The following is a 56717-nucleotide window of genomic DNA, read 5'->3' on the forward strand; positions in this document are numbered from 1 at the left end:
GGCCTGATTCAGACCCAGTCGCAAGCGCTGAGCGCTCGCAATCGAGTCGATGGTGGCCCAGAGCGAATGCGCACGACGGAGCGGGCTCCATCGTGCGCATGTACGAGACCCGGATAGCGACGTTCCCATGAGAATGCCTACCATTTGGGGGCGGCCCCACTGACATCACAAGTGATGTCAATGGGAGAGCTTTTGGCTCTATTTGAGCCGAAAGCTCTCTGGGGCTTGCGGCCACGAGAGTCTACCACAAGGGTCTCGTCGCAAGCCCGATGGTCGCGATGGTCTTTTTATGGAGGCCCTGATTCAGAGCGAGCGCTCTGTCAGAGCGTCCGGCTCTGAATCAGGGCCTCTGTGTCAGGTTATACATGTTACACAGACCTTGCTGTCCCGTCCATGCTGTATCCCCACCCCAGACAGTAAAGCATTATTATCCCCTAGTTGTTGTCCCCAATGTTGAGTTTTCTCCCATCGCACCCACATGACAGACGCTGGTGACTATCTGACCAGTTGTTACATCACTTATAGCACATTTGTGCTTTATCCTAGACATGAAATAAGACAGGAAATTGTATACTGGCTCTCTGCAGATTTATATATGATTACTGTAACAAGCTGCTGTTACTGACACATCATTCATCTCTGCCAGGAGTAAAATGATACTAATTGTGTATTGTGATACTAAATGATACTAATTGTGTATTGTGATACTAAATGATACTAATTGTGTATTGTGATACTAAATGATACTAATTGTGAATTGTGATACTAAATGATACTAATTGTGTATTGTGATACTAAATGATACTAATTGTGTATTGTGATACTAAATGATACTAATTGTGTATTGTGATACTAAATGATACTAATTGTGAATTGTGATACTAAATGATACTAATTGTGAATTGTGATACTAAATGATACTAATTGTGTATTGTGATACTAAATGATACTAATTGTGTATTGTGATACTAAATGTTACTAATTGTGAATTGTGATACTAAATGATACTAATTGTGAATTGTGATACTAAATGATACTAATTGTGAATTGTGATACTAAATGATACTAATTGTGAAAATGATAACTATGAGCTTAAAAGGACCGTACTAAAATGAATGTACACGGACCTAATCCACTTGTGAGATCACATACAGTACCTGGTACCTTATAGCCTATGTCTGTACTGCACATACAGGATAAGCAGCTGGCTATAGCACTCTGGGCCTGATTCAGAGCTGGACGCTCTGATTGAGCGCCAGCTCTGAATCAGGGCGTGTTTTTTTTTTTTTTGTGAGGCGGCCTCTTGGACGCTCGCATAGCTGTGGGTTACCACCCACAGCTTATGCGAGCGTCCATGATGATGGTCGCGATGGTCAAGACCATCGCGACCATCGGGCTTGCGATGAGACCCTTGCGGTAGGGTCTCATTGCCGCAAGCCCTGGAGTGATTTTGGCTCTATCAGAGCCAAAATCACTCCCACTGACATCACTAGTGATGTCAGTGGGGCCGGCCCCAGACGGTAGGCGTTCCCATGGGAACGCCTCCGTCTGGGCAGCCACGCCCCCGGCACGCCCTCCAAAGGGGGGCGTGCTGTCAATCACCATTGACAACATGCCCCCTTTGGTGCGAGACCCATAACGACGGCTTGGCCTTCGTTATTCGGGTCTCACGCATGCGCACAACGGAGGCGCCTCCGTCGTGCGCATGCGCATTTGGGAAACATCAACCCACTTGCGAGCGCTCAGCGCTCGCGAGCGGGTCTGAATGAGACCCTCTGTCTGCTTTGTGTCTGTAGCAATAACACCCACTTCCCCAGCCAGGAGAGCCCCAATTCTCATACTCTGTGAGTTCAGTAGTCAGGACGGTTTTCCTGTTTGCCGGGAATGTTGGGAAGGTGTACATATCGGGTTGGGGGTCGGGCTAGCACTTCAAAAGCGCTGGGCACATGCTTGGGGGCATGGTGTGAGCAGTACATGATGTCGCCATGCCCCTAATGTGAGTATTATTATTATCCTCTATTTATATGGCACCACAAGTGTTCTGCAGCGCCTTACATAGTACATAGAACTAATAAGTGAACAAGAAACAAGTAACTTACAGTACATTACAGTGCAGGACAAGGACACGACTTATATACATTGCTACAATAGTGATTATTACACTCACAGTAAGCAGCCGGGAGTCAGCAGTCACGTGTTAGGTGCCCTAATGGGGAGTAAGGAGTAGAAGAAAATGTAAATAGAAGCACATGAGGGAAGAGGTCCCTGCTCGTGAGAGCTTACATTCTAAGGGGAGGGGCAGACAGGTGTGACACAGAAGGGGAGGGGCAGACAGACAGGTGTGACACAGAAGGGGAGGGGCAGACAGGCGTGACACAGAAAGGGAGGGGCAGACAGACAGGCGTGACACAGAAGGGGAAGGGCAGACAGACAGGCGTGACACAGAAGGGGAGGGGCAGACAGACAGGCGTGACACAGAAGGGGAGGGGCAGTCAGACAGGCATGACACAGAAGGGGAGGGGCAGACAGACAGGCGTGACACAGAAGGGGAGGGGCAGACAGACAGGCGTGACACAGAAGGGGAGGGGCAGACAGACAGGCGTGACACAGAAGGGGAGGGACAGACAGACAGGCATGACACAGAAGGGGAGGGGCAGACAGACAGGCGTGACACAGAAGGGGAGGGGCAGACAGACAGGCATGACACAGAAGGGGAGGGGCAGACAGACAGGCGTGACACAGAAGGGGAAGATAGGGAGGAAAGATGCAGTCACACCCCTTTCTGGGGGGGGGAGGTCATAGATGTGTCTCATTATGATAAGATAATTTTGGGAAGGGTACTTCAATGTCTATCCACAAAGAACTGCAATATACAACCATGTAACAAGAGGGAGAAAAAACTCTGACAATCCATATGTTCCACTATACAACCTAAGGCTCTCCCATAGAAATACCAGCATGGTCCGGCAGGGCATTCTGGGGCTAGAATTAATATCTGGTACAGACACATAACATAGGTGAACTATTAAAAACACGCACTTAAGGGGGCTTTTAATTTGGTGGAACTCATCTCCCCGCCGTATACTCCCTAAACCCCCCCTCTTTGCCTTTTGGGGCTATGACAGTGTGAAATGCATTTTAGATGTTTTTTTTTAGCCCTCCTGCTAACAGCTGAGACTACAATGTTACATCACCTAAAAAGAAAAAAAGAAAAGGTTCTATATCATCAGTGTTATTTTTCTGCCGTGACTCTGAGATTTTTTTATGGGGTCCCCACAAACTAGTCTATGTCACTTGGATGCCCAATGTTTTTTTTGCAACCCCTATGTGTTGCCTTCGCTTGATTCTTTCCTTACCTATATGCTGGTTTCTCTGAAATGAGGGACCTCTGAAGAAATTGAGCCTCCCTAGGCAGACAGTGAGGGGCTCTCTGGTACTTGGTGGAGGTGGAACCTGGCTATAGCTACAGTAATACAGTGAAGATCTTTGCAGGACTGTATTGGTAATGAGGTGTGATACATAATGATAGACTGTTACACAATGTTCCTGTGCGATCTGACACACTAACCTAGTTCCCAATGCATGGTGCTCTGTGCACGGTACTGTGTGACCCTCTGTGGAGGATGCAGTGACAAGCTTAGGGAGGACCTGACAAGTTTGGGCCCTGGGAATTAATCACGTAGGTGGAACATGATAATTCGGTATAAAATGCAGCCAGTACGGTATTGGGGACAGGAAGAGAGGCTGCATTTCATACTGGCTGTATCTCATTGTAATCCTCAATTCCCCACTCTCCCTCCTCTCCCCACATTCAGGCCGTCTCTCGGTCCTGCAGCTTCCACCTCCGTAACATCTCCAGGGTGCCGACTTTCTGTGCCTCAGGTGCCACTAAGTGGCCCATTTATCATTAAATATTTGCGGCTTATTCCTCGAAAACATCAGTTTTTTGGGAGTACCGGCAAATATCTATTGTCCACCGAATGTATGACGGAGGGATCGCAGCAATTATCTCCAATATCTGCTGCTGTTCCTCCATTTTCGCCGGCAGCCGCTGCCCCCTAGGTTTCTATGGGGGATACGATGGCATCAGATTTACCAAGCTCCGGAACTTGGTCCCAGTAGCTTATGGGACCCTATGGGCTACACATCTCAATACTATCCAGGAGAGGGTTCCAGAGGAACTCTCCCCCGGCAACGGCCACCGCGTATGTGCGGTCTTCACTCCCTGCACATCGCAGGTGCGGGTTACTTTTGGAGCCCCTGTCCCTACGGGTGCAATATGTTCCATTCCTGCGCTATGATCGCATCCTGCAATGTGATGGACACTAATATCGCGCTTATCCATGTAATGATCCTCCGCTGTCCTGAGTACTGTAACTTCCTCCCTTCTTGCAGTGAAGCCACAGACAGGGAGTGGCCGGGGAAGGACAGGGCAGCTGCTGTAGCTGGAGTCCGCAGGCGGTGGTGAGATGAAGCCGGAGACCCAGCAATTCTCAATGACCCTGTACCCATTCTATGGGCGAGTTGCCAGTCTCCGAGTGATTGAAGGGAAGGTGGAACAGGGTGCCGGACTGGCCCACAGGGGTACAGGGGAAATCCCCGGTGGGCCCCACTGCTTGAGCACCCCATCCCTTCCTCTGTCAGGTTCCAGACTGTGCACTGAAATGATACATTGTTACTCTATTAGAGGGTCAGTTATGTGGTTGGCTAAGCCTCTGTGTGGTCTGGCCACACCCTCTGCGGTAACTTACCACATCCAATAAGCAAGGGCCCCTAACACTGCATTCCCCCATTTAGCCCTTCATGCTCCAGTCTGACACTGAGGTGGAGACAAAAGACGAGGAGCATTGAGCTCTGCTCAAGAGCTTACATTCTACAAGGATGGAAATCCGACAAGAGTCCCTGCCACTGCCTGGTTTTGTAGTTTGCCACCATTTTCTTCAAGGATATAAAAACATGGGGGCAACCAGCCCGGCTCAGAAGGAGGAAAGTGGGCGGGCTGATGGGAATGATGATGTGATTGTGTCATCATGGCCCTGTCCCCCTACCCCACACGCAGTGATTACCAGCATTGGGAAGTAGGGGGCAGGTCATAATTCAGCATCATTCGCGTCATCGCCGGCCCTAACCTCTCACTTTCACTGCGGGCGGATGACGGCTGGCTCGGGAGCACCACCTGATTTCCAGGAGCCTCCCGGAAGTGTAGTCAGGTAAAGATAAACAAATGCTTTGCCCCACAAAACTTTGATGTGTATTACGCTGTTTCCCACCCTGTTTTTTTCATATGGAGTTTTCTCCACCATTCAGGAGAATAATCTGATGTATCTGTGTTAGAACCATCTGATTATGTCAGCCAGGGCTCAGCCCGCCTGTCCCATTTTGCTCTGTTGTATATGGAACTGTGGCCCTGATTCAGAGCCGGACGCTCTGACAGAGCGCTCTCTCTGAATCAGGGCCATCCTTTTTGATTTTTAGAGCGGCCTCCCGGCCGCTCATATAGCTGTGGGTGACCACCCATAGCTATAGCGAGCGGCTAGGAAGATGGTCACGATGGTCAAGACCATCGCGACCATCGGGCTTGCGACAAAACCCTTGTGGTAAGGTCTCGTTGCCGCAAGCCCTAGAGTGCTTTCAGCTCAAACAGAGCCGAAAGCACTCCCACTGACATCACTTGTGATGTCAGTGGGGCCGGCCCCAGACGGTAGGCCTTCCCATGGGAACGCCTCCGTCTGGGCAGCCACGCCCCTGGCACGCCCATCAAAGGGGGCGTGCTGTCACTCAACATCGACAGCACGCCCCCTTTGGTACAAGACCCGGAGCGACGGTTTGCCTGTCGCTATCCGGGTCTCACGCATGCGCACGACGGAGCCGGCTCCGTCATGCACATGCGCACTGGGCTACCATCGTCCCGCTTGCGAGCGGGTCTGAATCAGGCCCTGTCTCCTAATGCTCTGTGCCGTGCTGCTTGCAGATGTTGTCTATTTTATGCCCTGTAACACATTACATATGACATGTCTATAATGGAATCGGTATGATATGCCGGCTGTCGGGATGCTTCCTGTCAGAATACAGACAGCGGCATCCCGATGGTTGGTATCCCGACAGGGGTTGGGTAAGTATACTTACCCTCCCCCCTAACCTCCCTTCTGGTAGCCTAACCCTCCCTGTTAGTTCCTGAACCTAAGTCCCCTTCCTTCGTGCCTAAACCTAACCCTCCCACCTAGGGGTGCCTATCCTTAATTCCCCCCCCAAAAAACCTAACACTACCCCCGCTAACTGCCCTAACCCTCCCCCCCCCGCCTAAGAGGACGGGCTCCCCGGACTTACCTCGTTTGGGCTTCCGTCCGTCTGCTTTCCGGCGACGGGATTAAGATAGGCGTCGGCATTTCGATACCTATCTTAACTCCCTTGTTGGGAAATCAGCGTCAGCATTTAGACCGGCAGCCAGCTGACTACATCCCGTCTATAATATAGTCATAATGTCAGCAATGCAAATCTTAGGCTTAGCGTTAGGCGTCAACGTTTAAAATGTAAACTTTATGGCAGTGTTAACATGTTCAAAGTTGACATTATGTATGTCAACATAATGAACATGTCGACATCTACTTTGTCCACATGGAGTACCTGTGCACAATACAGTAGACTAAATGTACAGTGTTAGAATAATGGCCCTCATTCAGAGCCGTACGCTCTGAGCAGAGCGCACGCTCTGAATGAGGGCCGGGCTCCATGAAAATGGAGCGTCCTCCGGGACGCTCGTATAGCTGTGGGTCACCACCCACAGGCTATACGAGCATGCATTGTGATGGCCGCGATGGTCGTGACCATCGCGACCATCGAAATTGCGAGCCGGAGCCTGCGGTTGAGGTTTTCAACCGCAAGCTCCGGAGTGATTTTGGCTCTATCAGAGCCAAAATCACTCCCACTGACATCACTAGTGATGTCAGTGGGCCGGCTTTTGACGGGAGGCATTCCCGTGGGAACGCCCCCGTCAGGGAGGCACGCCCACCAAAGGGGGCGTGCTGTCAATCAACATTGACAGCACGCCCCCTTTGATCGGACACAACGAGCGAAGGACTTTCCTTCGCTCGTCGCGTCTGGCGCATGCGCACGACGGAGCTCCCTCCGTCGTGCGCATGCTCAGTTCATAACATCGACCCACTTGCGAGCGGACAGCCGCTCGCGAGTGGGTCTGAATCAGGCCCAATATCTTTAACTAGCTGGGATACCCGGCGTTTCCCGGCTTGGAGAATGGACCTTGAAGTACATCCTCAGGCTTCTTTTGTTACATTGCAGCCCAGCATTGGGGACCATGGCATATGACCATGTGCTCGGAGGAAATGAGTAACTGTCAGTGCAGGTGCAGTGTGACAGTTGATCCTCTGACTCACTGCTCTTCCGTTGCAGCTCTGCTGCCCCCTGCTGGTACATATAAGCCTGTGCCTTCAGATCAGGGCAGTTTTAGGCACTGGACGACATCATGAATGAACTTCCTTAAACAAATATTTCAAATCAGAGACTCCACGGCCTATTTGGTGTACACCATGTTGACCTCTATGGCCTTGACAAACTTCAATCTTGGCCAAGAACCTAATCCTGGTCAAACTACATCACCATGCCAAATTTGGTGGAGCTAGGTACAAAACTCTGGCCATGCATAAAGGACAAACACCCTACGTAACCTGAATAATATTCAGATGGACAATGTTTTCGCAGATAATACAGTGGCTGCATCCTTGGATACAGCTATGGATCACAGAAGCATGCAGGAGGCATCTCCTGCAGCATTAAACAAAGCAGCGATGCTATTAGCAGACAATTCTGAATCACCCCCTTAGTCTACTGTATTGTGCACTATACCCCCTGTTAGGATCTGTGAGCCTGGTTCAGACCCGCTCTCGAACGCTGAGCACTCGCAAGCCGGTCGATGTTGGCCCAGTGCACATGCACACGACGGAGCCAGCTCCGTCGTGCGCATGCGCGAGACCCGGATAGCGATGGCCAAACCATGGCTCTGGGTCTCGCTACAAAGGGGGCATGCTGTCGATGTTGAGTGACAGCACGACCCCTTTGGTGGGCGTGGCTGCCCAGATTGAGGCGTTCCCATGGGAACGCCTACCGTCTGGGGCCGGCCCCACTGACATCACAAGTGATGTCAGTGGGTGGGCTTCTTGCTCTGTAAGAGCAAGAAGTCCACTGGGACTTGCGGCAACGAGACCCTACCACAAGGGTCTCATCGCAGTTCCGATGGTCGCGATGGTCTTGACCATCGCGACCATCATCCTGGCCGCTCGCACTAGCTGTGGGTGGTAAACTTCATAACATAATATGGAGGATTATTAGAAAGAAGATCAAAGAGAGTCACTTGCACAATGATATCTTAGGACACACTTACTGTCCCTCCAGTATAGTCACTAAAGTAATGCCCAGCCTGCATCTGTTGTTATACTCGAACACAGGTTAGAAAATTAAAACAAACATCTGATTGGTTGATGTAGGTAACCCAACTATTTTTTCCTTTCCCTACTTGTCTTTATTGCCTCCCGACGAGCGAGCAAGTGCTCAGATTAATGCTGGAGGTCCCCTTGTTTGGAGATTGGTCATCCTGATAGGAATCTTTTGCTTTTTATTTGTAGAAAGCCTATGACCGATTGCAATGCCGAGAGAATGAATACTACAATGAAACCATGAAACGGTGCTGCGCCAACTGTCTGGAAGGTAAGTCATAGCCTGTATGACATGACTGTATTCCCCATATGTTGGGCCATCCTCTCGGTGGTGCACCAAATCAATTTTTCAGGATCCTGCCAAATAAGGAATTGGAACCAGACCACAAATTCCAGACTGCAATTGATTAGAAGGTGTCTAAATGATAAATATAATATGATAGTGTGGCTCACGGTAATGGTAACACTGTGTCCTGGGACCCCGGTAAAACATTGTCAGTGCTGTTACTTGCTGAACTACAACTCCCTTGGTTCAGGGGGAGAGCAGACTCAGATTCATGTACAGCGTACTTGTCATCGCCACATAACAGCACAATAAATGTATATTACACTGACTGAGGGGCATGTTTATTAAACAAGTTTTGTGTGAAATCCCCCTGAAAATCGGGGATACCTGTGAAATTTAAGCATCCCTTGAAAGTATGATTCCCCTGGATATATTTGCTGCAGTTCCCCCTCAGTTCTGATCGCAGTTAGCAGTCACTATAGGTTTTCATAATGTGAGATTTACCAAAGACCCCCATGTAGTGTGTTAGGAGACCCCCCATGTAGTGTGTTAGGAGACCCCCCATGTAGTGTGTTAGAAGACCCCCATGTAGTGTGTTAGAAGACCCCCATGTAGTGTGTTAGAAGACCCCCAAGTAGTGTGTTATAAGACCCCCATGTAGTGTTATAAGACCCCCATGTAGTGTATTAGAAGACCCCCATGTAGTGTGTTAGAAGACCCCCATGTAGTGTTAGAAGACCCCCATGTAGTGTGTTAGAAGACCCCCATGTAGTGTGTTAGAAGACCCCCATGTAGTGTTATAAGACCCCCATGTAGTGTGTTAGAAGACCCCCATGTAGTGTGTTAGAAGACCCCCATGTAGTGTGTTATAAGACCCCCATGTAGTGTTATAAGACCCCATGTAGTGTGTTAGAAGACCCCCATGTAGTGTGTTAGAAGACCCCCATGTAGTGTGTTAGAAGACCCCCATGTAGTGTTATAAGACCCCCATGTAGTGTGTTAGAAGACCCCCATGTAGTGTGTTAGAAGACCCCCATGTAGTGTGTTATAAGACCCCCATGTAGTGTTATAAGACCCCATGTAGTGTTAGAAGACCCCCATGTAGTGTGTTAGAAGACCCCATGTAGTGTGTTAGAAGACCCCCATGTAGTGTTATAAGACCCCCATGTAGTGTGTTAGAAGACCCCCATGTAGTGTTATAAGACCCCCATGTAGTGTTATAAGACCCCCATGTAGTGTGTTAGAAGACCCCCATGTAGTGTTATAAGACCCCCATGTAGTGTTATAAGACCCCCATGTAGTGTGTTATAAGACCCACATGTAGTGTTATAAGACCCCCATGTAGTGTGTTATTTTTCCTTACTGTTTCTCTCTCTCCTTCTCATAGTTGCAGGTTACTCTGTTGTCTGTGTCTTAGTGAATGATTGGGCACTTTAGTGGGGAAGTTGGGAGAGTGGCCCATCCCAGAGTGGTGGTATAATTATATATGCGGGAGATGTAATAAGTGATCGGAGCGACCACTTCCGGCTCAGTTGCTATGTCGGCTGTTAGGGGGATATATTGATTCCCCATCTCACCGTTGTGGTTGTAGATTGTGTTAATGAAAGGTTGGGGTGAGGGGGGGGGGGCAGGTCTAGATTACCCAGGTCACCGTAGGGTCCTCAGATGAGTCAGAATAAGGGGGGGGGGGCACTTAATACGGCCATGGACGTGAGAGTGCAGATGAGGCGTAACCATACCCCCTCATACAGTGGCGCACGCACTATGGGCCTGATTCAGAACCGCTCGTAAGCGGCCGCTCGTTCGTTCTGACCGATGTTCGCACATCTGCGCATGCGTACGGATTTTAATACGCATGCGCGAACCAGTCAGTGCGGCCGAAAATCGTTTGTTCGCTATATAGCGAATGCCTGCTATTTTGAGTGACAGAAGGAGGCGTATGTGGGTGGTAACAGGGGAAGGTGCTTGAAAACGGGGGTGTGGAATTCAAACGCAGGCGTGCTTAAAGGTCAAAACGGGCATTTTAAGGGAGTGCATAATTAATACAGCAGCGTCATTGACCACGTCACTTGGTTTTTTTTTTACTCAGAACTGCTCGCAAAATAGCGGTTGAAAAAACCAGCCACAAGAATAGCGAGCAGTTCATACGCTGTACGATGTACTCGATTCATCTAATAAATAGCGGACATGACGTATGGTGCGAGCGGCCAGGGGGCGTATTTTTCAAAATTACAGCAACAAGTTTAGCTCGCTCGTTCAGACTTAGAGGCGTGAACAGACCGCAATGTGCGAACAGATCATTTGAATAGCCACCCCTTGTTTTTGAACGAACGACCGCAAATAGCGAGCGGCTCTGAATGAGGGCCTATAGTAATACGTACGAGGAGGTGTAGCCATGCCCGCTACAGTGTCCAGATACCCCAGCACCTTGGCCCCCCCAAAGTCTCAAAGGCCCTGCTGACATCTACTAAGTATGTCATAGATGAAAAGGCTTAAGTACCTTCTACTATACACACAGAGGCAGTGAATTGTGGTGAGGTCAGTAGCTGGAGAGGCATGCATGGAGATGGGTCTGAGCGCTGGGAGCCTGTCTCACCCCCTACTCACTGTAACTCACTGTTGCTGCTGCTGACTGAGCTCCGATCTCTAAACATGGCAGTGCACTTCCTGCTCACATGACACTCTCCTACCTGCATCTCTGTGTCTTCTCTTGCTGCAGAGCTCTGATCTCTATATACTGCAGTGCACTTCCTGGTCACATGACACATCCAAAGTGTCCATCAGTGCTTAAGGCACGCCTCCCCATACTCAGTGGCATGCCTCTATTAGCTCTCTTTCCGTGCAGCTTACTGCCTGTGGTGTGGCCCCACCCCCAGCTCTGCAAGCCGTGTCTGACTATACAGAAGTGAGGCTGAGCTCTTGCTGCCTCATCTATCGTCTCCTTGCAGTCCCAGGGAGCTCCACAAAGCTAGTGAGTGTTATTATAAAGATGATTACAATAAACAAACAAGATTTTATAAGTTATATATATCTTCTTTGTATTATTGTAATCATTTTTATATCAAATCATAGGAGTATGACAGGGGAGGCTCTGCCCCACTGCCTCCCCTGACTGCACATCCCTGCACATAGGAGACCATTCAGAGAAAAAATGTGGATATTTACCCATATGCAGAGTTGTATACATCTGTATCTGCACCGCCCCTGTCCATACGCTTGGCTTAATAGCCATCATCATTATCAGTGCAGAGATCCATCTGAAATCAACTTCGTACCCTGAACACATAGCCCAAGTGCGGACACGCCGTTACCACCCACTGCGTTGGTTTAGAATATGTAAATGTACTAATGGTTACGTCAGGCTGCTATTAATTCTGGATCCCTCACATGACTGGTTCACATCAGCTGGTCTTTTCCTGCTGGAAACAAAGCATATTCACTAAGCGGAGATAAGGGTGAGTACGCATCACGCCTGTCTGTACTGTGCGTCGTGAATGCTGGTAGTGTAGCAATAATTGTGCTAAAACTTGTTTGTAAAAGTTCAACGTGAAGGGTTGCACTAAGGGTGGAGAGGCTGACTTTCCGGCGCCCCACCATATTGTGCCAACCAATAACTGACTCGATACTCATAACTTTTTGGCAAAATAAATTGGTCACAGCTTTATTTTCAAAGAACACAATTACAACGGATCGCAGGGCAAGGAACAAGAAGCGGTGTGCAAGGCTCTCAAAGTTCCACGTGTTACCACCTGGGGCGTACTCGGCCCAATCTTGTAGTCACGCAACCACGTCCCCTGCCGCGCTTACCACCTGGGGCATGCTCGGCCCAACCTTGTTGGCACGCAACCACGTCCCCTACCACGATTTCCACCTGGGGCGTGCTCGGCCCGACCTCACTGGCCCGCAACCACGCCCCCTACCTTTGGACCAGCAACCATGCGCATAACACCCTCACATGGCGCGCAGCCCATATGGCCCCTGCCGCATTTTGCTGGAACCAAGGCGTGCGGCCTACTAATTGGTGAATATGCGAGGCATCCTGACAATCCCCCACTTACCATGCCTTGCGCACCGCTTTCTCCTGCCACACGAGGTCCCAGTAACCTGAGGACCGAAACTCCACCCTGCGACCTCCACCACTTCACTCCTACCAGCGCCTTTTGAATATGACCACACCTGTGCCAGACAGCTGCACCCCATCACTTCTGTATAACCTTGTCACTTGGCTGTTACCCTTGTGATGAATGGTTGCCGCCACCGTTATAAGCTGCCAACTTACTGATGGCTGCGTTGGCGTCGGAGGACCAAGGCCCCGCCTTGCAAGCTACTCTGCCCAGCATCTCCTGTGCTGCCATAATTTCACGTGCCCTTTATTGATAACCGACTAATGCCTATTACACCTTTCCTTAGCACCCATCGTATGGCAGAAATATTTCACATGAAATAAAAACTCCCCGTGGGGACTGCAGTCGCCCCTTATGCCCCCAGCTTTAAACCCCATCGCTCTCCTAGCTTGATCCTGACGGCTGCTGTACTCATCAAAGGGTGGCTGCAGCTTTATGACCTGGTGGCATTTTCAGGACATGGGACTTGCTATCCCTTTACCTCAGCCTCTTTACCGCGGCTGCGTCTCTACAAGAGACGACTTGTTTCTACATACTCGGGATATTTTGCTCAGGGATTGCAGTACTTGCGACTGCTGTCCCTTCTAAATTGTGACATAGCCTGCCCATGTTCCTGACCATGCTGTGATTACTGCTACGGGAATTGGTATGAAATACCGCCGTCCGCATGGCCGGCGGTTCGATTCAGCAGAGATCCCGGCAGCGGAAGCCCGACAGCGCTGGAAATCCCGATCGTGGATAGGTAAGTATTGTCTAACCTAACCCTAACCTCCCTAACCCTCCTTAGGGGTGCCTAACCCTAACATCCCCCCTCTAAGTGCCTAACCCCCCCCTTCCCCGCTGCCTAACCCTAAGTCCCCCCCCGGGGTGCCTAACCTTAAGTCTCCCCCCCGGGGTGCCTAGCCCTAACCCTCCCTCCCCCTAGCCTAACCCTAACCCTCTCGGGGGGGTGCCTAACCCTAAGTCCCCCCCAGGAGCCCTAAACCTAACCCGCCCCCCCGCGCGGCTGTCCGCTCGCGGCACCGCCATCACTACGATCGGGATGCCCGGCGCCGGTCTCCCAGCGTCGGGGAAATGCCGGGCGTCTACATCTAGACGCCCGGCATTTCACCCTTGCCGGGATATGACAGTCGGGAAGCCGGCATTTAGGCAGTCGGCTTCCCGATTGCATACCACTGCTACGCGACTCCTGAATCCTCTGACTGTGCCTCGCTGCGGCAGGTCTTTACTTAACTCGGAAATCCTGGTGTAATGACAGCACCCCAGGCTGCCCTGCTACACAACTGAGGCCTGGTACTGCCTCCTGTAATATCCCAGGCTAACACCTGTACTAATCAACTGCAGTAACAGCCCTTTTACATACTGCATCTTCCAACCGTCATCTCCTTCTGCATACGTTTGTCTGCCTTCTCGGCCATCTCCCATCAAGGCTCCTATCTAGACCAATAAACCTGCACCGTTATATTTGGATCAAATTGAAAATCACCCACAATTACATGGTATCACCATTACCTAGCAATCCCCCTTGCTCCCAATCCTTTGTTGAACATTGCGGCAGCTCCTTATTTGATCCCACAAGTGAAAGTAACGTACCTACTCTCCTACGGTCTTACCACTCTGCCACTTTCCGTCACAATTCAGTCAAGCTAGGTGCTCAACCTTCCCTCAACTACGATCTGTATGGTCAGTTATTCTACTGGTATCCGTCCAAACAGCGCATCTTACTAACCTGGGTGAACACTATATTGCAACAACACAATTCTGTCCCAAACTCTCCTCCAGATTTGCTGCTTGAAAAACTTGTCATCCCCTTTGCTCCACTTAATGAGCCCGCTCCATGGAGTCTGGAATGAGTTTTCAACCTTCCCCAGAGACTGTACTGGCAAGGGTGACTGCTGGTGTGATCCCTGCTCATTCTAAAGCCATTATACTTGCTCCAAGTTCTCCTGATTTTGTCTGTTGTCCATTGACCCCTGCTGACCCCACTCCTCTTGTACCTTTATTAGGGCTGCCTTACACCGCCCTGTCCTGGTTGACCTATCCCTCTTCCATCCTTGCCTTCTCTGGTTCGCTCATCCCCAGTTACTGCAACGTGAAGGGTTGCACTAAGCAACAAATGTTCATGACTGCTGCTGAAGGTGATGTCCTCATTAGATTATGGTGGCAATTCTATTAAAAGCGAAGGCCGCGAGTTGTCAGTGTCGAGATCGTTTCCCCGGCAACTCGCAGTCACAAACAGGGAAATCTTTATTGTAATGCTACCGTACACTGTATATCTCAGCAACGCGTACATTCACATACATCACCGGATGTTGGAATTTCCCCCTAAATAATATATATATTTTTATTTTCAGGCCCCTCACCCTATAGGGATCAGTGTATACATCACACAACTTTTTCGTTTTCTATCTGCCAGGCCAAGTGAAACGTTCGCCTTGTGTTACTGATGCTGAAAGAGACTGCGCTAAACCGTGTGAGAGTGACGAGTCTTTCATTAACTGGAGACGGTTTCCTCCCCGGTGCGAGACGTGTAAAAAGTGCTCAGGAGGTAAAGGCGACAACTGAAATGTTTTTGTTTTTTTCTACTCAAAGTATGTAGTATGTACTGTAGTATTTGTAGTATGTACCGTAGTATTTGTAGTATGTACTGTAGTGTGTATTGTAGTATTTGTAGTATGTACTGTAGTATATGTAGTATGTACTGTAGTATTTGTAGTGTGTATTGTAGTGTGTACTGTAGTATTTGTAGTACGTACTGTAGTGTGTACTGTAGTACTGTAGTGTGTACTGTAGTATATGTAGTATGTACTGTAGTGTGTACTGTAGTATATGTAGTATGTACTGTAGTGTGTACTGTAGTATATGTAGTATGTACTGTAGTATTTGTAGTATGTAGTGTAGTGTGTACTGCAGTATGTAATGTAGTATTTGTAGTATGTACTATAGTGTGTACTGTAGTATTTGTAGTATGTACTGTAGTATTTACTGTAGTGTGTACTGTAGTATGTACTGTATGTACTGTAGTATGTACCCTCCCTAACACATCCACTACTGCCCCCTTCCCCCCTGACTCTCCCTAACACATCCACTACTGCCCCCTTTCCACCCGCTCTCTCTGCCACATCCACTACCGCCCCCTTCCCCCCCGGTCTCTCTCTGCCACATCCACTACCTTCCCCTTCACCCCAGTCTCTCTCTGCCACATCCACTACCTTCCCCTTCCCCCCTGGTCTCTCTCTGCCACATCCACTACCTTTCCCTTCCCCCCGGTCTCTCTCTGCCACATCCACTACCTTCCCCCCTGTCTCTCCCTAACACACCCACTACCGCCCCCTTCCCCCCTGTCTCTCCCTAACACATCCACTACCTTCCCCTCCCCCCTGACTCTTTCTAACACATTCACTACATTCCTCTTCCCCCTGGTCTTTCTCTGCCACATCCACTACCTTCCCCTTCCCCCCAGGTCTCTCTCTGCCACATCCACTACCTTCCCCTTCCCCCAGTCTCTCTCTGCCACATCCACTACTGCCCCCTTCCCCCCCCCGGTCTCTCTCTGCCACATCCACTACCTTCCCCTTCCCCCGGTCTCTCTCTGCCACATCCACTACCGCCCCCTTCCCCCCCCGGTCTCTCTCTGCCACATCCACTACCTTCCCCTTCCCCCGGTCTCTCTCTGCCACATCCACTACCTTCCCCCCAGATCTTTCTCTGCCACATCCACTACCTTCCCCTTCCACCCCAGCTCTCTTTCTGCCACATCCACTACCTTCCCCTTCCCCCCAGTCTCTCTCTGCCACATCCACTACTACCCCCTTCCCCCCGGTCTCTCTCTGCCACATCCACTACCTTTCCCTTCCCCCTGGTCTCTCTCTGCCACATCCACTACCTTCCCCTCCCCCCTGACTCTCTCTAACACATTCACTACATTCCTCTTCCCCCTGGTCTTTCTCTGCCACATCCACTACCTTCCCCTTCCCCCCAGGTCTCTCTCTGCCACATCCACTACCTTCCCCTTCCCCCAGTCTCTCTCTGCCACATCCACTACCTTCCCCTTCCCCCGGTCTCTCTCTGCCACATCCACTACCTTCCCCCCAGATCTTTCTCTGCCACATCCACTACCTTCCCCTTCCCCCCCAGCTCTCTCTCTGCCACATCCACTACCTTCCCCTTCCCCCCAGTCTCTCTCTGCCACATCCACTACCTTTCCCTTCCCCCTGGTCTCTCTCTGCCACATCCACTACCTTCCCCTTCCTCCCCCGGTCTCTCTCTGCCACATCCACAACCTTCCCCTTCCCCCAGTCTCTCTCTGACACATCCACTACCGCCCCCTTCCCCCCAGGTCTCTCTCTGCCACATCCACTACCTTCCCCTTCCCCCCAGTCTCTCTCTGACACATCCACTACCTTCCCCTTCCCCCCCTGGTCTCTCTCTGCCACATCCACTACCGCCCCCTTCTCCCTCGGTCTCTCTCTGCCACATCCACCACCGACCCCTCCCCCCCGGTCTCTCTCTGCCACATCCACTACCTTCCCCTTCCCCCCGGTCTCTCTCTGCCACATCCACTACCTTCCCCTTCCCCCTGGTCTCTCTCTGACACATCCACTACCTTCCCCTTCCCCCCCTGGTCTCTCTCTGCCACATCCACTACCACCCCCTTCTCCCTCGGTCTCTCTCTGCCACATCCACTACCGCCCCCTTCCTCCCCGGTCTCTCTCTGCCACATCCACCACCGACCCCTTCCCCCCGGTCTCTCTCTGCCGCATCCACTACCTTCCCCTTCCCCCCGGTCTCTCTCTGACACATCCACTACCTTCCCCTTCCCCCTGGTCTCTCTCTGACACATCCACTACTGTCCCCTTCCCCCTCAGTCTCTCTGCCACATCCACTAACTTCCCCTCCCCCCTGGTCTCTCTGCAACATCCACTACCTTCCCCTTCCCCCTCGGTCTCTCTCTGCCACATCCATCACCGCCCCCTTCCCCCCGGTCTCTCTCTGCCACATCCACTACCTTCCCCTTCCCCCCGGTCTCTCTCTGCCACATCCACTACCTTCCCCTTCCCCCCGGTCTCTCTCTGCCACATCCACTACTGCCCCCTTCCCCCCTAGTCTCTCTGTGCCACATCCACTATCGCTCCCTTCCCCCCGTCTCTCTCTGCCACATTCACTACCTTCCCCTTCCCCCCGGTCTCTCTCTGCCACATCCACTACCTTCGCCTTCCCCCCGGTCTCTCTCTGCCACATCCACTACATTCTCCTTCCCCATTGGCTATCTTTGCCACGTCCACTACCTTCCCCACCTGGCTCCCAGCCACAACCACTACCTTCCCCTTCTACCCTGGCTTTCTCTACTACAACCACTAATGCCTTTCCCCCCTCTGTCACATCCACTATCCCCTGCCCCCTGGCTCTCTGCTCCACACATTCGGCTACTGTTCTGCTCTCCGTATCTTCTCTTATGATAGATATTCAGCCCATGGGAGAATACAGAGGAAGGACGACCTAACAGTTAAATGGCAGGGTGTGTTTTTCAGGTTCCCACAGGTGATATCAGACAGTATATATAGAACAAATACAATGATTATGCAACTAAACTGACGCAGCCTCAGGAAAACACAAAGGATTCTTCACAATATCCAGTACACCACACAATATATTCTCCCAATGGCGCAAAGACTAATGGTGGGTACACACTACACGATATGCTCCCTGAGCGATATCGTGTAGTGTGTCCCCGGCAGGCTGTGCTCAATGTCGTTCATGACATTAAGCACAGCCGCTGAACGATATCATTAACGATATCGTTCAGCGCCGGGCTCTCTCCCCCATTCCCTGACATGCAGCAACCTGACGAGATCGTCAGGTTGGCCTGCATGTCAGCCCGATGAACGATACTGAGGAACGACCCGCGGGAACGCGCGTCGTTGTTATCGTTCATCTTTTTGGGGTTAAAAATGGACGATAAAGTGGACGACTAAACGATAACGATATCGTTCAGTCGTCCACTTTATCGCCCTGTGTGTACGCACCTTTACAGTATATCAACGTCTAAAGAGTCCTTACTTAATATGTTTAGCCTTCATGAGGGGGTGAATTCTCATAGTTCTTTGACTCTGGACTTAATTCCTCCTTTATTGGTATGGTCAGTTTTCAAACGTTCACTGACTCCATCGGATCTTCCCCAGAATATCGCTTAGTATCTCATAGTAAAAGAAAGCTGGGGAGTAGTGCAATATTGTCACATGTACCGAAGCTCATAGGTGTTTCTTTCACAATCTCCCCGAAATGCTTTTTCAAAAGTAGGCAAGTATGGATACCGACCATCGGGATGCCGCTGACTGTATTTTGACAGGAGGTATACCCATTCCAGACATATCGCCCATTCAAACGAACAGGCAATGGGCAAAATTTACTAAGCGGCGAGTTCTAAACCCCGGCGGTTTGGTGGCGGTTTTGCAGTAGTATCTAAATGACAGCCCTGTTCTATTCTATTCTAAAATGTGTTTTGACTGCGGTTTGGCAGCGGTTTTGCTATCTGCATATTTACTAAGGCCAAAACCGCTGCAAAACTGCCATCAAAACACATTTTAGAATAGTATAGAACAGGGCTGTCATTTAGAAACCGCTGCAAAACCGCCACCAAACCCCCGGGGGTTTAGAACAGAATAGAACCCGCCGTCAAACCGCCACCAAACCGCCGGAGTCTAGAATCCGCCGCTTAGTAAATTTTGCCTAATATATCTATCAGTGTATACCCAGCTTTAGATTGTGCTCTGTTGATGTCTCATATAGATGACAGAGCAACAGCGCCACCTGCAGGTATCAAGTGAAAGTCTAATACAGGATTTCTGTGCTAATGTTAAGGTGGCTGCACAGAATTATGTTGCTGCAATTATCATACTTAGGGGTAAATTTACTACAGTGAGAGTTTTTAGAAGTGAGTTTTAAAAGAGATGTTGCCCATAGCAACCAATCAGATTCTACTTAACATTTATCTAGCACCTTCTAGAAGATAATAGCTACAATCTGGTTGCTATGGGCAACCCACCCACATGAAGACAGGGGCAAACGCAGGATTTGGGGGGTCCTAAATATAAATATATATATATATATATATATTCATAACATACACTCACACATAAACGGCACACACATATATACACATTAACACATACACACTGAGGGGTCTATGTTCTAAGCAGTGGTAAGAGACAGAGTGAAAAGTGATAAGGTACCAGCCAATCAGCTCCCAACTATCATTTTTCAAACACAGCCTGTGAGATGACAGTTGGGAGCTGATTGGCTGGTACCTTATCCCTTTTCACTCTGTCTCTTACCACTGCTTAGTACATAAAACCTATATACACATACACAGTATACACATTACACATATACACAAAGAACCACATACATACATACACACATACACACATACCTTCACTTCATGCAGCAGCTGCTGCATGAACAGTCCTGGGGCACCTCGATGCATTAGGCCCCGCCCCCGTGATGTAATGCTGTGATTAGTGATTATATGGGGCGGGGGCTTGTCATATTGGCTCCGCCCCCAATGCGACCGGTCACTGTCAGGGGGAATCTGTGTGTCGGGGGGGGGGGGGGTTTCTAGGTACTCAGAAACCCCCCCCTGCATTCGCTAGTGTGGAGCCGGCCCTTCTCCTCCCTAAAAGAAAGCTGATGCAGCAGCACTGACTATGCTGCTGCATTCAGTAGAACAGCCGCTGCTGCTTCTGTGCCTCAGCCCGGGAACAGGTGTCGCTGGACACCTGTTCTCGGCAAGGTCACATCGGCCCTCTGTGTGTTGGGGCCCCTGGACGACCGCCCCGGTCGCTCCTCCCTTAATCCGGCCAAGATGCCAGGTCAGATCCTGCCCTGTGTGATATATCACATCTGTGATTGGGAGAGTGTCAGTGACTGGGAGAGTGACTAGGAGAGTGTCAGTGTCAGCATGGGCACCGAGAGGGGGGGGAGCAGGTACAGTTTACCCAGGCCCAGGCTCCCTAGAGGGGCCCGGCGTCGCCCTCCCCCCTTCCTCACAGCAGCTCAGCACACAACTTGTGCTGGGCTGCGCTGAAAAACTGCTGAATACTTCTTTTTTTTCCAAGGGGCGTGGCCACGCCCCACAATTAGGCCACGCCCCCTCCATTACCCGGGCCCGGCCAGGCTCTCAACGGCCCTGAGTGTAAGTGCTGTACTCTGTGACTGGGAGAGTGTCAGTGCTGTACGTTGTGACTGGGAGAGTGTCAGTGTTGTACTCTGTGACTGGGAGAGTGTCAGTGCTGTACTCTGTGACTGGGAGAGTGTCAGTGATGTACCCTGACTGGGAGAGTGTCAGTGCTGTACTCTGTGACTGGGAGAGTGTCAGTGCTGTACTCTGTGACTGGGAGAGTGTCAGTGCTGTACTCTGTGACTGGGAGAGTGTCAGTGCTGTACTCTGTGACTGGGAGAGTGTCACTGCTGTACTCTGTGACTGGGAGAGTGTCAGTGCAGTGCTATTCTCTGCGACTGGGAGAGTGTCAGTGCTGTACTCTGCGACTGGGAGAGTGTCAGTGCTGTACTTTGTGACTGGGAGAGTGTCAGTGCTGTACTTTGTGACTGGGAGAGTGTCAGTGCTGTACTCTGTGACTGGGAGAGTGTCAGTGCTGTACTTTGTGACTGGGAGAGTGTCAGTGCTGTACTCTGTGACTGGGAGAGTGTCAGTGCTGTACTCTGTGACTGGGAGAGTGTCAGTGATGTACCCTGACTGGGAGAGTGTCAGTGATGTACCCTGACTGGGAGAGTGTCAGTGCTGTACTCTGTGACTGGGAGAGTGTCAGTGCTGTACTCTGTGACTGGGAGAGTGTCAGTGCTGCACTCTGCGACTGGGAGAGTGTCAGTGCTGCACTCTGCGACTGGGAGAGTGTCAGTGCTGCACTCTGCGACTGGGAGAGTGTCAGTGCTGCACTCTGCGACTGGGAGAGTGTCAGTGCTGCACTCTGCGACTGGGAGAGTGTCAGTGCTGCACTCTGCGACTGGGAGAGTGTCAGTGCTGCACTCTGCGACTGGGAGAGTGTCAGTGCTGCACTCTGCGACTGGGAGAGTGTCAGTGCTGCACTCTGCGACTGGGAGAGTGTCAGTGCTGCACTCTGCGACTGGGAGAGTGTCAGTGCTGCACTCTGCGACTGGGAGAGTGTCAGTGCTGCACTCTGCGACTGGGAGAGTGTCAGTGCTGCACTCTGCGACTGGGAGAGTGTCAGTGCTGCACTCTGCGACTGGGAGAGTGTCAGTGCTGCACTCTGTGACTGGGAGAGTGTCAGTGCTGCACTCTGCGACTGGGAGAGTGTCAGTGCTGTACTCTGCGACTGGGAGAGTGTCAGTGCTGTTCTCTGCGACTGGGAGAGTGTCAGTGCTGTACTCTGCGACTGGGAGAGTGTCAGTGCTGTACTCTGCGACTGGGAGAGTGTCAGTGCTGTACTCTGCGACTGGGAGAGTGTCAGTGCTGTACTCTGCGACTGGGAGAGTGTCAGTGCTGTACTTTGTGACTGGGAGACTGTCAGTGCTGTACTTTGTGACTGGGAGAGTGTCAGTGCTGTACTCTGCGACTGGGAGAGTGTCAGTGCTGCACTCTGCGACTGGGAGAGTGTCAGTGCTGCACTCTGCGACTGGGAGAGTGTCAGTGATGTACTCTGTGACTGGGAGAGTGTCACTGCTGTACTCTGTGACTGGGAGAGTGTCAGTGCAGTGCTATTCTCTGCGACTGGGAGAGTGTCAGTGCTGTACTCTGCGACTGGGAGAGTGTCAGTGCTGTACTTTGTGACTGGGAGAGTGTCAGTGCTGTACTTTGTGACTGGGAGAGTGTCAGTGCTGTACTCTGTGACTGGGAGAGTGTCAGTGCTGTACTTTGTGACTGGGAGAGTGTCAGTGCTGTACTCTGTGACTGGGAGAGTGTCAGTGCTGTACTCTGTGACTGGGAGAGTGTCAGTGATGTACCCTGACTGGGAGAGTGTCAGTGATGTACCCTGACTGGGAGAGTGTCAGTGCTGTACTCTGTGACTGGGAGAGTGTCAGTGCTGTACTCTGTGACTGGGAGAGTGTCAGTGCTGCACTCTGCGACTGGGAGAGTGTCAGTGCTGCACTCTGCGACTGGGAGAGTGTCAGTGCTGCACTCTGCGACTGGGAGAGTGTCAGTGCTGCACTCTGCGACTGGGAGAGTGTCAGTGCTGCACTCTGCGACTGGGAGAGTGTCAGTGCTGCACTCTGCGACTGGGAGAGTGTCAGTGCTGCACTCTGCGACTGGGAGAGTGTCAGTGCTGCACTCTGCGACTGGGAGAGTGTCAGTGCTGCACTCTGCGACTGGGAGAGTGTCAGTGCTGCACTCTGCGACTGGGAGAGTGTCAGTGCTGCACTCTGCGACTGGGAGAGTGTCAGTGCTGCACTCTGCGACTGGGAGAGTGTCAGTGCTGCACTCTGCGACTGGGAGAGTGTCAGTGCTGCACTCTGCGACTGGGAGAGTGTCAGTGCTGCACTCTGCGACTGGGAGAGTGTCAGTGCTGCACTCTGCGACTGGGAGAGTGTCAGTGCTGCACTCTGCGACTGGGAGAGTGTCAGTGCTGTACTCTGCGACTGGGAGAGTGTCAGTGCTGTACTCTGCGACTGGGAGAGTGTCAGTGCTGTTCTCTGCGACTGGGAGAGTGTCAGTGCTGTACTCTGCGACTGGGAGAGTGTCAGTGCTGTACTCTGCGACTGGGAGAGTGTCAGTGCTGTACTCTGCGACTGGGAGAGTGTCAGTGCTGTACTTTGTGACTGGGAGACTGTCAGTGCTGTACTTTGTGACTGGGAGAGTGTCAGTGCTGTACTCTGCGACTGGGAGAGTGTCAGTGCTGCACTCTGCGACTGGGAGAGTGTCAGTGCTGCACTCTGCGACTGGGAGAGTGTCAGTGATGTACCCTGACTGGGAGAGTGTCAGTGCTGTACTCTGTGACTGGGAGTGTCAGTGCTGTACTCTGTGACTGGGAGAGTGTCAGTGCTGTACTCTGTGACTGGGAGAGTGTCAGTGTCAATGCTGTACTCTGCGACTGAGAGAGTGTCAGTGCTGTACTCTGCGACTGGGAGAGTGTCAGTGCTGTACTCTGCGACTGGGAGAGTGTCAGTGATGTACCCTGACTGGGAGAGTGTCAGTGCTGTACTCTGTGACTGGGAGTGTCAGTGCTGTACTCTGTGACTGGGAGAGTGTCAGTGCTGTACTCTGTGACTGGGAGAGTGTCAGTGCTGTACTCTGTGACTGGGAGAGTGTAAGTGCTGTACTCTGCGACTGGGAGAGTGTCAGTGCTGTACTCTGCGACTGGGAGAGTGTCAGTGCTGTACTCTGTGACTGGGAGAGTGTAAGTGCTGTACTCTGTGACTGGGAGAGTGTCAGTGCTGTACTCTGTGACTGGGAGAGTGTCAGTGCTGTACTCTGTGACTGGGAGAGTGTCAGTGCTGTACTCTGCGACTGGGAGAGTGTCAGTGCTGTACTCTGCGACTGGGAGAGTGTCAGTGATGTACCCTGACTGGGAGAGTGTCAGTGCTGTACATTGTGACTGGGAGAGTGTCAGTGCTGTACTTTGTGACTGGGAGAGTGTCAGTGCTGTACTCTGTGACTGGGAGAGTGTCAGTGCTGTACTTTGTGACTGGGAGAGTGTCAGTGCTGTACTCTGTGACTGGGAGAGTGTCAGTGCTGTACTCTGTGACTGGGAGAGTGTCAGTGATGTACCCTGACTGGGAGAGTGTCAGTGATGTACCCTGACTGGGAGAGTGTCAGTGCTGTACTCTGTGACTGGGAGTGTCAGTGCTGTACTCTGTGACTGGGAGAGTGTCAGTGCTGTACTCTGTGACTGGGAGAGTGTCAGTGTCAGTGCTGTACTCTGTGACTGGGAGAGTGTCAGTGATGTACCCTGACTGGGAGAGTGTCAGTGCTGTACTTTGTGACTGGGAGAGTGTCAGTGCTGTACTCTGCGACTGGGAGAGTGTCAGTGCTGTACTCTGCGACTGGGAGAGTGTCAGTGCTGTACTCTGTGACTGGGAGAGTGTCACTGCTGTACTCTGTGACTGGGAGAGTGTCAGTGCAGTGCTATACTCTGTGACTGGGAGAGTGTCAGTGCTGTACTCTGTGACTGGGAGAGTGTCAGTGCTGTACTCTGTGACTGGGAGAGTGTCAGTGTCAGTGCTGCACTCTGCGACTGGGAGAGTGTCAGTGCTGCACTCTGCGACTGGGAGAGTGTCAGTGTCAGTGCTGCACTCTGCGACTGGGAGAGTGTCAGTGTCAGTGCTGCACTCTGCGACTGGGAGAGTGTCAGTGTCAGTGCTGCACTCTGCGACTGGGAGAGTGTCAGTGCTGCACTCTGCGACTGGGAGAGTGTCAGTGCTGCACTCTGCGACTGGGAGAGTGTCAGTGCTGCACTCTGCGACTGGGAGAGTGTCAGTGCTGCACTCTGCGACTGGGAGAGTGTCAGTGCTGCACTCTGCGACTGGGAGAGTGTCAGTGCTGCACTCTGCGACTGGGAGAGTGTCAGTGCTGCACTCTGCGACTGGGAGAGTGTCAGTGCTGCACTCTGCGACTGGGAGAGTGTCAGTGCTGTACTCTGCGACTGGGAGAGTGTCAGTGCTGTACTTTGCGACTGGGAGACTGTCAGTGCTTTACTTTGTGACTGGGAGACTGTCAGTGCTGTACTCTGCGACTGGGAGAGTGTCAGTGCTGTACTCTGCGACTGGGAGAGTGTCAGTGCTGCACTCTGCGACTGGGAGAGTGTCAGTGCTTTACTCTGTGACTGGGAGAGTGTCAGTGTCAGTGCTGTACTCTGTGACTGGGAGAGTGTCAGTGATGTACCCTGACTGGGAGAGTGTCAGTGCTGTACTCTGTGACTGGGAGAGTGTCAGTGCTGTACTCTGTGACTGGGAGAGTGTCAGTGCTGTACTCTGTGACTGGGAGAGTGTCAGTGCTGTACTCTGTGACTGGGAGAGTGTCAGTGCTGTACTCTGTGACTGGGAGAGTGTCAGTGTCAGTGCTGTACTCTGCGACTGGGAGAGTGTCAGTGCTGTACTCTGCGACTGGGAGAGTGTCAGTGCTGTACTCTGCGACTGGGAGAGTGTCAGTGCTGTACTCTGCGACTGGGAGAGTGTCAGTGATGTACCCTGACTGGGAGAGTGTCAGTGCTGTACATTGTGACTGGGAGAGTGTCAGTGCTGTACTTTGTGACTGGGAGAGTGTCAGTGCTGTACTCTGTGACTGGGAGAGTGTCAGTGCTGTACTTTGTGACTGGGAGAGTGTCAGTGCTGTACTCTGTGACTGGGAGAGTGTCAGTGCTGTACTCTGTGACTGGGAGAGTGTCAGTGATGTACCCTGACTGGGAGAGTGTCAGTGATGTACCCTGACTGGGAGAGTGTCAGTGCTGTACTCTGTGACTGGGAGTGTCAGTGCTGTACTCTGTGACTGGGAGAGTGTCAGTGCTGTACTCTGTGACTGGGAGAGTGTCAGTGTCAGTGCTGTACTCTGTGACTGAGAGAGTGTCAGTGCTGTACTTTGTGACTGGGAGAGTGTCAGTGCTGTACTTTGTGACTGGGAGACTGTCAGTGCTTTACTTTGTGACTGGGAGAGTGTCAGTGCTGTACTCTGTGACTGGGAGAGTGTCAGTGCTGTACTCTGTGACTGGGAGAGTGTCAGTGATGTACCCTGACTGGGAGAGTGTCAGTGCTGTACTTTGTGACTGGGAGAGTGTCAGTGCTGTACTCTGCGACTGGGAGAGTGTCAGTGCTGTACTCTGCGACTGGGAGAGTGTCAGTGCTGTACTCTGCGACTGGGAGAGTGTCAGTGCTGTACTCTGCGACTGGGAGAGTGTCACTGCTGTACTCTGTGTCTGGGAGAGTGTCAGTGCAGTGCTATACTCTGTGACTGGGAGAGTGTCAGTGCTGTACTCTGTGACTGGGAGAGTGTCAGTGCTGTACTCTGTGACTGGGAGAGTGTCAGTGCTTTACTCTGTGACTGGGAGAGTGTCAGTGTCAGTGCTGCACTCTGCGACTGGGAGAGTGTCAGTGCTGCACTCTGCGACTGGGAGAGTGTCAGTGCTGCACTCTGCGACTGGGAGAGTGTCAGTGCTGCACTCTGCGACTGGGAGAGTGTCAGTGCTGCACTCTGCGACTGGGAGAGTGTCAGTGCTGCACTCTGCGACTGGGAGAGTGTCAGTGCTGCACTCTGCGACTGGGAGAGTGTCAGTGCTGCACTCTGCGACTGGGAGAGTGTCAGTGCTGCACTCTGCGACTGGGAGAGTGTCAGTGCTGTACTCTGCGACTGGGAGAGTGTCAGTGCTGTTCTCTGCGACTGGGAGAGTGTCAGTGCTGTACTCTGCGACTGGGAGAGTGTCAGTGCTGTACTCTGCGACTGGGACAGTGTCAGTGCTGTACTCTGCAACTGGGAGAGTGTCAGTGCTGTACTTTGTGACTGGGAGACTGTCAGTGCTGTACTTTGTGACTGGGAGAGTGTCAGTGCTGTACTCTGCGACTGGGAGAGTGTCAGTGCTGTACTCTGCGACTGGGAGAGTGTCAGTGCTGCACTCTGCGACTGGGAGAGTGTCAGTGCTGCACTCTGCGACTGGGAGAGTGTCAGTGATGTACCCTGACTGGGAGAGTGTCAGTGCTGTACTCTGTGACTGGGAGTGTCAGTGCTGTACTCTGTGACTGGGAGAGTGTCAGTGCTGTACTCTGTGACTGGGAGAGTGTCAGTGTCAATGCTGTACTCTGCGACTGAGAGAGTGTCAGTGCTGTACTCTGCGACTGGGAGAGTGTCAGTGCTGTACTCTGCGACTGGGAGAGTGTCAGTGCTGTACTCTGCGACTGGGAGAGTGTCAGTGCTGTACTCTGCGACTGGGAGAGTGTCAGTGCTGTACTCTGTGACTGGGAGAGTGTCAGTGCTGTACTCTGCGACTGGGAGAGTGTCAGTGCTGTACTCTGCGACTGGGAGAGTGTCAGTGCTGTACTCTGCGACTGGGAGAGTGTCAGTGCTGTACTCTGTGACTGGGAGAGTGTCAGTGTCAGTGCTGTGCTCTGCGACTGGGAGAGTGTCAGTGCTGTACTCTGTGACTGGGAGAGTGTCAGTGCTGTACTCTGTGACTGGGAGAGTGTCAGTGCTGTACTCTGTGACTGGGAGAGTGTCAGTGCTGTACTCTGTGACTGGGAGAGTGTCAGTGTCAGTGCTGTACTCTGCGACTGGGAGAGTGTCAGTGATGTACCCTGACTGGGAGAGTGTCAGTGCTGTACTCTGTGACTGGGAGTGTCAGTGCTGTACTCTGTGACTGGGAGAGTGTCAGTGCTGTACTCTGTGACTGGGAGAGTGTCAGTGCTGTACTCTGTGACTGGGAGAGTGTCAGTGCTGTACTCTGTGACTGGGAGAGTGTCAGTGTCAGTGCTGTACTCTGCGACTGAGAGAGTGTCAGTGCTGTACTCTGCGACTGGGAGAGTGTCAGTGCTGTACTCTGCGACTGGGAGAGTGTCAGTGCTGTACTCTGTGACTGGGAGAGTGTCAGTGCTGTACTCTGCGACTGGGAGAGTGTCAGTGCTGTACTCTGTGACTGGGAGAGTTTCAGTGCTGTACTCTGTGACTGGGAGAGTGTCAGTGCTGTACTCTGTGACTGGGAGAGTGTCAGTGCTGTACTCTGTGACTGGGAGAGTGTCAGTGCTGTACTCTGTGACTGGGAGAGTGTCAGTGCTGTACTCTGTGACTGGGAGAGTGTCAGTGTCAGTGCTGTACTCTGCGACTGGGAGAGTGTCAGTGCTGTACTCTGCGACTGGGAGAGTGTCAGTGCTGTACTCTGCGACTGGGAGAGTGTCAGTGCTGTACTCTGCGACTGGGAGAGTGTCAGTGCTGTACTCTGTGACTGGGAGAGTGTCAGTGCTGTACTCTGTGACTGGGAGAGTGTCAGTGCTGTACTCTGTGACTGGGAGAGTGTCAGTGCTTTACTCTGTGACTGGGAGAGTGTCAGTGTCAGTGCTGTACTCTGCGACTGGGAGAGTGTCAGTGCTGTACTCTGCGACTGGGAGAGTGTCAGTGCTGTACTCTGCGACTGGGAGAGTGTCAGTGCTGTACTCTGCGACTGGGAGAGTGTCAGTGCTGTACTCTGCGACTGGGAGAGTGTCACTGCTGTACTCTGCGACTGGGAGAGTGTCACTGCTGTACTCTGCGACTGGGAGAGTGTCAGTGCAGTGCTATACTCTGTGACTGGGAGAGTGTCAGTGCTGTACTCTGCGACTGGGAGAGTGTCAGTGCAGTGCTATACTCTGTGACTGGGAGAGTGTCAGTGCTGTACTCTGTGACTGGGAGAGTGTCAGTGCTGTACTCTGTGACTGGGAGAGTGTCAGTGCTGTACTCTGCGACTGGGAGAGTGTCAGTGCTGCACTCTGCGACTGGGAGAGTGTCAGTGCTGCACTCTGCGACTGGGAGAGTGTCAGTGCTGCACTCTGCGACTGGGAGAGTGTCAGTGCTGCACTCTGCGACTGGGAGAGTGTCAGTGCTGCACTCTGCGACTGGGAGAGTGTCAGTGCTGCACTCTGCGACTGGGAGAGTGTCAGTGCTGCACTCTGCGACTGGGAGAGTGTCAGTGCTGCACTCTGCGACTGGGAGAGTGTCAGTGCTGCACTCTGCGACTGGGAGAGTGTCAGTGCTGCACTCTGCGACTGGGAGAGTGTCAGTGCTGCACTCTGCGACTGGGAGAGTGTCAGTGCTGCACTCTGCGACTGGGAGAGTGTCAGTGCTGCACTCTGCGACTGGGAGAGTGTCAGTGCTGCACTCTGCGACTGGGAGAGTGTCAGTGCTGCACTCTGCGACTGGGAGAGTGTCAGTGCTGCACTCTGCGACTGGGAGAGTGTCAGTGCTGCACTCTGCGACTGGGAGAGTGTCAGTGCTGCACTCTGCGACTGGGAGAGTGTCAGTGCTGTACTCTGCGACTGGGAGAGTGTCAGTGCTGTACTCTGCGACTGGGAGAGTGTCAGTGCTGTTCTCTGCGACTGGGAGAGTGTCAGTGATGTACCCTGACTGGGAGAGTGTCAGTGCTGTACTCTGTGACTGGGAGTGTCAGTGCTGTACTCTGTGACTGGGAGAGTGTCAGTGCTGTACTCTGTGACTGGGAGAGTGTCAGTGCTGTACTCTGTGACTGGGAGAGTGTCAGTGCTGTACTCTGTGACTGGGAGAGTGTCAGTGTCAGTGCTGTACTCTGCGACTGAGAGAGTGTCAGTGCTGTACTCTGCGACTGGGAGAGTGTCAGTGCTGTACTCTGCGACTGGGAGAGTGTCAGTGCTGTACTCTGCGACTGGGAGAGTGTCAGTGCTGTACTCTGCGACTGGGAGAGTGTCAGTGCTGTACTCTGTGACTGGGAGAGTTTCAGTGCTGTACTCTGTGACTGGGAGAGTGTCAGTGCTGTACTCTGTGACTGGGAGAGTGTCAGTGCTGTACTCTGTGACTGGGAGAGTGTCAGTGCTGTACTCTGTGACTGGGAGAGTGTCAGTGCTGTACTCTGTGACTGGGAGAGTGTCAGTGTCAGTGCTGTACTCTGCGACTGGGAGAGTGTCAGTGCTGTACTCTGCGACTGGGAGAGTGTCAGTGCTGTACTCTGCGACTGGGAGAGTGTCAGTGCTGTACTCTGCGACTGGGAGAGTGTCAGTGCTGTACTCTGTGACTGGGAGAGTGTCAGTGCTGTACTCTGTGACTGGGAGAGTGTCAGTGCTGTACTCTGTGACTGGGAGAGTGTCAGTGCTTTACTCTGTGACTGGGAGAGTGTCAGTGTCAGTGCTGTACTCTGCGACTGGGAGAGTGTCAGTGCTGTACTCTGCGACTGGGAGAGTGTCAGTGCTGTACTCTGCGACTGGGAGAGTGTCAGTGCTGTACTCTGCGACTGGGAGAGTGTCAGTGCTGTACTCTGCGACTGGGAGAGTGTCACTGCTGTACTCTGCGACTGGGAGAGTGTCACTGCTGTACTCTGCGACTGGGAGAGTGTCAGTGCAGTGCTATACTCTGTGACTGGGAGAGTGTCAGTGCTGTACTCTGCGACTGGGAGAGTGTCAGTGCAGTGCTATACTCTGTGACTGGGAGAGTGTCAGTGCTGTACTCTGTGACTGGGAGAGTGTCAGTGCTGTACTCTGTGACTGGGAGAGTGTCAGTGCTGTACTCTGCGACTGGGAGAGTGTCAGTGCTGCACTCTGCGACTGGGAGAGTGTCAGTGCTGCACTCTGCGACTGGGAGAGTGTCAGTGCTGCACTCTGCGACTGGGAGAGTGTCAGTGCTGCACTCTGCGACTGGGAGAGTGTCAGTGCTGCACTCTGCGACTGGGAGAGTGTCAGTGCTGCACTCTGCGACTGGGAGAGTGTCAGTGCTGCACTCTGCGACTGGGAGAGTGTCAGTGCTGCACTCTGCGACTGGGAGAGTGTCAGTGCTGCACTCTGCGACTGGGAGAGTGTCAGTGCTGCACTCTGCGACTGGGAGAGTGTCAGTGCTGCACTCTGCGACTGGGAGAGTGTCAGTGCTGCACTCTGCGACTGGGAGAGTGTCAGTGCTGCACTCTGCGACTGGGAGAGTGTCAGTGCTGCACTCTGCGACTGGGAGAGTGTCAGTGCTGCACTCTGCGACTGGGAGAGTGTCAGTGCTTTACTTTGTGACTGGGAGAGTGTCAGTGCTTTACTTTGTGACTGGGAGAGTGTCAGTGCTGTACTCTGTGACTGGGAGAGTGTCAGTGTCAGTCTGCAGGTCCAAGGAAGGCAGCATGTGAGTGTTTAGTTTAATACACTCACTATCACTAAGGGGCCTATTCATCAATACTAAAATAACGGTTTTAAGGACATTTTCCTTAATTACCGTTAATTTAGTATTCATTATCACACTTAACGCAGGAGATATCAGTGATATCATTATATAATATATATATATATATCACTGATATCTCCTGATAAAGTCCGTCTGCTATAATTTCCACGCTCCCCATACATTAGTATATTAGTATGGGTATATTAGTACATTAGTATGGGGATATTAGTACATTAGTATGGGTATATTAGTATGGGTATATTAGTATGGGGATATTAGTATATTAGTATGGGGATATTAGTATGTGGATATTAGTACATTAGTATGGGTATATTAGTATGGGGATATTAGTATGTGGATATTAGTACATTAGTATGGGGATATTAGTATATTAGTATGGGGATATTAGTATATTAGTATGGGGATATTAGTATGGGGATATTAGTATATTAGTAGGGGTATATTAGTATGGGGATATTAGTATGGGGATATTAGTATATTAGTATGGGGATATTAGTATGGGGATATTAGTACATTAGTATGGGGATATTAGTATATTAGTATGGGGATATTAGTATATTAGTATGGGTATATTAGTATGGGGATATTAGTACATTAGTACGGGTATATTAGTATGGGGATATTAGTACATTAGTACATGAGTATGGGGATATTCGTACATTAGTATGGGGATATTAGTATATTAGTATGGGGATATTAGTATATTAGTATGGGTATATTAGTATGGGGATATTCGTACATTAGTACGGGTATATTAGTATGGGGATATTAGTACATTAGTACATGAGTATGGGGATATTAGTATGGGGATATTAGTACGGGGATATTAGTACATTAGTATGGGGATATTAGTACATTAGTATGGGGATATTAGTATGGGTATATTAGTATGGGGATATTAGTACATTAGTATGGGGATATGAGTATGGGGATATTAGTATATTAGTACATTAGTATGGGGATATTAGTACATTAGTATGGGGATATTAGTACATTAGTATGGGGATATTAGTACATTAGTATGGGGATATTAGTACATTAGTATGGGGATATTAGTACATTAGTATGGGGATATTAGTATGGGTATATTAGTATGGGGATATTAGTACATTAGTATGGGGATATTAGTATGGGGATATTAGTATATTAGTACATTAGTATGGGGATATTAGTACATTAGTATGGGGATATTAGTATGGGGATATTAGTATATTAGTACATTAGTATGGGGATATTAGTACATTAGTATGGGGATATTAGTACATTAGTATGGGGATATTAGTACATTAGTATGGGGATATTAGTACATTAGTATGGGGATATTAGTATATTAGTATGGGGATATTAGTATGGGGATATTAGTATATTAGTACATTAGTATGGGGATATTAGTATGGGGATATTAGTATATTAGTACATTAGTATGGGGATATTAGTACATTAGTATGGGGATATTAGTATGGGGATATTAGTATATTAGTACATTAGTATGGGGATATTAGTACATTAGTATGGGGATATTAGTACATTAGTATGGGGATATTAGTACATTAGTATGGGGATATTAGTACATTAGTATGGGGATATTAGTATGGGGATATGCAAATTCCAAAAATGATGTATTATCGGGATTTGATGGTGTTACTATATACCACTCTGAGGTGACGTATAGCGGGTTACATTTACCTGCTGTCAGCTGGGCAGGCCCTCCTCCGGCTCCCTCCGGCTGCTGCGCTGTGTGTTCTCCCCGCCGCAATGCTGCTGCCGGGCAGCGTCTCCCCTCTGTTCCTCGGTGCATCTTCAATTAACTGCACTTACACAAGTGTCACCGGGGAACGGAGGGGAGACGCTACCCGGCAGCAGCAGCATTGCGGAGGGAGAACATGTTAACGTTTTTTTTTTTTTTTTTTTTAAACACAATACGGTAAAAAAATAAAATAAATCTTCAGACGGGAGGTCGGGGTCCGCGGCTGCAGCCTGTGACCAGGCGGCCAGGTAGGTGGGAGACGGAAGCGGAGGGAAGGCGGGAGATACACAGAATTACCGCAGCTGTAGGCAGTGCTGCGCATGCGCAGCTTTTGTGAATGTAATGGTGCATGTGCAGCACTGATTACAGCTGCGGTAAGGTAGAGCACTGATTACAGCTGGGGTAAGGTAGAGCGCTGATTACAGCTGCGGTAAGGTAGAGCACTGATTACAGCTACGGTAAGGTAGAGCACTGATTACAGCTGCGGTGAGGTAGAGCACTGATTACAGCTGCGGTGAGGTAGAGCACTGATTACAGCTGGGGTGAGGTAGAGCACTGATTACAGCTGGGGTGAGGTAGAGCGCTGATTACAGCTGCGGTAAGGTAGAGCGCTGATTACAGCTGCGGTAAGGTAGAGCGCTGATTACAGCTGGGGTGAGGTAGAGCACTGATTACAGCTGGGGTAAGGTAGAGCGCTGATTACAGCTGCGGTAAGGTAGAGCGCTGATTACAGCTGCGGTAAGGTAGAGCGCTGATTACAGCTGCGGTAAGGTAGAGCACTGATTACAGCTGCGGTAAGGTAGAGCGCTGATTACAGCTGGGGTAAGGTAGAGCGCTGATTACAGCTGGGGTAAGGTAGAGCGCTGATTACAGCTGGGGTAAGGTAGAGCACTGATTACAGCTGGGGTAAGGTAGAGCACTGATTACAGCTGGGGTAAGGTAGAGCACTGATTACAGCTGGGGTAAGGTAGAGCACTGATTACAGCTGCGGTAAGGTAGAGCGCTGATTACAGCTGCGGTAAGGTAGAGCACTGATTACAGCTGCGGTAAGGTAGAGCACTGATTACAGCTGGGGTAAGGTAGAGCACTGATTACAGCTGCGGTAAGGTAGAGCACTGATTACAGCTGCGGTAAGGTAGAGCGCTGATTACAGCTGCGGTGAGGTAGAGCACTGATTACAGCTGGGGTGAGGTAGAGCACTGATTACAGCTGGGGTAAGGTAGAGCACTGATTACAGCTGCGGTAAGGTAGAGCACTGATTACAGCTGGGGTAAGGTAGAGCACTGATTACAGCTGCGGTAAGGTAGAGCACTGATTACAGCTGCGGTAAGGTAGAGCACTGATTACAGCTGCGGTAAGGTAGAGCACTGATTACAGCTACGGTAAGGTAGAGCACTGATTACAGCTGCGGTAAGGTAGAGCACTGATTACAGCTGCGGTAAGGTAGAGCACTGATTACAGCTGCGGTGAGGTAGAGCGCTGATTACAGCTGGGGTAAGGTAGAGCGCTGATTACAGCTGGGGTAAGGTAGAGCGCTGATTACAGCTGGGGTAAGGTAGAGCGCTGATTACAGCTGGGGTAAGGTAGAGCGCTGATTACAGCTGGGGTAAGGTAGAGCGCTGATTACAGCTGGGGTAAGGTAGAGCGCTGATTACAGCTGGGGTAAGGTAGAGCACTGATTACAGCTGCGGTAAGGTAGAGCACTGATTACAGCTGCGGTAAGGTAGAACACTGATTACAGCTGGGGTAAGGTAGAGCTCTGATTACAGCTGGGGTAAGGTAGGAGCACTGATTACAGCTGGGGTAAGGTAGAGCGCTGATTACAGCTGGGGTAAGGTAGAACACTGATTACAGCTGGGGTAAGGTAGAGCGCTGATTACAGCTGCGGTAAGGTAGGTATATGTAGGGAAAAGTATCTATTTTCTGAAAAGCTGTAATCGCAAAAATGACAGCTTTTCGGAATAGATAGTTATAGGGAGGAGGAATGATGGATTCCCCCGGTAATTAGGTAGAACTCCATGCGAGCTCTAAACCTAATTACCTCCATCGATTTTTTAGTTATGATGAATAGGCCCCTAAGAGCTATTTTGTTGTCCAGGTCTTCTGTTAAATTAATAGCCCCGCACCTGCTATTAGGTATACTGAAGCCCTGGACAACATATTTAAATGTTTTAGTGTTAGGTCTTAACTGGAATAATAGAGATTCTTTACATGTGTGTTACCGCCTATTGCAGAATTCTATAAATGCTGAGTTGTTACACATACAGGGGAATGTATTTCTAGTTATTGTGCTGTGGGCTGTGAGTGTTCCTGTGCTGTAAATACTGGTGAGATACAGGGGAATGTATGTTATTATGCAACCTGACAATTGAATGGTGGATTTAAGGTACCTCTGTCAGGTCCATACACTCAGGGCCTGACTCAGAGTTGGGAATAGAGAGATATCTCTCTCATCTGATCATCTGGGTGACACCATGCTGCACTGCAGGGGGGGGGGGGGGGGGTCGTGGTGTAGATTCGGGGGGGGGGGGGGTCGTGGTGTAGATTCGAGAGGGGGGTGTCCAAATTGACATCTATAGTGCAGTGTAATAATAGAGCTGGGCAGTATTTACACCCCTTGCATTGCAATATGGTCTGTCCAGGTACACAGTTACTGTAAGTACTATCTCTCTCTCTGTTCCCAACTCTGAATCAGGCCCTATATGTGTGTACATCTGGCTGTGATAGTGGCCGGTGCCTCCCCAGCTACTGAACTCACCGCACGCCACCGTCTGTCACCTAGAGGTCGCTCTTACAAAATGGCTCTCTCCTCTGTGTGCAGGTGATATGCGCCCGTGTTCTGTTACTGGTATTATTGCTTCCGTTATGAATTGTGTTCCGCGCTCTGTTATATCATTTGTAAGTAACCACGTTCTCATCTCTCCCCACGCAGCGGACTTTCTTGTACCAATCCAGCGTTGTTCCTCCAATTCCGAGGCCATTTGCGAATGTCAGCCTGGATATTACTGTCAGACTCCTGTCCATAACACGTGTGCGCGCTGCACGCCTCACACAGAGTGCCCGCCTGGATACGGCGTAAGGCATAGAGGTAATGTGGATAGGACATGTGGCTGGCGCTCTATGGTTACGTGTGGGTAATGAGACGGCAGCCTTGGGGGCGAGAAGGAGCTAGCGAGACAGCTCCTGAGCAAATATGAAAATAACAAATTATCCTCAGCGCTGTCTAATATTCTAATAAGTGGCAAATATACAACAAACTCTGGGACGTCATGATATAGTAACAAAATAAATACATCTTTATTATGCAAGTAAGGGTGGAAATGCTATTTATTATCCTTGTCCTGTTGTCCTTATACTCCAAATCAATGGACAGACAGCATCCATAACAACCATTATATATGTTAGAGATGAGCTGTTCGGTTGTAATTTGGTCCCTGTCTGTGAGGAGATTACATTACTGACTTTATGTATATTTGCAGGCACAGCTAAGGAGGACACTGCGTGTCAGGTCTGCCCTACAGGAACTTACTCCAGTGTCACATCTGCTACAGGAGGATGCACTCTACACAACAAGTGAGCGAGCACGAGAGCTATGTGGTGACAACGGGTTTTTTTCTATAATGTGTTATACAGTGTGACAGAGTACGGCAGTGTGTTATACAGTGTGACAGAGTACGGCAGCGTGTTATACAGTGTGACAGAGTACGGCAGTGTGTTATACAGTGTGACAGAGTACGGCAGTGTGTTATACAGTGTGACAGAGTACGGCAGCGTGTTATACAGTGTGACAGAGTACGGCAGCGTGTTATACAGTGTGACAGAGTACGGCAGCGTGTTATACAGTGTGACAGAGTACGGCAGGGTGTTATACAGTGTGACAGAGTACGGCAGTGTGTTATACAGTGTGACAGAGTACGGCAGCGTGTTATACAGTGTGACAGAGTACGGCAGCGTGTTATACAGTGTGACAGAGTACGGCAGCGTGTTATACAGTGTGACAGAGTACGGCAGCGTGTTATACAGTGTGACAGAGTACGGCAGCGTGTTATACAGTGTGACAGAGTACGGCAGCGTGTTATACAGTGTGACAGAGTACGGCAGCGTGTCATACAGTGTGACAGAGTACGGCAGCGTGTTATACAGTGTGACAGAGTACGGCAGTGTGTTATACAGTGTGACAGAGTACGGCAGTGTGTTATACAGTGTGACAGAGTACGGCAGCGTGTTATACAGTGTGACAGAGTACGGCAGTGTGTTATACAGTGTGACAGAGTACGGCAGTGTGTTATACAGTGTGACAGAGTACGGCAGCATGTTATACAGTGTGACAGAGTACGGCAGCGTGTTATACAGTGTGACAGAGTACGGCAGCGTGTTATACAGTGTGACAGAGTACGGCAGGGTGTTATACAGTGTGACAGAGTACGGCAGGGTGTTATACAGTGTGACAGAGTACGGCAGCGTGTTATACAGTGTGACAGAGTACGGCAGCGTGTTATACAGTGTGACAGAGTACGGCAGCGTGTTATACAGTGTGACAGAGTACGGCAGCGTGTTATACAGTGTGACAGAGTACGGCAGCGTGTTATACAGTGTGACAGAGTACGGCAGCGTGTTATACAGTGTGACAGAGTACGGCAGTGTGTCATACAGTGTGACAGAGTACGGCAGTGTGTTATACAGTGTGACAGAGTACGGCAGTGTGTTATACAGTGTGACAGAGTACGGCAGTGTGTTATACAGTGTGACAGAGTACGGCAGTGTGTTATACAGTGTGACAGAGTACGGCAGTGTGTTATACAGTGTGACAGAGTACGGCAGCGTGTCATACAGTGTGACAGAGTACGGCAGCGTGTCATACAGTGTGACAGAGTACGGCAGCGTGTCATACAGTGTGACAGAGTACGGCAGCGTGTCATACAGTGTGACAGAGTACGGCAGCGTGTTATACAGTGTGACAGAGTACGGCAGCGTGTTATACAGTGTGACAGAGTACGGCAGTGTGTTATACAGTGTGACAGAGTACGGCAGTGTGTTATACAGTGTGACAGAGTACGGCAGTGTGTTATACAGTGTGACAGAGTACGGCAGTGTGTTATACAGTGTGACAGAGTACGGCAGCGTGTTATACAGCGTGACAGAGTACGGCAGTGTGTTATACAGTGTGACAGAGTACGGCAGTGTGTTATACAGTGTGACAGAGTACGGCAGCGCATTATACAGTATGAGGCAGCGTGTTATACAGCGTGACAGAGTACGGCAGCATGTTATACAGTGTGACAGAGTACGGCAGTGTGTTATACAGTGTGACAGAGTACGGCAGTGTGTTATACAGTGTGACAGAGTACGGCAGCGCATTATACAGTATGAGGCAGCGTGTTATACAGCGTGACAGAGTACGGCAGCATGTTATACAGCGTGACAGAGTACGGCAGTGTGTTATACAGTGTGACAGAGTACGGCAGCGCATTATACAGTATGAGGCAGCGTGTTATACAGCGTGACAGAGTACGGCAGCATGTTATACAGCGTGACAGAGTACGGCAGTGTGTTATACAGTGTGACAGAGTACGGCAGTGTGTCATACAGTGTGACAGAGTACGGCAGTGTGTTATACAGTGTGACAGAGTACGGCAGTGTGTCATACAGTGTGACAGAGTACGGCAGTGTGTCATACAGTGTGACAGAGTACGGCAGCGCGTCATACAGTGTGACAGAGGCCCTCATTCAGAGGCGGTTGCAAGAAGCGAGCGCTCACTCTGAATGAGGGCGGCCGCTTGACTTTTCAAGTGCGGCCTCCTGGTCGCTAGCTAAGCTGTGGGTTACCACCCACAGCTTTAGCGACCGACCAGGTTGATGGTCGCGATGGTCAAGACCATCGCGGCTTGCGATGAGACCCTAAGGTTGGGTCTCGGCAACCGCAAGCCTCGATCAGAGCAGGAAGCTCCCTTCTGACTTCACTGCTGATGTCAGTGCGGCCGCCCACAAAACGGCAGTCATGCAACAACAGACTTAGGGGGGTATTTATCAAAGCTTGGTGAAAGATACAATTTAAAGAGATAAAGTACCAACCTATCAGCTCCTGTCATTTTTCAAACACAGCCTGCAACATGTAAGTTAGAAGCTGATTGGGTGGTACTTTATCTCTCACAATTGTATCTCTCTCTGAGCTCTGAAAAAATACCCCCTTAGATCTATCCATCTACACTCATTAGACGGTTGTGTGCACTATAATGACAATATTCTCATACCTTCGCCAAGATTTTCATTTTATTTTCCCAGCTGTTCCAAGTTAGATCTGCGTAAGAAGGGAGACGCCACAACTGATGCACTGTGTCTAGGTCCCAGTCTTCCTCTTCCTTCTTCCACATCAACGGAGATGAATAAGCCTCTGGAGAGCACTAGAGGTGAAGACTTTATAGAGCTGGTCACCAGTGTGGGGCGACACACCAGATATACAACGCCTGGGATGCGCACCCTCCATATGCACAGCCAAACCAAAGCTCTGACTACTTCTGTGCCTGTTACTACGAGGAAAGCTGGCGGTGATAACACAGGTACGTTACCCTGAGGGGGGGGGGGGCCTTTAGTCTCACTCAGGCAGCTCTGTGTGACAGCCGTACACCTGCATCATTTATACAAAGAACAGCCCTAGAACACTGTACAGGAAGAACTAGAGTTCTATCCAGGCTCAGAGCTGTGACAGTGCCACAAAGGTCTGGAGCTAGGTAGCTGCTTAATTGCCCACTCTCCTGGCAGTTACAGGAGTCTCAGGGTTCCTGTAGGAAACTCTTCTGCGTCCTGCTGCTTCTGAGGTAAAGCGGGCTTGGCAAGGGACATGACGCGTTTCACTATGAATTGTGTTGTAACCCCACCAATGTAACACTGGAGATTGCAGGTGCTGGAATGCAAGGATGTGATGTAATCATTATGACATCATTGTGGCATCATGCTCCTATCCTGCCTATGGGACTCCTGGAGACAGGGGATTGGTATGTATGGATTACTGGTCCCGGTGCCTGCATGCTTCTGCTGTTCAGGGCTACATACTTCATGCACAATAGAGTTAATTGACTTAAGGCTTCCACAACAACAGGACAAGTATGTGCAGCCATAGGGACTGATGATCCCACTGGCCCCAGAACTTTTAGAAGACTTTGGGGGAAAGGAACCGCAATTTGGCAAAATCACTTTATCAAGAATCGCATACTCCATGCGTTCTGGGCGTAATTTTCCCGCCTATGATTGCATTGCAGTATGTGACAATGCCGCCCAATTTAATTAAATAGCACTTGTAGGGACTGGGGCCCCAAGACGACCGACTCTGCGATGTGCTTGGAGTGAGGAGACTGCATTAGTGGTCTCTTCACCCCTCTTTCGGGAATCCTGCTCATGTCTACTAACCACGCATGTGCGGCAGCCATTTCCGGAGGGGGGGGCAACAGAAGGCTGGATTTAAATTTAAGAAAACCAATCACTGCAGTAAATCCAGTGGCAGGTCACAGAGGATGTACGCTATAGACAGATCGCAGATGATTACCTCTTCTAAGCGCAACGTGACATGAGTCAACGCTCGCAAATAGCGATAACTCTGTAACTTTCATTTGTGCCTAATTGATTGAATATAAGAATATTGCAGTGTCTACACCAAGTTTTATTTAATGTATTACAGGTCTGTTACCCTATCCCTTCTGGATTATAAAATCTTGTGAGCAGGGCCCTCGCCCCTCTTGTCACCCCTACATAATGATGTCATTGTACACTGTAATTATGTAAAGTGCATGTTTGTACATTGTGGTTGGTCTCCCCCCCTTGTACGGCTTATAAAGATAATAATTATTTTAGGTAAACTGAACAACGTGTATCTGGCAGCCGGAATTACCTGCGTCATAACCCTACTCCTAGTCTTACTCCTGATCTGGAAGCAGAAGATATGCAACTTGAAATTATGGCTAATTAAGCGGAAGAGTAAGTATCAGTTTTCTTACGCTGGAATATTGTATGTCTGCGTTAATCCCATAGTGAATCCTCATAAATGGTTTAAATAATGCAACGTCCCAGACCTAGAGAACGACAAACTTGAAGCTATTTTAAAGAGCAAATGCAGCGATTGGGCATGAATGTATGTATGTATCAGTCCATCCACCGGCACATTCCTTTATACTCAGTTATCGCAGATACAGTGCTGAAGATGAGTAAAACATCCCTCTCATCTATGACTGGTTTCACACAGATAGCTGCAATAACTAACGGAATGGGAAGTCTCTTAGCTGGGCGTTTTGTACAGGATAGCAGGGTCTGCAGGGTCCATATTAGAGGGTCTGCATACGTTTCTATGGTTGCAATAATTCAGTCTCTCTGTTCTTCCTCTAGACTTCATCCCATCCAGGATTTCTGCAGTGAGTACTGTATTTTTTTGTTGTTGTTTTTCTCAGGTTTTGTACAATTCATAAATCAGGGTTACTGAGCACCCCAATAACATAACCCCAGGAGATTTAAGGTAGAGCACAGCACATAGGTACATGAGGACTTCCAATACGAACCTTTGGCCATGTCCTGCAAAATCCATACGTGCCGAAGTTTAGTGTAAAACAAAACCTGACTTGTTGAGGGGTGCCGACAGCGTAGGACTGGCTGAGGCGGGTGAGGGCGAGGCAGGGCACTGGGTGTACATGGTTGGGCCGATCACGGTAGGTGCTAGTTGTTTGGACGTCTGGCCATCAGTACATTTTACAGCTGTCAGTAACAGATATGTTCTATCTCCAAACCGTCAATGGGAATTAAATAGGTGTCAATAGGATTTTGCCAACTCCCCAACATTATTCTGATCAATCCATTTTATGAAGCCAATAAAGCATAAATAGCTACATCTATAATTAACACCACTACAAATATTGTGTATCCCCCAGATGTACCATTTAGGGATCTCAGCAGATGCCCCTCAGAAGCCCCAGCATAGACCTCTATGGGAGCTGCGATGCTGGCAGATTTACCAAGCGGAGTTTGGCCCCTGCAGCTAATGCCTAATTTGAAGATGGCGTTGGCTGCTGTAATCTATGGGCTACACTTTGCAAAATGACCAGGAGAGGGTTTCTCCGGAACCCTCCCTGGCAATGGGCGTCGCACATGCTAGGTCAGTAGACCGCGCATGCACAGGGGTCCTGATAGAGGAGTCAGAAGCCGCTGATGCGGTCACATCACCCCGAGCACATGGCAGGGATGGATTCCTATCGGAGCCCCCGGCCCTGCATGTGCTGTTTAATACATACGGCCAGTATTATCGCACACTGCAATAGCATTCCCGTAGTGGGGCGCCACGCCCTGCCCGATTTCAAAAGGGCAGAATGCGCCCTGTCCTTTTGGAGCTGCCCCGCTAAAACAAGCCAGGTGCCATCCCCACCCGCAGGCCGCAGTGTCCCGCGGGTGGGAAAAATTGGGGTGCAGTGACCACGGCCGGTGAATAGATGCCGTGGTGCATGCGCACACCAAGAGGGGAGAGCTTTGGGGCAGCCCAGCATGTCTGTAAGTGCCGGCCACGCCCCCAAGAGTGGTGAAAAGGGGCGTGTCTTAAAGACGCCCCCTTTTCTCATGGTCACGCCCCCTTTCTGTAGTTCGGCGCCCTGTCCTGCACCATACCTAGGGGGACATTACTGCAGTGTGATCAAGGGCACTAATATTGCTCCCAAATTGCATTGAGTAATCATTGATAAATGGGCCCCTTATAATGTAGTTATATAATTTCACTTCTCCTCAGTCTACAAGTCTAGAGTTAGTGGCACTGTGGCACAAATGGAGACTAAGGGCCTGATTCAGACCCACTCGCGAGTGCACAGCGCTTGCAAGCGGGTCGTTGTTCCCCCACTGCGCATGCGCCGCCTCCGGCGTGTGCATGCGTGAGCCCCAACGAGCGGCGGCAGCTCCATCGCTCCAGGGCTCACTACAAGACAAATCGGCTGTCGATGTTGATTGACAGCTCGCCCCGTTTTGTAGGCGGGGACGGGGGGGTGGCTGCATAAACGCAGGCGTTCCCTTAGGAACGCCTGCCATTTGTGGGCGGCCCTACTGACATCACTAGTGATGTCAGTAGTGGACTTCCTGCTCTATTAGAGCAGGAAGTCCACTCGGGCTTGCGGGAGCCGAGACCCTCCCGCAGGGTCTCGACGCAAGCCCGATGGTCGAGATAATCGCGACCATCGCCTGGCCGCTCGCATTAACTGTGGGTTGTCACCCACAGCTTTGCGAGCGGCCTGGAGACCGAAACAAAAAAAAAACGCCCTGATTCAGAGCGAGTGCTTGCAAACAGCGAGCGCCTCTCTATCAGGCCCTAAGCTTGGAAGCCTGTAGTAACTATTGCAGTGCTTACTGATCCCCGCAGGGTATTCCCTTCTGATGCTACAACTGGTTTAATAAAAATATCGGTGTGACATTATATAACATTACACAGACAGTGGTCAGTCTATAAACTTATGGGAAGACATGATATCGCCACCACAGACCGTCCCCTCCAGTACATACAGGACGGGACACTTCACTCAATTTCAGGCGATAATAAAATATATGTGCGCAATACAAATAAATGTTAATAGATAATTCTATAAAGTGCAGTGTAATATGGTGGTATTAATGATAGCGGTATGACTAACGTCTTTACACATATTATGGAGGTAATGCCATGTACACATACCTGCAGCGTGCCTGGCTGGGGACTGAACGCTGCGCATAGACCACCGACAGACATGTTCATATGATATCACAGCAATACTTCAACCACTTTCCCCTTTTTCATGTTTCAAAGCAAAATATGCTGGTAACATACCGGGAAGACTGTAACGAGGGGAATTTACTACAGAGAGAAAACTCTACGCGTTCCCAACATATTGTTACAGAGTCCTATCAAAGGTCGGAGATGGCGCAAACCGAATGGCTGCCGGACGACAAGCCGGACATCCAGTCGGGCAGAGACCACCTGAATAACCGAATCGGTGAGAAATTACTTTAATATCTGAATGGAATATTTTCTTTGTCACTTTCATGTTCAGTAACATCTGCTAATTGCGGATAACCTCATGGACGCGAGCGAGCGCTATTTTGTTAGTCAATATGGAACCTAGATTTAATTAATATGCATTTTAAAGGGCAAATGTGACTTTACTGAAAGCATATCCATAAAGCCATTGCATTTAAAACTACTGCAAAATAGACAAATACACCAATTATTTCTACCTGTAGGGTGTACCTGTGACATTACGCTAAGTGTTAGGATATCAATCCAGCAATTCCTATCATCAAAAACATTGTTCAAGATGTTTTTTTAAAGTGAAATAGAATTGCCAATTGTAACATTGGGCAGATCATAAATAAGTGATCTCTTTTCTGCACACGCTTAGTAAATCAAGTTGATCAGGTATCCATCACATTTAAACTGACCAATCCTGACGCTCAGTATGAGCAGGTAGTCAGGATAGTTGGCCATGGCTGGGATCATAGCGTGGTCGGGATATGACTGAACACCTAAGTTAATAGGGGCCATCTAAATTTACCTTTTTGACCACAATCCAACATGGTCCAACCGATTTCACATGTATCATGGCGACGATTAGTTTCTGGACACATGTGATATCGGGCCAGCGGCCCAATATCGGCTGCCCCACTGCGTGCGCCCAGCTGTGGGCTATCAAAGGCCGACTTAATGATCCTCAGCCCTGACGTTGGATGTGCATCTTCTATGACTGGGAACGTTTCCAGACGTCCGTTAATCACATTTTCCGGTTGCTTTGTCCCCAGAAAAGATTTACATCATGAATGCCGACACCGTTCTCGTGGGGTCCATCTCAGAGGTTCCTAACAGGCGGAGATCAGGAACGTTGGAGAGTGAAAGTAAGGAGAATCCTGTGTCAGCCTCACGTTACCCCCAACAGGAATCCAGCAAAGTGCCAGTAAATGAACTCATGCTTTCTGTAGAGGAGGAAGAGAGAGGGACGTGCACAGCTAAACTGATAGCGACAGTCTAAGGCCAGAGCACTGAGGACGGCTCCACTGCACTCATACTGCCAGTCTCAGTGTATATAGAAACATTGGTGAGTCCACGGCTGGGGATGTATCACTTCTGAGATCTTCTCTTGGTCTGAGATGGATGAAAACGTTCAGGACAAACCTTTGTCCACTGATGAGGATGAGTTGCATTTGGATTATTGCTCATAGACTAGGACGTTCCATCTCACACCACCAAACCAGGAGAAGTGTGCCAAGGATGGGACTAACCAAATACCATTCACTACCATGCACTGAGCACATTCCACTAACCTGGCCACGTCAAAGCACCGATGTAGACTTTGTATTTGTTTGTAAAACCTGTTAAAGGCAAAGATGGATGAAATGCCTCAGGCTCTTATACAGCATTCAAAAAGGTCAAACACGTCAGAGGTTTTAAGTTATACTTTCAGAAGAGAAAACAGAGCAGGGCGCCATCACATTGGCCGGGTCTAGTGGAAACGCACGTCACATTGGCCGGGTATAGGGGAAACGCACGTGACATTGGCCGGGTATAGGGGAAACGCACGTGACATTGGCCGGGTATAGGGGAAACGCACGTGACATTGGCCGGGTATAGGGGAAACGCACGTGACATTGGCCGGGTATAGAGGAAACGCACGTGACATTGGCCGGGTATAGTGGAAACGCACGTGACATTGGCCGGGTATAGTGGAAACGCACGTCGCATTGGCCGGGTATAGGGGAAACGCACGTCACATTGGCCGAATATAGGGGAAACGCACGTGACATTGGCTGGGTATAGTGGAAACGCACGTGACATTGGCCGGGTAGAGTGGAAACGCACGTCACATTGGCCGGGTAGAGTGGAAACGCAAGTCACATTGGCCGGGTAGAGTGGAAACGCACGTCACATTGGCCGGGTATAGGGGAAACGCACGTGACATTGGCCGGGTATAGGGGAAACGCACGTGACATTGGCCGGGTATAGTGGAAACGCACGTGACATTGGCCGGGTATAGGGGAAACGCACGTGACATTGGCCGGGTATAGTGGAAAGGCACGTGACATTGGCCGGGTAGAGTGGAAACGCACGTGACATTGGCCGGGTATAGGGGAAACGCGCGTGACATTGGCCGGGTATAGGGGAAACGCGCGTGACATTGGCCGGGTATAGGGGAAACGCGCGTGACATTGGCCGGGTATAGGGGAAACGCGCGTGACATTGGCCGGGTATAGGGGAAACGCGCGTCACATTGGCCGGGTAGAGTGGAAACGCGCGTCACATTGGCCGGGTAGAGTGGAAACGCGCGTCACATTGGCCGGGTAGAGTGGAAACGCGCGTCACATTGGCCGGGTAGAGTGGAAACGCGCGTCACATTGGCCTGGTAGAGTGGAAACGCGCGTCACATTGGCCGGGTAGAGGGGAAACGCGCGTCACATTGGCCGGGTAGAGTGGAAACGCGCGTCACACATTGGCCGGGTATAGTGGAAACGCGCGTCACACATTGGATGGGTATAGTGGAAACGCACGTCACATTGGCCGGGTAGAGTGGAAACGCACGTCACATTGGCCGGGTAGAGTGGAAACGCACGTCACATTGGCCGGGTAGAGTGGAAACGTACGTCACATTGGCCGGGTAGAGTGGAAATGCGCGTCACACATTGGATGGGTATAGAGCAGTGATCTCCAACCTGTAACTCTTGGTCTTATTTTTGGTAACTCACCTAGCTGCAATACTGCCGAGTGAACTAGGATGAAGTGACCTCTAACGTATGCTCCCCCATGGCATCGACGCCATGGGTGGAGCCACAGGGAAGCACGTCAGGTGATTGCCGCAGCCTCTACAGTAATCACCTGAGATGGTTCCACCCACGGTATCTACGCTACGACAAAGCGAGTGACTTCCGCCCAGCCCTGTCGGAAAATCACACGGCAGCCCTGCCTATATCTTTTGCTCCTCTCCTGCACGTACCTCCTTGGAGCTGGTAATTAACAGTAAAATGTGCCTGTGCTTAGATTTTATTTACAAACTACAACAATATCACTGTAATAATTAAATGCATCTTTATTTTCTATGAAATTTTATATTAAATGACCTTCAATTGTTCAGATATTAGCCAGATATTTTTTTTTTTCTACAATTTTAGTAGCTCTTCGGGAGGTTTAGTTTTTTTCTAAAGTAGCTCACACCTCAATTAACGTAGACCACTGGTATAGTGGAAACGTGCATCACACATTTCCTGGGTATAGAGGAAACGCGCGTCACACACTGCCTGGGTATAGAGGAAACGCACGTCACACATTGCCTGGGTATAGAGGAAACGCACGTCACACATTGCCTGGGTATAGAGGAAACGCGCGTCACACATTGCCTGGGTATAGAGGAAACGCGCGTCACACATTGCCTGGGTATAGAGGAAACGCGCGTCGCACATTGCCTGGGTATAGAGGAAACGCGCGTCGCACATTGCCTGGGTATAGAGGAAACGCGCGTCGCACATTGCCTGGGTATAGAGGAAACGCGCGTCACACATTGCCTGGGTATAGAGGAAACGCGCGTCACACATTGCCTGGGTATAGAGGAAACGCGCGTCACACATTGCCTGGGTATAGAGGAAACGCACGTCACACATTGCCTGGGTATAGAGGAAACGCACCTAAAGGGAGAGGTTCGTGGCTTTCAAGAAGCTGAAGGCAGAAACGCTGACTTCGATGCTGCCAACATGTCAACGATCTTGTCCATGTCTGGACCAAACAAGGTCTCCCCATTGTAGGGTAAGGCTTCCAAGCCTTTCTTAGAATCAGCATACGCTCTCCAAGAGCGCAGCCACAGGGTACAGCGAGCAGACATGGCCGCGGCCGAGACTCTGGAGGTCAGTAGATTGGCATCTAATATAGCCTCCCCAATATATGCAGCCATATCTCAAATGTGACCCACCAATGACACCTGATTCTCAGGAGCCTCTGAGGGAAAGGAGTCCTCAAGAGCATCGACCCAGCTCTCTATGACACATGAAATAGCCATGGTCGGACGGGCAACAGCCCCTGAAAGAGAGTATATAGATTTCATGCAAGTTTACCTTCCTATCTGTAGGATCCTTTGATGAAGAAATGGAAGGCATAGGTAACGTAGCACTTGCAATTAAACGTGTAACGTTGGAATCCTCCGCAGGGGGTGATTCCCATTTTTTTACAATGAGCCTGAGGAAATGGGTAACATGAGGCCAAACGCCTCTGAGGTTGAGTCCTCTTACCAGGCAGCAGCCACGTGTTCAACTAGCTGATCTGACAGAGGGAATTCTGTGGAACTCACCTTTATTTGTTTAAACAGAGGGTGCTTGGATTGAGGGGCTGGCTCGTCATCTTCTATTACTAAGACAGATCTAACAGCTCACACCAAAGCAGGAATATAAATTTTTGACCGAGTCTCCACCTCCTGCAGTGGGGAGTCGGGGTTAGAGACATCATGAGAGCTGTGTGGACTATGATGACAACACAGTACGCTTAGCTGGCTTAAGGGGTTTCTCAACCTGCAACATAGTCTGGAGGGCAGTAGAGGAAGCCTTCAGGCTCTGCACTGATGTAGAGAGAACGTCTACCCATGGTGGAGGCACAGGAGGAGTCCTCTGCATAGCTGGAATTTGTTGTGGCAATCCTAGTGGGGGCATTACAGTCTGCTGTGGAACAGCCGAACCGCTAAGCGGTCCGCAATGGAGGCCAGGACCTGAGAAAAAGCAGCCCAAGGGGGCTCCTGTACAAGTGCCGGGGGGTTTGAAGCGCCTGGTGGACAACACCTCACACACAATCCATCTCGAACCAAATCCTCCTCGCTTAAACCTGCAGCACATAGTCTGCATGATAGCAGAATGGGTGCAGTTACTCGTCCCTGTCAGACATATCTGCAGAGCAAAATAACACAATGTGGCACTGGGTATAATGCAACCACGAGTATGTAGTATACCAGTAGGTGAGTAATATACTTGTCCTGTCTGATGCTAGGGTAAGCTGCAGAAGCACACAGCCTAAATATGGCACAGTGCAATGCACAACTGTATGTGACAAACCTCACAAATATGTTTAGTTCTATAGATGTGAAGTATAGGAGCCACCCTAACTACACCTGTATTAGGGCAGAATGTGAGAAAAGGTATAGATATATGCCGACAGTAGAAAAGTCAGTCAGGCAGTGCTAGCATAAGTCACATATAATGCAGAAATATAACCGCACATTGGCACTACAATCAACTACACCGACGTGTCTGGTAGGCTATAGCGCTAGATACGCTGACTACAGGGAGAGGTGTGTAGGGGGACCGAACCTCGCATTACCTTGAGAGAGCTGTGACTGTGCCACTGAAAGAAAATGGCCGCCGCAGACCTCAGAGGGGGAAGCGAGACCTCAGAGGAATGGCGCTCTGAGCTGAGGAGCCACTTTAACGGGGAAGCTGACCTCCCCTTGCCAATTGTTTAACCACGGGACGCTGGTTGCCGCACCATATGTCCCTGGTGGTCTAGTGGACCACGATGGCCGGAGCCTGCGTCCACACTCAGCACCTCCAGTGTTTCACGAGACCGGAGGTATGACTGCTAAAGCACGGGTCACCGAAAGCAATGACCCGCCTTACCTGGCCCCTAGCATCTGGCTTGCAGTCCGGGTCCATCAACGGGACCGGTTAGCAAGGACCCCTGGACGCCCGCCAAAATCCCCAGCCTGAACTGGCATTGCGGCACCGGGGGGGGTTGGAGCGGCAGCGCAGATGTCCTATGGATGGTCTACTGCTAGAAATAAATTAAAAATTAAAAGAACAAGTCATAAAATAAAAAGCTTTTAGGGCTGCCCGAGCAGCCCCCCTTGTAATGGTGGTCGGACTCCGGCCGGGCACCAACGAAACTGAGGTGCCTCTGGCTCGGGATACAGGGAGAGTGGACCAGTGCATCTTGGGAGCTGAAAGATTAACTGTGTGGTGCCCAGATTCCTATCCACCACCTACTGTACACCCCAAGGTCTCCCTGTGGAGCCAGTGGACCCTGAAAAAGAAATCATTGTTCTGCCAGCAGTTGCCAGGGCGAATTGCAGAGGTCTTGAAAAAGAAGAGTCAACACTGCAAAGCTTCACCTGCACATCCTTAAAAATGTGTCAGTGAGTAATGAATACACCTGTGCACCTGCCGGGAGACCTGGGAGTTAACTGCACTCCCAAGTAATCCTCAAAACTATGCAGTACATTGCATCAAGTTAGTAAATGTTACTTACACATGGAATATTCATAACTTAAAATTTCCAAACATGCAAACACTTCGCTGAAGAAAATAAAGGGATACAAAGGAGAGCACCTTGTAACAGTTAGAGAAAAGAGGAGATATGGTAAAAACTTACCTTAGTTATCTCCCTTTCTACGAGGTCCTTAGGGTCCACAGGTGACCTTGGGGTATAGGTGGATGACGTAGGCATCGGGCACCATGCAGTTAATCTTTTTCCTCCCAGGATGCACTGGTCCCCCTCCATACCCCGCCTCCCAGCCAGGGCATTACTCAGTTTAGTAGCAAGCCAGAGGCCGGAGGAGAGTACTGTGAGAGAGAAGGAAGTCCGTAACATACAAGAATCAAAGTCTCGCTAGGAAGGAGACAAGAGACTGTAGACCAGACAACATAGCCCCCGTACAGAGCGTAAGGGCGGGTGCCCTGTGGACCCTAAGGACCTTGAAGAAAGGGAGATAACTAAGGTAAGTTCTTACCATATCTCCTCTTTTCTACTACGGGTTCCACAGGTGACATTGGGGATGTCCCAAAGCTGTTCCCCTTAAGGGTGGGTACGCTCCTGTACAGAAAGGAGGACCCGCCGCCCAAAGGAAGCATCCTGAGAGGCGATGGCATCAAATGAATAATACCTTACAAAGGTCTGGACTGAAGACCAGGTGGCCGCCTTACAAAGCTGAACAGCCGAGCTGCCCATGAAGGGCCCACAGACCTCGCAGAATGAGCAGATACAGAAGGCGTAGCTGGAAGGCCCTCCCTAGAGTAGGCCTCCGAAATTGTTAGACAGCGCCAAAGTCTGCTTCGTGGCAGGCCAAAAGGACAAAGAGGGAGTCTGACTTCCTGTAGGACCCAGAGCGGTCCACATAAATATGGAGGACTCACACCACATCCAAAGAGGCCTCCCCTGCTGAAAGACCCAGCCCAAGAAAGGCCAGAACCACAATTTCCTCATTAATGTGGAAACTCGACACCACCTTAGGAAGGAAACCAGGGCGAGTTCGCAGCACTGCCCTGTCCTGGTGGAACACCAGATATGGAGAGCGACACGAAAGGGCGCCCAAATCCGACACTCTTCTAGCTGAAGCAATAGCCAGAACGAAGATGGTCTTAAACGTAAGCCATTTCAAATCCACTGATCCCAGTGGTTCAAAAGGCGGGCCCTGTAAGGCCCGTAGGACAACCGCCAAATACCAAGGCTCCACTGGAGGCACAAAGGGTGGCTGGATTCGCAGCACACCTTGTAAAAAGGTGCGCACATCCTGCAGAGTCGCAATCAGTCTCTGAAACCACACAGACAGGGCCGAGACCTGTACCTTCAGCTAAGCCAGTCGGAGTCCTAGGTCCAGGCCTGCCTGGAGGAAAGCAAGTATCCTGGAAATCCTAAACGTCCGAGGATCATACCCCTTAGGGGTGCACCACTGAAAGTAGGAGTGCCATACTCTGTGGCAAACCCTGGCAGAGGCTGGTTTCCGTGCACTCATCAAGGTGTCAACCACCGCCCCAGAGAAGCCCTTTGACCTTAAGAGGGATGCCTCAAGAGCCATGCCGTCAAAGCCAAGCGACCGAGATCCGAGTGAAGGCAGGGACCCTGCGACAACAGGTCCTGACGTTGAGGCAACAACCACGGAGTGTCTATCAACAGACTCTGAAGGTCTGAGTACCAGTGCCTCCTTGGCCATGCCGAAATCACCAGCAGGAACCTGCCTCCTTCCTGCTTGAACTTTCTGAGTACTCGAGGAAGAAGGGACACCGGAGGAAAAAGGTACGCGAACCGAAAGTTCCACCTGACCGATAGAGCATCTACTAGCAGAGCGCCTGCATCTCTAGTGTCGGGAGGCCATTAGGTCCACGTCCGGAAGACCCCATCTGTCCACCAGGAGTTGAAATACCTCCTGGTGAAGAGACCACTCTCCACTGGATGCAAGTCGTGACGGCTGAGGAAGTCTGCTTCCCAATTGAGGACTCCGGGTATAAACACTGCCGATATGGCCGTCAGATGACCTTCCGCCCCTGTCAGGATGCGTGACACTTCTCGCATGGCCGCCTGACTTAAGAGTCCCTCACTGGTGGTTGATGTATGCCACCGTTGTGGCGTTGTCTGACTGCACCTGCACAGGTCTTCCTTGTAGTGTGTGTCTTGCTCTTTGAAGAGCCAGGAAGACCGCCCTTAGTTCCAATATTTTGATTGGAAGGACGGCTTCCTTTAGCGTCCACCAACCCTGAAAGGAGTGGGGACCTGACACTGCGCCCCAACCCCGCAAACTGGCATCCGTTGTCAGTAGGGTACAGTCCGGTATCCAAAAGGGGCTACCCTGGGTGAGATGCTGAGTTTGCAGCCACCAAGCCAGAGACGACCTGACTTCCGGGGAGAGCACCATTGTCTGTGCTTTTAATTTCCGAGGTGATCTGTCCCATCGGGCAAGGATCAATGACTGTAGAGGTCTCGAATGAAATTGCACATACTCCACCATGTCGAATGTTGACACCATCGACCCCAGCAATTGCATTGCTGTATGCACAGAGACCTGGTGACTGTGGAGACATCTACGTACCCGCATCTGCAACACAGAGATCTTGTCTGACGACAGGAAGATCCTTTGCTGCTATGAGTCCAATAGAGCTCCCAGATGCAGCATCCTCTGCGACGGAATTAGAGATGACTTCTCCCAATTTATGACCCATCCATGCGACTGAAGCACTGAGATGGTCACCTGTAGGTGATGGAGAAGTACCTCTGGAGATCCTGCTAGGAGCAACAGATCCTCCAGATACGGTAATAGGCGGATCCCCTGCAGCCGCAGATGGGACGCCATCACTGCCATAATTTTTGTAAATACCTGAGGGGCCGTGGATAGGCCAAAGGGTAACGCCTGGAATTGGAAGTGTTGCTGCTGCACAGTGAACCTGAGAAACCATTGATGCGAAGCCGCAATCGGGATATGTAGATAGGCATCCCTGATGTCCAAGGATACCATGAAATCCCCCGGTTCCATAGCCAGTATGATAGTACGTAGCGTCTCCATCCGGAAACAAGGAACCCTGAGAAACTTGTTTAGGCCCTTGAGGTTCAGGATAGGGCGGTAGGTCGGATTGGGCTTTTTCACCAAAAACAAGTTGGAATAAAACCCTATGCCCCGCTGGGGCTCTGGTACTGGGACAATCACTCCTGCCTTGCGCAGGGAACATACCTCCTCCTGTATCAAGAAGGGTTTGTCCTTGTTGGAGACGTCCGAATGGAAGAATTGATGAGGGGGTCGGCTACGAAACGAGGGCATAACACCGAGAGACCACCTCTTTTACCCAGGCATCTGTTGTAGTGTGATGCCGGTACTTGGCACACTGAAGAAGTCGGCCTCCCACTGTGGGGTCCCCCAAAGGAAGGCCTGCCCCGTCATGCTGTGGACTTGTCGTCCGGTTTAGAGGCGGGACGCCCTGTACTATAAGCCAGCTTTTTGGGTCTGTCAGTCTTCCTGACCGCCGTCTGCTTGGGAAATGACTGGCTTTTAAGCCTAGGCTGCGCTCTGTAGGGCCGAAATGATGGAGTTCGGGAACCAGAGGGGACTGTGGCTGATGGCAGGCGAGTCGACTTGGCTGTTGCCAAAGTGTCAACGATCTTGTCTAGATCTGGGCCAAACAATACTTTCCCGTTGTAGGGTAAAACTTCCAGTCCCTTTTTAGAGTCCACATCCGCCCTCCAAGACCAGAGCCATAAGGACCAGGGCGCTGTGACGGCCACGGCTGATACTCTGGAGGATAACAAACTGACATCCAAAGCTGCCTCTTTCATAAAGGTAGCAGAGTCATGTATCACCAGGGACAGCTGGTCCTCTGAAGCTTCAGGAGACAGGGACTCCTCTAACAGATCTGCCCAGGATTCCACGGCTCTAGCTACCCAATAGACGGTCTGGCCACTGCTCCTGACAAGAAGTAAATGGACTTTAGACAGTTTTCCACCTTCTGGTCAGTCGAGTCCTTTAAGGACGCAATGGACGGCATAGGTAAGTCGCACTTCTGACTAAGCGTGTTACATGGGAAATGGGAGGGGCTAGGCTGCACATCCTAATATTAAACATGATAATAGGTGCTACCGTGCTACCATGCTGAGACCAGTAGCTCTACAGCAAAAAGGAGAGGGGGGAGGGGAAGGAGCAGGTGCACACTATAAGCACTAAGAATACAAATGATCAAAATATCTATAATAGACTGCAATAATTAACATGGTTTTAAATGTAAGTTTTCTTAGTACAGGTTGAGTCTCCCATATCCAAAATGCTTGGGACCAGGGGTATTTTGGATAACGGAATATTCCGTATTTTGGAATAATTGCATATCATAATGAAATATCTTGGGAATGGGACCCCAATATACACACAGAATGCATATATGTGTTACATGCACCTTATACACACAGCCTGCAGCTCATTTTATACAATATTTTCAATAATTTTGTGGCTCAAGCAAAGTTTGTGTACATACATGAAATAAATTTATGTTGCATTTACACCCTATACACACAGCCTGAAGGTAATTTTATACCATATTTTTAATAATTTGTGCCTTAGACAAAGTTTGTGTACATTGAACCATCAAAAATCAAAGGTTTTATTATCTCAGTCATGCCAAAATTATTCCGTAATTCGGAATATTTCGTAATATTTGGATACGAGAGACTCAACCTGTACATGTTTGGCCAAAGATGTTTGCCCACCTACCACATCACGGTGACGTCATGGGCTCTATGATAGGTAAGTCCTAGATAAATTAATTAGTGTTAGTATTAGAGATGTTAGGGACCCACCTGTATAAGGTTCACCGTGACGTGGTAGGTGGGCAAACATGTACTAAGAAACCTTACATTTAAAACCATGTTAATTACTGCAGTCTATTATAGATATTTTGATCATTTGTATTCTTAGTGCTTATAGTGTGCACCTGCTCCCTCCCTCCCCCCTCTTCATCTCCTTTTTGCCATGTTACATGGGAGTCCACTACAGGAGGTGAAACCCATTTCTTGAAGTATTCCTCAGGGAAGGGGTATGCATTTACCAGATGCTTTTGCGGCTGGAACCGCCTCGCCGGAGCCTTCCACGCCTCTTCCAGATGATCCACTAGCTGATCTGACAGCAGAAAAATGGCTGTAGAACTTTTAACCCTCATACAAGGGGTGTTTAGATTTAACAGCCGGCGGGGCATCTTCCTCCTCAATGACCAACACCTCTTTTATTGCATGGACCAGGCCCGGAATGTAAACACTGGACTTGTGCTGCTCATCCCTTGGGGATCCTTCCGAGTCAGACTCTGGAAGCACCCCATCGTCCTCGGACGACCTGTCATCCTCGTCCACATAGGGATGGCGAGGAGACACAGACAGCCTTTTTGCCAGCACCCTAGGGGTCCTAGATAAAGTCAGGGTCAGAGCCTGCAGACAGGTTGACACGAGACCCCTGTGGTACATTAACCACCTGCGGTGCCAACTGGATCTACGGCATAGGAGCCGGAACCAGCGGTTGCTGTGAAGACCCCACTTGGGGGATTACAGGGGGCACAGTCATGCGAACCATAAGCGTCTGCAGTGCCTGAGCAAAGCACGCTCACGGGGGTTCTTGCGCAGTCGCTAGGACTGAAGAAGGACCTGGAGGGACATAACACCTGCCGCATAAACCCTCACGCAGCACATCAGTCTCCCCAATGCCCGCAGCACAACGCACACAAGACTGCAAGCCGGGGATAGACACCCGGGTATTATCCTCACCGATGAGCATGGTGAAAGGAGATATAGGTGTGTAAATAGGGGTATACACCAAAACTGTTTGTGATCTAACCAGACCTGGACAGCAAGTCAGAGTTAAATGGAAAATAGTGTACAGCAATAGTTATAGTAGAAAGTAAAAGCAGACACATACAGAAGCTAGCAAATCGTCATAAACAATGCAGGAGAAAAACTCCGCAATACCTGACATTTTAAATCAACCTTAAAGTCATTGAAGACTGAAAGGGTTAAAAGTGCTTCAAATCAACTTCACAACCAAAC

The 56717-nt window shown here is 50.3% G+C and overlaps 1 protein-coding gene across 2 annotated transcripts; it reads left to right on the top strand.

Annotated features, from left to right (window-relative positions):
- Positions 1–8675: 8675 nt before the first annotated feature.
- Positions 8676–45542, top strand: LOC148477147 (tumor necrosis factor receptor superfamily member 8-like). Of its 2 annotated transcripts, none has more exons than XM_088457158.1 (9): positions 8676–8718; positions 15274–15405; positions 36369–36524; positions 36916–37009; positions 39719–39993; positions 41282–41404; positions 41810–41835; positions 44232–44418; positions 45221–45542. In XM_088457158.1, exons 1-9 carry the CDS (start codon positions 8688–8690, stop codon positions 45445–45447), a joined length of 1251 nt encoding a protein of 416 aa, XP_088313284.1. In that variant the 5' UTR covers positions 8676–8687; the 3' UTR covers positions 45448–45542. The 2 variants fall into 2 exon arrangements, with proteins under 2 accessions (XP_088313284.1, XP_088313282.1); XM_088457156.1 differs by having other exon boundaries at positions 8688–8718; positions 41810–41832.
- Positions 45543–56717: the final 11175 nt, after the last annotated feature.

This window comes from Taudactylus pleione, unplaced genomic scaffold (genome assembly GCF_031769625.1).
Source record: "Taudactylus pleione unplaced genomic scaffold, aTauple2 ptg000740l, whole genome shotgun sequence".
NCBI classification, from domain to species: domain Eukaryota; kingdom Metazoa; phylum Chordata; class Amphibia; order Anura; family Myobatrachidae; genus Taudactylus; species Taudactylus pleione.

Coding starts and splice junctions, on each gene's coding strand:
- LOC148477147 (XM_088457158.1), top strand. CDS start 8,688: ATGAAACGGTGCTGCGCCAACTGTCTGGAAG. Junction 39,994..41,281: donor AGCTGGCGGTGATAACACAG/GTACGTTACCCT, acceptor TAATTATTTTAG/GTAAACTGAACAACGTGTAT. Junction 41,836..44,231: donor TCCCATCCAGGATTTCTGCA/GTGAGTACTGTA, acceptor CATGTTTCAAAG/CAAAATATGCTGGTAACATA.